At 38.8% G+C, this 72,089-nt stretch overlaps 1 protein-coding gene across 1 annotated transcript; it reads left to right on the plus strand.

Moving 5' to 3' along the window:
* The first annotated feature begins 5,731 nt into the window (after positions 1-5,731).
* APOB (apolipoprotein B) lies at positions 5,732-41,602 on the plus strand. Its single transcript, XM_054820703.1, has 29 exons — positions 5,732-5,897; positions 7,571-7,609; positions 9,503-9,618; positions 10,487-10,632; positions 11,672-11,825; positions 12,009-12,164; positions 13,171-13,295; positions 13,482-13,567; positions 14,325-14,544; positions 15,546-15,773; positions 15,962-16,079; positions 16,202-16,348; positions 17,414-17,625; positions 17,986-18,223; positions 18,758-18,934; positions 19,230-19,421; positions 20,199-20,366; positions 21,545-21,756; positions 22,275-22,457; positions 22,685-22,806; positions 23,436-23,646; positions 24,923-25,098; positions 25,226-25,413; positions 25,678-25,823; positions 27,334-27,710; positions 28,152-35,732; positions 36,523-36,637; positions 37,463-37,646; positions 38,750-41,602. Exons 1-29 carry the CDS (start codon positions 5,840-5,842, stop codon positions 40,574-40,576), a joined length of 13,902 nt encoding a protein of 4,633 aa, XP_054676678.1. The 5' UTR covers positions 5,732-5,839; the 3' UTR covers positions 40,577-41,602.
* Positions 41,603-72,089: the final 30,487 nt, after the last annotated feature.

The following is a 72,089-nucleotide window of genomic DNA, read 5'->3' on the forward strand; positions in this document are numbered from 1 at the left end:
AAGAAAAACAGCAAGGCAGTAGTTCAATAAATAATAATTGTTACATTCAAAGCTTCCATTTAATTGAAGTGCAGAAGGCTAAGTATTTAACTGTAGTGTGCCTATTTGAGGAACATGGTATTCTGTAGAAAATTAACAAGTGACAGATAAATATTTGAAAAGAATAAAAAAGGAAAGAAACTGTTTCTATGTTGATGAACTCAACTTATAAGTCTGGAAAACAAATTGAGTGTCTGAGAAGTGGCCAGATGCAGAGATGAGGAAAAGCATCATAGAAAGCACAGTGGTGGTGTGAATTAATTTTGGGAAAGCGGCTGGAATTTTGCAGGCAGAGATGGCATCCTGTGTACATGAAAGCCTGTGGAAACAGCATGAGCTCTGGCAGTATGAAGATGACGGAGGGTTGAAACCATGGGAGAGATGGAGCAAAAAGTTGCACAGATTTTTCAAGTTGGAGTTCTCAAAAACCATGGTTCACTGAACCACTTATGTCATGAGACTCCACTGGAATACAATATTTTGTCAGGGCTGGCAATACTGGAACATTACAACCTGGACAAAAAGGATGAAAAAAAATACCACTGGTTCAGTGGAAGTTACTAGAACAGCAGCATGTAATTTTGCTACAGAAAATCCCTGGATTGTCATTGTGAAAGGAAATGGGTTATTTCTTAGTCTTACCTTTTTCGCAGATGTACTGAACTTCTGTACCAGAAACAGTGTTATTAGTACTAAAAGAGACAGTAGAAGATCAATCTTCCGGTGGTGAGCTTAGAAGGGAGCATTTGAATGGAAAGTATGGATAAATAAGAAATTAGAAGAAAAGAAAAAACCATGGAAAAAATGCTAGTTTAGAAATACATCAAGCACTTCACTGTGTCACCTTGTTGGTGGGAGAGAATAAAGTGGAGGTTTGCAACATCTTTGTTAGAACCTCCTGGCAGAATTCAAACCTGAATTTATAGATCCCAACGTACCACAGTTCAAAAGTACATTTCTTTGCCTAGGGACAAAACAAAATGAAGGAACTGGAGAGGTTTAATACTTTGAGAGCGTGAATAAAAGGTTCAACAGAATCAGTAAATTTTCTTGTTAGTGCAAAAGAAGACAGACCCTTTGCCCAGGAATATACTCAAAAGAACTAAATAAATATGTAAAAAGGAAACATTTTCCACTACCTACAAGGAGAGAAATTCTGGAGGAGATGGCTTATGCCAAATATTTTTCTACTCTTGATGCCTCAGCAGGCTTCTGGCAGCAGTTCTTAGACAAACAGAGTGTATGTTTATGCACCTCCAACACCTCCTTTGGGAGACACGGTTTCCTCCAATTGCCATTGGGTTATAGTTAGCACCATAGGTGTTTCGCCAGAAAATACAACCATTTTTCTCTGATGAGGGACATGTTAAGACCTAAACAGATGAGACTGTGATCTGGGAAACACAGTAGAAGACTAAGACCAATGTTTCCAAGGAGCTCCCAAAGAACCAGAAGTGCTGGGCCTTGACCTGAATGAGTAATAACAAAAAAAAAAATGTGAACACTGTGTAGTTGGTATATTGGAGAGGAGAGGGGAGGGGAGGGGAGGGGAGGGGAGGGGAGGGGAGGGGAGGGGAGGGGAGGGGAGGGGAGGGGAGGGGAGGGGAGGGGAGGGAAGGGAAGGGAAGGGAAGGGAAGGGAAGGGAAGGGAAGGGAAGGGAAGGGAAGGGAAGGGAAGGGAAGGGAAGGGAAGGGAAGGGAAGGGAAGGGAAGGGAAGGGAAGGGAAGGGAAGGAAGGGAAGGGAAGGGAAGGGAAGGGAAGGGAAGGGAAGGGAAGGGAAGGGAAGGGAAGGGAAGGGAAGGGAAGGGAAGGGAAGGGAAGGGAAGGAAAGGAAAGGAAAGGAAAGGAAAGGAAAGGAAAGGAAAGGAAAGGAAAGGAAAGGAAAGGAAAGGAAAGGAAAGGAAAGGAAAGGAAAGGAAAGGAAAGGAAAGGAAAGGAAAGGAAAGGAAAGGGGATTGATTTGATGCAGCTTCCTCTGTGCAGCTGTGGAAAAAAGTGTAGTGAAGTGACGTCTGAAGTCAAAAGTTGATAAAATAAATTGTTCTTTCTAGAATCTAATCTAGACTTTGAATGTCAGGAGAACTCCTACAACTAAAATTTTATAAAAAATAAAGTGTTAATGCACAGTATGGCTAAGAAACATATTCAAAGCCCAAATCCTATTGGGTTTTCTGTTTAATGGTATTTATATGACAATCCCTAAATACAACAGAAGAAATGTTACAAAGATGCCCACACATTTGTACTGAAAAGAAAGGGATCAGTGAATGCACCTCTACAGTACTGTGGAGGCCATCAAGACATGCCATATGTACCATAAATACAGCACACCACAGTGCACATTATGCAATAGGAGCTATTAAAAATGCTTTCCCCTGCTGACTCCCAGCTATATGCTGACATTAATTTACTGTGCTCGGTTTCCTTAGTTTTTCTAGATTCTACAGGTGATTGTGACCATCAAATCCATTTTCATTGTAAGTGATATACTCATGTATATGATGTGCCATGGCTTACAACTGAGAGTTTAAGCAGTTTGAAAGTAAGTGACACCTGTACTCAGTTCTGAGCCCTGGTCCCTGCCACACGTATTATGTTTGCGTTTAATCCACATGTGCAATACATACACAGCTGAAGCTAGGACTTCATACTCCCAGATACATGTCCAAACGTGAACAGGAGTTGTTTCATTATTTCCTTGTTCGATTTTCTGTCTCTACAAACTTCAAATCATGGCTACATAGTAGTCCAGGTTCATCAGAAAGGCTGGTCTCAACCAGAATTACATGTAGCCTTATACAAAGGACACTTACACATAGGATCAAACCCTCTCTCATGATGGCAAAGCAGGAAACTTAGTCATCCACTTCTCAAGCAAGTGCTGTAGTTCCAATGGAAATGCAGCTGTTCCAGTTATTTAGAGCACAGTAATGCACCCAAATACATAACTTCATGTATGTGTGAGGAGGCAGTAGCCTGTTAATACTGCAGTTAGACCGAAGTCCATGAAAGACAGAATATCAAATGATCATTCCTTCATCATTTGATTGACTCCACTGTACAAGGCCCAGAGCATCCTGATCTAGTAAGATATGTTTTGAGTGTGGGGTTGGACTAGATGACTTTTAGATGTCCCTTCCAAACCAAGTTTATTCTACGATTCTACGATTGCTAAGGCTTTTGCATCATGTCAGAGATTTCCTACATCCATAATACCCATGCACAAATTATGTCTCCGTACAAAATTAATTCAGCATATCAGAAGTATTGTCATACTTCCTACATTTCATAAGACCGTTGATTCAGTCCATATAAGTATGTCTTATGAATGCATGAAGTAGTGGACTTTGCGAACACCCAGTCCATGCATGTATGTGTGACATCTTCAGTTTATCATTCTTTGCATATATGAACTGCACTTACTCTGTGTTCTACAAAGAATCTATACATGTTCAATGTTTTTCATTTTTAGGTAGTACCAATGTATGAACATGCAGAACATCCTAAACCAATTGGTAAGATTTTTAGGACTTCAGAATGGTTCCATCTCCAAAGTCTTCATTTCACTTCCAAGAGATGCACTCAGAGGAGAGTGGAACTTAATCAAAAGTAATTGAGAAAAACAAAGAATGAAATGTGATAATACAATTTAAAACAGATTGGTCTGGAAGATAAACTGTGTTCTGAGGTCAAAGCCTACAATTTCAGAGAAAAAGCTGAAATAGGAACTTAATGTTGTCTAACTCATGTGAATATTGACTTCTTCCAATGAGCTGAAAGCATGGGGATTCCTCAATGAATAGATAAAAGTCGTGTGTGGCATTTTGTGGCACCTATTGTGAAAAAAAAATGCTATCCCTTGACTAATACAGCAATATAAACCTGTCACAGTAGAGTGGTGCTCCCATGTTACCTACATGCTTATGAGCTGAGTCATAAGTTCTGTAATCTGTTTATGTCCATGAAACATCAGATTAATACAGTCTGCCTCAGCTTCAGCCCAAATAATCACCTGAAGGAAGTGAGAAGACACAGGCAAAATAGGGAAATAGCTAACAAATCTCTGAATGCTGGGCACTCCCGAGCTCTATTTCTCTGCAGTGCTAAAGCGAACAAATAAATAGATTTTAAGTAACAGTCAAAACCTCTTGATGTTTGAATGCAGAAAGGGATCAAATGCTATGGGCAAAATATATTTTTGTACAGTTCTTTGATAGAATCATACTATGAAGTAAAATCATTGTTACATACCACAACACATATTGAGGCAGCTGTAGACACAAAAACTTATGTTGCTTTTTCGAAGTAAAAAATAATAATCTCCTATTGGTTGTTTTATGGTATCTGTGATTGGTATAAACCAAGGAAACTGAAATGGAAAAATCTAAAGAATGCTTTCTTCGTGAAGAAGAATATTCATTCAATTCTGATGAATCCACAAGATAAATTTCTGCAAGAAATCTCTCTTAAATGGCATACTCATGTTAATGTCATCAGACAAAATCCTAATTACAAGGAAGATGTCTCCCTTATTGGAAAGTACACCCCATCGTACATCAATGCATACCATTTGGTTGAACTGATGTTAGGAGTTACATGATCATAGTGCATCCTGGGAATTGTACCCCAACTATGAAGTCCAAGAGAGAAAGGATATGAAGAAATAAGAGACTTTAAAGATAACTACCGTGATGCATGGATATGGAAAGATTTCAACAGAAAAGAAATTACCGCTTAGCTAAGCCAAAATTTAATTTTTGATTCAACAAGCTAAGAGGAAATATTTTGATTTGGGAATGTCAAAACACTTCCATTTGATCAGAGATACGAAAATTAAATTTACTGAACAAAATGTTCTTAACTATTTCCATAGTCCATTTTTTTTACTGCAGTTAGGTTTGATACATATGAGTAGAGAAAGAATTCAAACTACTAGAATTTATTATGACACAAAGGCAGTCTTTTTTACCAATATACATATTCATAAAAAGGTTTTTTTATTTCTCTGTATTTTAATCAGATTTATCTTCTTCATAGGTTTATCTTCTTCATTCAAATAAATTTTATCATCTTATTTTCATATTTTTGCTATTATCAGCAAGCAAAATAAATTGAATCTAAAAATAAGGAAACAAAAGAATTATACAGAGATTACTTTCAAGATGAACATGACCTGATTTACCAGAGTATTGCAAGTGTAAAATTCTTTTTAGAAAGGTATATGGCAAATTTTTGTACAACAAAGGAAAAAAATCTTAAACTTTCATTCTCCTGCCTGTAAAGGGAAGATGTCTAAACTGCACGATGCTCTCATTTTCACAAGTACTCATACCCTTCAGCCTCTCAACATCTATACTGAAAACATGCTGCAGTGATCATTTCTTCCAGCTATAATTTATGCACCGTAACTCTTCCAGTGTGGATGCAGGAAATTTATTTGAATACGTTGTTAGAGTGTGTAGCTGAGCGATTTCGCTTTTAAAACTTTGTTAAAGAAAAAAACCCAGTGAACTGGAAGAGTGACTTGTCTCCAGTATATGCTGTCTTCTGCCTTCAGGGACTCCCAGCAACCAAAGCAGAGCATGGTCTGGAGGGCAGTGAGGAACTGGGACTCTCACCTTTGGACCTTTGGCAATTTGCTCTCAGCTTTCTAAACCGTTTGCCTCAGCTGCTTGCCACAGACTATATAAACGAAGGTCCAAGTCAGAAGGCTTATTCTCCCTCCGAGGCGGTAGGGAAGAGGGGAGGGAAGGAAAAACAGAGAAAAAGAAAGTGTTTCAAGGGAGTTCGGGCCTCACCATGGGCCCCGTGCAGCTCTTGCTGCTCTTGCTGCTGCTCAGCAGTGGGGTTCTCACACGTAAGTACTGCCTCTTATCTTAGTGCTTTTTGGTGCTTTATTTATGAACCTGTTAATAAAATGATAATGCAAAAATCAACAGGAGAATGGCTTATAGTATTAGAGAGGGCAAGTGTGGCAAAGATATGATGTCTTCCCTTTGTAGGACTGGGGAATCACAGGAGAATCCCAACGTAGAAAAAGTCACAAATGTCCCGGGTGTCTTTTAATCAGATCTAATGTATTTTGCAACTTGTAAGGAATTCACATAATTCATTTTGGCCTAATTGCTTTTCTCTAATGCTGTCCTTTTAAATCCCCATGGAGATACTCTAGCTTGGAGATACCATACAGACTTATCCCAGCTGTTGTTGACCTATTTTGCAGCAAATGTGAGGATGGAGACCAATAAAGCAAAAAGTATTTGGCAGGCAATACTGATATTTGAAATACAATTTGATGGTAAAGGGACATAGTCATCAGTAGTAGTAGTAGTAGTAGTAGTAGTAGTAGTAGTAGTATAGTAGTAAAAGAAGTAGGCCAGCAGGGTTTGGGTTTTTTCCTAAGATCAGAAAAGATCAATATGGTGCTGTGGATTGTGAGCTGTCCTTGCTTGCTAAGAAGTGGCTTTTTAGAGTACAACACCGTAGTGTTACTTAAGACTTCAGGAACCTTAAGGAGGAAATTGAGTCTTGGGCCAATTATGCAGGTCTGGTTTTATATGGAGATCAAATTTATCATAAATACACCTTTGTTGAACTAGTATTCTGTTGTTGATTGATGTTACACAATTTTAAAGGATGCGCTTGTTTCTGATGGATATTAATAATGTTATTACTGTTACTATTCTAATAGTAATAATGGCATTACTATTAGTATTGCTGTTACTGTAACTAATGTTGGAAAGTGTGCAGAGAATATCGTGAAAAGTGCTGGCATTCATGTGTGATATCTGAAAGAATGACATAGCATCAAATGAATGCAGCAAATTTACTAGATTTTATTTTATTTTATTTTATTTTTTATTTTATTTTATTTTATATTTTATTTTATTTAAAATAAAGTAATATGAGACAGACTAAAGACAGATCAGAGCAAATGATTTTTCTTAGCTTGAATATTCTTCCAATCAGTGTTTTTTCCTCCAAAGAATGAACTCTCAATATTCAGAAAAGTTTTAATAGCAGAGAATTGTAGTATTACTCCTCAAAGTTGTCCTTTTTTAAATATGCAAAAAGAAAAATATGGCCATTCATCCATTATGCAGTATTTTTTGTGCTCAAATAGACTATAATTTTAAAGTAAACCATGTTATATGTTACATTTCATCTGTCTACCTATATATTTTGTGCCCATCATTTATAAACTTTATATTTCACATAGCATAGGGCTTTTTAAAGTACTTGTTAAACCTACAAGCTGGTCCTTACCAGTTTAAACCAAAATAATTTAATTTAGTGACTTAAAGATCATATTCTGAGGTCTTAGTTCACAATATCAAGGCAACTACTGTACCTCCCTTTAGATTTGACTCTACTGTCAATGTTAATAGTAGCTTTGTCATTTACATCAGTGTGTCAAACTACATCAAAAGTTGGTATGAAATAAAAAGGCCTTACAGTGAAAATTTGGCCCTTGTTTTATAGCTATAAAGTGCTTTTCCAGCTTTTAATTTGTGTTTTTATTCTTTACAGAAGAAGAAACGCCTGACAGTGGAAACCCAGGATGTTCAAGTAACTGATTTCTTGCATCTGCTTTTGTTATCTTATGTCACTGTATTAACCGAATACATCTTTCAAAGCTTGACATTTCCTATTCCATAAATCTCTTCCTCTGAAATAATTGAAACAAAAGTAGTGGCAATATTCTGAAGTCTTTATTGCCCTTTATTTTAGGTATTTCATTATCCATAATGCTTCGCTGAAAGAATTTCAAAAGTTTCCTAAGATCAGAGAATCTGAGATTGAGTCTCTAAACTTTTGAAAAGCTGCCATTAAGAAACTACCTTTCCATTGTTTTGTTGATTTCTTAATTGTCAGGTGCAAATTCCTTAATCTAGAAATCCCTGTTTATGAGATGCGAAGCTTTAGCAGTGAGGTTATGTACATTACACCTTACCGTGGGCTGAATCTCACTTCTCATTTACCCTTCGCAGCGGCCGCTAAACCCACAGAATTGCACTTGGGTATCTAGCTAAATACCTGTAGAATAAATCATCAACTCTGTCAGCAAGGACAGCAATTTCTTTAAACAAGTCAAGACTCAGGAAATGCTGACTTTATGCCCTATCTTTATAATCAACTCTGACTGGCCCTGACTGCTTGGTTAGATACATAATGTTCCACCATAGGGTCAAAGTACCAAATGGGTTGTTTTGTTTGTGCCTCTGGATCTTCAGGGGTTTTTTTCCCTTGTTGGATGCTTTAGCACCATCTCCAGGCAATTGGGTTTATTTCAGCTGCCTGAAGCAACTCAAAGACTTCTGGGCTTCATTGCGAATTTCGTGTGTATTTTTGATACAATAAATCATTTGGTATTTGCATTTCTAATCTTCTAATTTCCCTATTCCTTTTCCATTTATTTCTGTTTAAAAGCAGGAAATGAAGCAATAATTAGCTTTTTGGCTTTAGCATAGTAGATACTGGTATTGCGAAAATTTCTGAGAATGTACAGTTACGCAATGTTATAGACCAGGATAGCCAAAAGTGACAAGGATAGTGTTGATTTTTTTTATAGTAGTTAATTTTAAGGTTAATTAGATAATGTAATTCAGTTTTCAAATGTTTGTAAGATGCTGATTACTGTATGATAACTACTATTAATTCTATTAATTCTATTAATTCTATTTTGCAACGACATAAATGTAATCTCAGTTAAAACACTATTAACATATGTAAAGCTTATAAAAGTGATAGTGCAAGGAGGAAATATGATATTTATAGTACCATTCTGTTCTTCTCTCTAAGTATGCAATTCTGTGACACAAAGGGCAAGATAACATTGCCATTGGCAGATAGGCAGGCAAAATCATACAGATTTGATGGTGTGGGTTTACACCGAGATTACCTTACCTTTTTTTTCTATAAAAGTAGATTAGGATTCTAATATGTTCAGACAGTCACAAATAACCCCAGAGGGGCAATTTAGGAAATTGCTTTCCACTCAGCATCACAGCAGCGTCATAATCCCAGTGAGTTGCTCAGTCTAAACAGAAGGAACAGTAACTTCTGGTTCAGGTAGACCTAAAGTGCTGTAACACAGTCACTTACGATGCCTGATCAACACACATTTAATTTAAAATTGTGCCTGCAACTGTAATGGGAGTGAATTGTAATTGAGGACATTGTTTGGCCTACATTATGCATTCCAGACACCAAAAGAAGATCTTATACCCTTGTATTTGACACTGAGACAAATTATTTTTTTTCTTTATGTCTCTATTACCACATTCATTCCTGCTCATAGGGTTTAAAATTACAGATTAATTGTCTCATGTAATGGGAGGGTCCTCATACTTTCTTTATATGTGGCATTCATTTCAGTCACACAACACTAAGAGTGTGTTGTAAGGATCTACCTATGCATATCCTACCCAAGTCGTAAAGTACTCGTTTTCTTGATTGCAGAAGATGCAACCAGATTTAAACACCTCAGAAAATATGTTTACTCATATGAAGCAGAAACATCAAACGGGATCACGGGAACAGCAGATTCTCGAAGTGGTTCAAAGATCACTTGCAAGGTAGGGGAAGAGGAATAAATACAACCGATTGGGACTGTATACTGAATAACATGGGAACTGGCAGCTGGGGAGCATCCTTCAATGTTTTTCCAAACACAATTATTATTTGAAAGGCACATGTTGAGAGTCTTGAAGATTAAGCCCTCCCTGTCTTAGACAGAAGGCACTGAGGATGGCAGAAGTCCTTCACACCACTGTGCCAGAGCATTTCAATCCTGATCTGGCTATACTTTTACACAAGAGAGGGGGAAGACCTGGTAGTTCAATTTTCCTTATGTCCCAGGTTGAGTCTACCAATGTCCATCAAACATTTCTAGAAGTTGAACTAAAACAGCTTATCAACACCAGGAAGACGACTTGATAGCCTGGTGATGGTAACAGTCAAGCCAGGATCAGGGTTGTAGCAGTAAAAAGTCCCGTAGGCCATTAAACTATCCAATGTCCCACCATCTTGCTCAAAACTTTCCCATCATGTTTGGTTTTTGGTTTGGTTTGTTTTTTTCTGAAATGGAGTAACTGAGGAAAATATTTTTTATTTAGCGCACACTGTTCTGTCAGAGTTAAAAAATTGATCAGTGTAATGACTCAGGTTTTCATACAGTTCTTCTAGTACTGTAAATGTTCAGAACCTAAGTTGCTTTTTTACCATGTATACCATTATCCAAGCAAATACCTGCTTTCATAGTTTTTTCCCTCAACTTACCTTAAGCTATTTAGAGTACTTTGGGATCTTTCCCAACAGCTGCTAGCAGGGTGATTCTGACACTTCACAAAACCCAATGAATACCATATTTTCAAAACTGTAACTGGATGATCCTGGAAACATGATAATGAAAAAAGGATAAACACATCATATTTGTGTTTTCAGGTCGAACTGGAGGTACCACAGCTGTGTCACTTCATCCTGAGGACAATGCATTGCTCCCTGAGGGAGACATTTGGTGTTGATACTGAGGGAAGGGCCATGCTGAAAAAGTCAAAGAACTCTGAGGACTTTGCTAATGCCATGTCCAAGTAAGCAATATCAATTATCATCAATACGTGTAGCCTTAACATGGAACAGGCTGCAATGTTACAGTCCACCCTGACTGTGTTTTTCCAGGCATAGAACACGTTTCATGATAACATGGTAGATTTATAAGCTGGTTCCACAGCAAAACTCTCCCTGATATAATTTAGGGCTAACTCAGCACGGTTCTCAATTGCTAGTAGGGAAGGTTTTTTTCCATCCAGAATTTTCACCTGGAATGTTTTTGTCATTTATATCACCTACATCAGGAAATTGTTGGGTAGTCCCCTAAAAGATTGTTGCAAGTGGAATGTTCCTTCTTGTAAGCAAATTCTCAAATGGCTGTGCATAGCCATTTTAAGACAATTTTCCTTTGCTGACATGGTACAAAGACTGTGCAATAGAAAGGCATTTGAGACTGAAGTCCAGGTTTCCTATCACGATCTTTAATGACCTATGCAACTTATCTTTTCCTTACTTATCTGCTTTCATAACTTATTGCTACTACTCCCTCCACCCAACTAGTCTCGAGTGCTTGTCAACGCATGTTTTACTCACGCACCTTCATGCTTGTTTCAATGCCTCAGTATTCATTCCATCTTGTTTCACAAGCCGTAGATCTCAGACAACTTGAGTCAGTGTTAAAATATGTCTTTCAGAAAACAACCAAGGTTTTATTTAAAGACTGCAACTAGTAAAGAATCCTTCCCATTGTTTTGTAGCCTATTGCAGTAACTAATAATTACCTCATTCAAAAAATTTACTTACCTCCTCTCTGAATTTATGCAATTCCAACTTCCAGCCATTGTTCTTGATATTTGTTTGTCCTTAGATGACGTAGTCTGGTGATATCAGAATGTCCTTGCTTAGAATTTTGCTGCTTTAATAGTAATACTCTCTAATAGTAACAACAGCAAATAGCAAATAATGGTAGTCCAAGATAAACATGATGCTTTAGCTGTATCCCAGCAGTTTATTGATAACATGTTCTTCACTGGGTGACTGCAATGTGATTTGATATTAATGTTGGGGTTTTTTGGGCAGGCATGAGCTGAAATTCAGCATTCAGGATGGAACAAAAGTCAAGCTGTATCCAGAGAAGGACGAACCTCTGAATGTACTGAATCTCAAGAGAGGGATCATCTCAGCTTTACTTGTGCCAACAGAAACAGTAGAAAACGTAAAAACAATTTCAATGGTAGGTGTTTTGAAAGTATCCACTTTATTTCCTTAACAAATGGAAGAAACTTCAGGAGTAAAGTTACTCCTGAACATCATTTTCAAAAGACCTGGAAATTCAGATGAGAGAGGGTGCCTTTCGGCTAGACCAGAAAACGTCTGACAGCATGAACAAAGATACTGATTTCTTTCTTCTTTCCAGGATACTGTATATGGAAAGTGTGACAGTGAAGTTGAATTCAAATCTAGAAAAGGAAATGTTGCAGAAGATATTTCAATTAGCAGAGACCTGAAAGCCTGTGACAACTTCAGTCCCATCAGAGATTATGTCAGCCCTATTGCCATTGTAAAGGGACTAGTAAGTATATAATTAAAAATTATGTGACATAACATTCTTCACTACATAACTTAAAATGATAAACAGCTACAACAACAACTAAATTTTGTATTTATCTTCTAAAATTTTAAATAGGTTTTCTACATCCTTGCATTAGATCAGACTGTGGTTTTGTTGGCAGTCAATAGAGAAAAACAAATGCAGAGAAAGAATGTTATTACCTTCTTTCATGTTCTTCTCATTATTTCTTAAAGGATAACTTTTCATAGACAGAATTAGTAATATTGACTACATGATAACCTATCAGATCATATCCAAATTTTTAGTTTTGTGGATCAAAATTTTCAACATTCCAATTTCATGTAAAACATGTAGTCCACTAAAACCCTTATGTGTATATGATATGCAAGAGGAGAGGGCTCTAAATGCCCTGAAGTAAATGATTTGACATGTTGTTCAGGCTGCCTGTTAATCCACAATGATCAAATGCAGTTTCTTACATGAACATTGCCACATTTCTTCCTGGTATATTTGCATCTGTGCTTTTGAGTATTTTCCGTCAAAAAAAAAAAAAAGGATTTCATATCATGCTAAAAACACATTATAATTTCTGCCACTTCTACAGCTTGTTGTAGAAACCTTTAAAATTTATATAATAAGAGTGAAATTAAAAACAGCATCAGCTGTTACAAGGGGCCTGAATTACTCTAAACATTACAAACTGGTTTCTATGAAGGAATCCTTTGTTGTAGGCAGCAGGGGATCAATCATGAACTAACTACTAAGCCAAACACCTCTGTAAGGGCTGAGGGAAAATTTCAGTGGGATTTTTGCCTGTGAAGAGACTTAAGACTAAGGATTGATACTGACACAATTTTGTCTTTGTATGAGAATGATTCCAGTTATGCACCTTTGTTTCCAATATGCTGTAACTCTTAATATTACAGTAAAACTGTAGTAGCCTTTAAAACTATGTTTGTTTCCCATACTACTTGGTAAAATGACTACCAAACTATTTATTTTACAGAACATCCCATTATCTACCCTTCTAAGGAGCACTCAATTCTGTCATTACAATATTGATGCAAAGAAAAGACATATAAGAGATGCTGTCTGCAGTGAAAAACACCTGTTTCTGCCTTCCTCATACAAGTAGGTGGCTCACTATTCATCATTACTCTTTGGTTATAAATATTCACTTTAAATCGTGATGTATCACATTCTGCCCTGACTTCATCCCCAAATATGCATTTTGTTCTCAAGAAGGCGGAGGCATGGCAAGACCCTTCAAAGTTACTTAGACTCAACTAAAGCACTGAATTTTTCTTTGTTTGCTAGAAATCGCTACGGTGTGATGACGGAGGTCAACCAGACACTGAAGCTTGAAGATACTCCAAAGATAAATAACAGAAATTTTGATGGAGGTATAGCTGCAATTCTCAATAATACAAATACAGGGACAAAATATTAATACAGGTTAAATACAGGAACAATTTTTTTTAAAAAAGTGAATTAATTAAAGATGCGGTTGAGGAGACCAAAATAATTCCTAATTTTTAATGAAATTTGATCAATTTAGTCAGGAAAAAGGTTGGGGTATAAAATGGGAAAACCTGAAAAGTTTAAAAACACTGTCATTTTAAATAATCTTTGTCTTTTCATTTTAATTTTGAAATTATTCTTTATAATTAAAAAATACAATTTGCTTGGAAAGTAATTTAAATCTTATTGGAAAATAGTTTAATGAACCCTTTTAAGCTAACCATAATGTCTTACATAACTTTTAGGTTCAGCTGCCAAATGCAAACAGTTCATGATTACTATATGTTTGATTCTGAAACACACTTTTTTGACATGTAGTTATTATTTCTAGTCATAATATATTTCTCCTAAGATATATTCATTAAAAGTTGAAAAAGCAAACTATGCTAATATAAAAGGTGTTAAAGAATCATCTTCATGAAAATTTAAAAGAATTTATTTAAATAGGTATTATTCAACTTTTGGGAGAATTACATTTAAATTCGACCTCATTATTTTTAGAAACTGCTCAGCTGTTAAACTTCAACAGTTATCATATAAAATAATCTACAGAGTTTATATTGAATATATGACAGAAGATAAAACCGAACATAGTTCCTTGATAGAGACATAAAGAATGCATTTTTTTTTTATTTCTAGATGAACTGGAGGAGAGGGGACTTGCTCTGGAAAGTACAGATGCCAAATTTCCCAGGCAGGGGGATGCTGTTCTCAAAATCCTTCAGGAACTGCAGAAACTTACAGCCTCCCAGCAGAACCAGCAGAGAGCAAGACTCTTTTACAGATTTGTTTCTGGACTTAGAAGTTTGCATAACACCACTCTTGGCTCTCTTGTACCAAAGATGATGGAAACTTCAAGGTATGTTACAACAGTTCATTGTGCAAGCACACCTCATGTCAATGCCGTAGCAAATCCATTCTAAAGCTGATTATTTGCTGCAAGTGGTTTTAAATTAGAGGTTAATTAGATTTAAAGAGTGTCTTTCAGAAAGATAAGTATCATCAGAATTACCTAGAGAAAGAAATAAAGAAGAGAGAGTAAAATGTGTGGATTTCACATTTTTCCATCAGAAATGCTCAGTTGTTAATTGGAACTTGAACATCAAATCTGTGAGAACAGTATAAGAATTCAAATGGATCTGGAAGTTCTAGCCTTCTGTGAAGAACTAATATTGTTTTGATCATTCCACCCATCAAATCTTCCAAACTTATTGGAGAAGCTGAACTATAGAGTATAACACAGCCCAGTTTTCCTCCCCACCACCATCCCAAGTGTGTATGCCAGACACAAACTTGTGGATATGTTATAGCCAAATATCTTTCATGCAGTTTTGCTCAAGGACAATGACTGCAATTCCAAACTCCCAAGTCTGACTTACTGCAAAGAACACAGTTTTGAAAGTGAGATTTCTGAAGACATGGGTACAATTCTTTGGTCTGACCCTGCCCTCCACTCCCTACCCTTACTCTTCTGTTCTAGCTGGACTTGAGTCAACTTATACGTACTTTATGTTCTCAGTCTGTAGAACGACTAGAGCCTCAGTCTGGTTCAGCATGTTATATTACAACACTTATAGTAGTGGGCAAGTCCGTTGTGGAGAAAAAAAGAGACATGTCTGTGTAATGATAGTATTGTTAATACTTTCTTGTTGTTCACAGCTAATCATGTTATTAGTATAACTCATAAAACTAAGAAGCTTCTTTTTGATAAGTAATTGTGTGATTTGCTTCCAGTCACGCATAAGCATGCGTCATTTATATTAAAACACCTTAATAAAACTGTTTATTTCAAACATGCAAAATACAGCAATAACTGCAAACAAGGAATTAATTAATCAAAGTAATCTCTTTTCCTTTCAGTTCCATCACAGTTCAGGCCCTGATGCAGTGTGGGACTCCAGAGTGCTATGGTGCAGTCCTTCAAATACTGAGAACTGGAAATGTGAATCCACTTGTGGTGGACCTGGTCACATATACCCTGGGACTATTGCCTTCTCCAACTCCAAAAAGAATACGGGAAATTCTTAACATGGCCCAGTATCAGCCAAGTAGAGCTTCTTTTTATGGCTTGAGTCATTCTGTTACTAAGTAAGTAGTGATAGCATGTATTTGTATGAAATAACCTCAATAAAACATTATAATGCTTAGAGTAAACCCTAAGAGTAGTCACTTTTTGGTGATTTTTTATTATTCTCATGAATTTGCTCTTTGGGAATAAAAAATAAATAGACATCTACCATTTTCTCCTTTTGTTTCTAATGTGTTTATTTCTTTAGGTTCTACAATGAGAAGATGATTGTGACAGAGGAAATAACAGATGTTGCAGACTTCATGGTATCACTGCTTGGCACTGATTGTTCTGGGGAAGATGAACTCACATACCTCACACTTCGGGTATTTTTATTTCCTTCTTTCCTTATGCAGGCTATTATTTTAAATTGTAGCGCATATATTACTCTACTCCTCTTGGTCGAGAAAAAATGTTTATTATCTTTCCGTGCTTTCATCCCTGACAGGCTATTGGAAACATGGGTGCAGTGATGGAGAAAGCTAAACCCAACCTGAAATCTTTTCTTAAGACATGTATCAGAAATGAAGCTGCATCACTTTCAGTTCAGAAAGCAGCCATCCAGGCATTCAGGAAAATGACTGTTACTGAAGAGGTAAATTGGGTCACAAGAACCAGCATAAACTGTCTTCAGTTCACCTTGACTGTTCACAGAAGTTATTGAATATGCAAAAACATTCCCATTATTTCATACTTTTGCTATCTCCCTTTTAGCTGTCTCCAGCTTTTTTAGAACTCCTGTAGTTAGTTTAGTTTACATACACATATCAGAGAAGTTCTGCAGACTTCTGACTTAGTGGGTGTTGCTCCTTTGAGCTGCAGTTGCTTTGCATAGATACTCTCAGTTTAAATAGGAAGTTTGGATCTGTTAGAATGTCTTAAATGGAATTCTACTTATTTAAAGGTGGTTTTAACTAATGAATTGCTCCAGATTTAAATGTATTTACCTAAGAAAAAATCAGGTCCCTATTTTATACAGGCATTTTGTTGTCATCGTTATTAATAGTACAGGTCAGATTTATGTTTAAATTACAGTGACATTAAAGCACCTCCTGCAGAATGGGTGTCATTATACAGAGCACTTCAGCTTAGAATAGTGAAACAGTTTCAATATCAACAAGTTTCTACTCTAAGAGACACGCTCTTGTTTCCAGACAAGACTTAACGAGTCTGGGAGCCTGTAAACACCTGGAGATCACATCCTCGGATTCAGTTTCAATTTTTTTTTTTGAATTATTATTTATATTCAAACTACGTTTTTAATTTTCCTGCAGCAGAAGACTTTGATCACCTTCTTTTCCTAAATTGAATTATCTTTTTTCCAAAATTTGGGAACTTGTCTGCAGACCAGAACACTTCTGAGTCCCAACAATTAAAACCCGGTATTCTAAATAGCAAAGTAACCTTGCAGATATAGGATAAGAAAATCAGTTTTAATAAAGCCATAATTTCTATGACATTTTCTATCAAAAGAAATTTTATCATAATAGTTTCAATGAAACATTTTTGGTCAGTTATAGAAATAAGGTATAGAAATAGTTATGCGGTTCTGAAAAAAATTACATCCTGTAAATTATTTGACCCTATATATTCCCAAAAGAGTTTAGCAATGTCATCTACTAGCCAGCTCATCAGTGCAAACCTTTCTCTATTTATATAGGACCGCTCAGCACTTCTGAAAGCATTCCAAGAAGGGGATGCACCTACAGACAAACGTCTAGCAGCCTATCTCATACTGATGAAAAACCCTTCCCAAAGTGATCTCGCAAAGATTTTGAGAGTCCTCACAAAGGAAAAGAACGAGCAAGTGAAAAGCTTTATTGCCTCACACATTGCCAACATCCTAGACTCTGAAGAAGTAGGCATTGAAGAGTAAGTAAAATTTAGTTATATACTGGTCTCCTAGGAAGAACAAAGTTCTGGCCATATTTGCAGTGGTAGATATTTAGCAGTGTATTTTTTGCTTTTTTTGTTTGTTTGTTTGCTTGTTTGTTTTCTTTGTTTGAACAAGCACATCAGCTGAGTAAATCTATGGCTTTGTCAGAGCAGTGCCAGCTTACAGTCTTTCCCTTAAGTCTTATTTTGATTGTTAGTATGTGCAGAAAGCTAGCCATTCACAATCACCTCAATTGTATGAATGTCTGCACGTGACACAAGAAATTCCTCAACTAAGACTAAATGTGGTTTTGGAATTTATACTAATGACATTTGCATTGTTATCTTCTTTCCTAGTCTAAAAAGGCAAGTTGAAGAGGCTCTGAAAGGAAACCAGGTTCCAACAGCCAAAGATTTCAGAAAATTCTCACAAAATTATCAGATTTCCAGAAGAGTTTCTGTACCTGGAGTTGATCCCGTCTCTGCCAAAGTAGAGGGGAATGTGGTATTTGATCCAAACAGCTATGTTCCTAAAGAGACTATGCTAAAAACCACCCTGAACGTGTATGGATTTGGCCCAAGCGATATCTTTGAGGTACGACAATTATCAAAAACTTTCGCTAGCATTCAGCTACTTTCTTTCCCATTTCTGTTTGTTTATAACAACTTTCTCTGAATAATGTATTGTTTTTACAAGCTTTGGGAGTAATCTAAAGATCACTGTGCTTACAAGGAGACTTTCATTTGATCTCAATGGGCTTTAGAGCAAGCCATCCGTTATGTGATGTCACTGGCCACTGGCTGGAAGGAATTATTAAAGGCCTCAGCTAGGGTAAAGTGAACCCATCTGTAACAAATTGACTTCATGCTAATGAATCATTACTGGCACACTGAAGTACTCATAGTGGATTTTAAGTGAGATACAACCTATGTGTAGGGTTTTTGTTGGACCTCACCGCAGAGATAAAATTAATTGTAAGACCTAGCATTCCATATCTTCCCTTAAGAATCACAGACTTGTAGGATACACTTTAAATGCATTGTTTGTTCCCCAGAAAGGCTGTTTGTTGTAAAGCTCCAAAGAAGTGGGGAAACTGTCTCAGTTATTGCATTGTCCTCTTCATTTCAGCTTGGCTTGGATGGAAAGGGGTTTGAACCAACACTGGAAGCTTTGTTTGGAGAAAAGGGATTTTTCCCAGACACCGCGAGCAAGGCCTTGTACTGGGTTGACGGCAGAGTGCCAGAGCAGGTTTCCAAGGCGCTTTTTGACTATTTTGGTTACTCTCAGGATGACAAGCAGGATCAGGTACAACTTGAAAACATACTTAGAACAGCACGGCATTCCTGTCTTTACACAATAATTGCAGCACTTCCCTCTTTACTATATATAAGCCTTCTCCTCTTCTGCCAGGCTAAAATAGAAATCCTTAATGCTATTTCGCAGTGTTTTTTTCTTAATTGTATGTGGGAGGAGTCTTTGGAGACAAATCTGTAAGGAGTGCAGGTGCAGATTAGCTGACATTCACTACGTAACTGTTTAAATATGTAGTCTTGCAGATTTCTCATAAATCTGTTTTACTACTCTCTGACTGCATTTTCAGGATATCATGAAAGGAATAATGCTTAACCTTGAAAAATTGATAAAAGAATTGGGCAAAAAGGAAGCTCCTGAAGGAAGAGCATATCTGAGAATCCTGGGAGAAGAACTTGGGTACATGAAACTCAATGATTTCAAATTGCTGGGAAGCATGCTTTTAAAGAGCATTAAAACTCTTCAGACTATTCCTGAAATGGTATGTTTCTGATGCACCAATATGTATTATTAATTTTGGATATTTTTTTTATTTCTACAAGTTTTTTTTTAAGATTTAGATTGTGTTTATCTATGATGTAAAGAATGGATAATTGATACCAGCATAAAAATAAAATTATTAAAAATAAAAGATCCAGATTTAGTCTGAAGGACTCTGAGAAACCCATGAAGACTCCTGAATAACCAAGTGGAGTCCTCCTGGAAGATCAGTGAGGGGAAGGAAAAAAGGAAGGTTCAGATCTTATTGTATGATTGAGATATCTACTGGAACACTGCCCCAAATCTTAGTGTTGGCCATTATGTTATACTACTAGATTTCTAATTATGAAAATATCTATTAATATTAAGCAATAATTCATCATGTTAAAAAGAAAAGAAGATGTACTACAGTTTAGGAATATTAAAACCCTTCTTTCATTGAAGTAAAAAACCGCTTTGCCATTGACTTTGGGAAAGCTGGTATGTTACATGTTATCTTAACCAATTCACCTATGTACGTGTATGTCAAGGTAGATGATCTGTGTGTATCAAGGCAGGTGATAAAAGCTAGTATTTGTTTAAAGCTGAGATTTTGATAAACAATCTGTAGTACGTTTTTTGAAGCAAGGAATCTGTAGAAATTAGTTTCTGTACTACATATGAAATTAATTTTTCCATTATACAGTTACGATCATTCCTTGTTCAATTTTTAAAGTATGAAATGTACGTATTCCAAAGTGTAGATTTGTTAGCGTTCATTTCCTTGTTTGATTCACAGATTGCACAAGCCATCTCAAAAGGTGTTGACAGGGATTTATTTGTCCACTACATGTTTATGGACAATGAGTTTGAGCTCCCAACTGGAGCAGGTTTGCAACTGAAGTTTGCCTTGTCTGGAATAGCAACACCTGGGGCCAAAGTAGCTATGAAGCTTCATCAAAAAAGCGTAAGTCTTAACAGCTGTATTTTGTCTCCTCCTAATAATCTACAGTCTCATTTAGCGACAAAATTGTAACACCAGAAGAATTTTAAAGACTACAAAATACTCTTGAAATGAAAAAAAACCCTTACTTATTAGAGGTCTCCAGTTAATTTGTGGATGGCATTGACATTAAAGTAAGACGTAATACATAGAATAAATTATGTATGCAACATCATAAAATTTATGAATTGAAAGTATTTTAATCACCCTTTTAATCTCTGTTTATTTCTCTCTCCCTGCTCTCAAATGAGTATAGTACAACAGCTGCAGCATATGAATTTGCTGTTCAAACTAGTTACTAAAAAAATGTTGATGTAGCCAATTCAAAGTAAAAATTTTTATTTTCAATTAAAAGAAATATTAAAAATTGAGTTAAATGAACCTTTTTTTTATCTGAAAGGAAATATTTTAAAATTGTAACAATTAAGGATCATGTGACAGAAAATTAATCATCCAGTTAAAATAAAAAAATTTAAATATTTCCATTCTTTTTTCCAGTTTTAATACGTATTTTCCTCTAATTTAGTCAATATTTTATATAAATTTCTAAATAGTTTCAATTTGCTTAAACTTTTAATTTTCCACCCTATGCATGATTTAAGTAAAAATAAATAAAAAAAAAAATGTCCTCAAATTTCATGCTGGTTGCCTTTTAGTTACGTTTGGAATCTTTTCCAGAATTTTGCATTCTGTCCATTCTTTCTGTAATGGCCAAACCAAAAGCTTGAAAATAAGCTGTTTTCTGTTTAGAGAAACTCAAATCTTGGATCCATTTCTTTTTTGTCAAATAGTTTACTCATTGTTTTTGAAAATTGCCTTCTTTTTTTTTTTCTTTTTTACAATGGAAAACTGGCTCTTGTCTTCAGATTTAAAAATACATGGAAGTAGCTCCATGTACAAAATCTTTCTGAAGCATAAGTATTTTTACGTTAAAGTAGATAAGGTTCCTTGGTGTTATCATCTTGCTGTATTTGTTACATTACAGTTACCACTTCTGTGGTGCCTCTGCTTTTGTGACTTTGGAATCAAATTTTTTGAATGGCAAAATCAAATATATAAAACCTACCTATAACATCTGTTTTCTAAAACCAGTAAGATGTGTGTTGGTCCAATAAATACACCATTTTGTTTTTATTGAATAGATGCAAGCAGAACTCATTGCTAAACCTTCAGTAGCAATTGAGTTTGTAACACACCTGGGAATAAACATGCCTGAATTTGCCAGAAGTGGCGTGGAGATGAATTCTAATATATTCCATGAGTCTGGAATTGAAGCACATGTTAGTGTGAAAGCTGGACAGCTGAAATTCAGCATTCCTGCTCCAAAGACTCCAACAAAGCTCTTCAGTATCAGGTAATGAGAACTGAACTTTCAAGGCTATGTTCTTCCCTTCTTGGTTCTTCTTGTGATGGGATTGAGAGACTAGCACAGGCATGGAGAAATATTCAGTTCAGAAAAACCCCAGACATTGTAAAACTGGGATAATTTCTTTTGTAAGATAAGCAAATAGCCCAGATAAGTGGCAACTGGGAGTCAAGGCTTACAGATTCTTTGATTTGTCACTATTTTCTGAAATTTTCAACATGACACTTACTATTTCTATTATTTTATTTTCTTTCACATAAAATTATTATAATAGCAACACCTATTCTTAGACTGAATTTAAATGAACTACTTAAATCAATTTTAGAGAGGGTAAATGGCTCAATACACAGAATTATAATTATCAGTAATAATACTTGTAATAATAAACAACTTGATCGCTTAACCACCAAATATTATTTGATGAAGGCCCTACCTTAATAAGTGATTTTTATTCAGAAAGTAACCTTGTTAATAGGACAACGTCTGAACTCACTTTTCTGTTCCAGCAATGCACTACATTTGGTGTCTCCAGCCAAAACTGAAGAGATTCCACCTCTGATAGAGAACCGAGAAACCTGGACTTCTTGCAAGCCTTTCATTGCTGGTCTAAATTTCTGCACCAAATTATTGTACTCTAATGCCAGTGCCACAGAGTCAGCTCCATATTATCCCTTGACTGGAGAATCCAAGTAAGTCATATCAGCTTCAAATATGTTGATTTTGTGTTAACTAACTTTCCCTCTTAGGGCTTAGTAGCTACACTATACTCTCACATAAAGCTTACCTTTAAAAATCTTTAAAAACAGACTAGCAGGAGCAGCTCAGAAAGAGAGTTATTGAGAACTGTATGATTTCTTCTGTTTGTGGTCATGGACAAAATAGTTATTTATAAGACATTTGTTTACTCCTTCTTTAGATTTGAAGTTGAAATAGTGTCCACAGGTGAAGTGAAGGAATACTCCGCAAGTGCAAACTATGACCTGCAGAGAGAGGGAAATGACCTGATAGACACCTTAAAGTTTGCTGTCCAGGCAGAAGGTAAGAGTCTGAAAAAGCAATATGGTTTAGCTCAGTTTTGAACTGTGTCGTTAAATTGGAAAAAGATTTGTATGAATAAATCATAGTATACTTATTTACAGTATAAAATAGAATACCATTTTCACTCCCAAACAGGCCAATACTTTAACTCACATTTCATTTCATAGATGCAATCCCGGTCCAAGTTTTTCATGATCAGAGGCTGATTATTTTATCCCAAATATACTTCCTCATGATTTAAATAAAATGCGATGATGGTGAATGGAAGCAAGGAAGAAGAGAAGTTAATGGGTTCTGTATAAGCAAGAGAAAAATACCATTTCTGACAAAATATGGAAGTAAAGCATACAAATTGAGAATTGCATAAACAGCAAATTTTTCAAAGGGAGAATCTGTGGGATGGCAAGTTTATGTAACAAAAGAAGTGACGGGATTAGTGGATCAGCCCATGATGGGTTTAAAAGATGAGGAGAAAAAAGATGACGCAGTTTGTGATTCAGACTCATCAAAGATTGCATTAGATCTTCAGGGTGATATAATTTCCACTTGATTCTTTTTTATTCTCCTTTTAAGAAAAGTCCAAACAGAGTCCATAGTTGCGAATTACCAAAGTACATTATATTTTCCAGGTGTAAAGCAGCATGAGGCCACATTGACCTTCAGGTACAACAGAGACAGAAAGATTTTGACCAGTGATGTCCACATTCCAGATGTTGATGTTGACTTTGGTACAAACTTCAGAATTACCGATGAATCCATTCCTGGGAAGAAAGCATATACCTTTGTCTTAGACTTTAACAACAAGAAGATTTCTGAAGTTACTCTTACTGGCCAGATAAGGTAACTCAGAAAACCATTTAGACTTTTACAGAAACCTTTGAATAAGATAGCTGAAGGTTTTATTGAAGGTAGAAAATTTTGGGAAATTTTATCCCATTTTGGAGAAATTGCTTATATAGAGAGACATATAAACTTGTCATTCAAACACTCTTTAAAACCTTGAAGTATTTTATTTGTAATCCATCACGTATACATCAAATAAATACATCTAATACATCAACTGATCTTTCCTACTATATGTATATATATAATTTGTCTTGCAAGTTCCTTAAGCTAGTTCTTCCATGTTTGCACACACATGATTACAAGAATGACATTGTACTAGTGTTATTGCAGGTGTGATAATCCAAGGATATAAACAAGGCAAGGTTTGTTCAGAGAGGTATTCTCTTTTACTGGATATGTTCGGCTCTAAAAAAAGTTATTACATCTCCCCATGAAGAAATCTAATGGCACTCAATAAACAACAAAACCAAAAATAACTGAGAGCTTCCTGTAAAAATTCCCACGCTTCACGATGAGAATATTTCCGGGAACATCTACAGGGGAGCTAACAAAAATGTTTAGCCTGCCAGGGTTTCTAAAATTGTCTGCCTCACAAGCCCATAGTGAAATGAGCTGATCACATTCTTTAATAAACCTCAATCTTCCATGGAATTCTGTGATCTTGATGGTGCCCTGGGGAGTCTTTGTCTTTGCTGTTCATGCAGAATTGCCTCTGATATCAGTGGGAGCTTTGGACAGATGTCAGGGACCTCAATTCCCTTTCATTTGCACTAACATAATATTAGAAGTTTGCTCAAGTCAACAAAGTTACAGAGATATAAAATAAATGTGAATAAAGGAAAATTAAGCCCAGTGGCATAATATATTTTGCCAAGTGTTTTGTTTCTGTGTGATTCATAGCCACAGTCTGTATCCTTTGGTAGAGAATTCAGCTTGAGTAAGGAGTTCAGAATTCGCTTCAGGTACAACTTCACCAAGACAGGTACATATTTCCATCCATTTCAGTATTATGGAATTAATACAGAATTATTATTGTGTGTATCTGCGCAGTAGCATTATAATAATTTACCACAGTTTTCCCAAAGTAACCAGCAGAAGCCAAAAACATTCACTGAATTGGAACAGAGTTTACAAGTTTCATTCAATCTATTTTTTTTATAACACCTATTATGACTTTACTATAGATATAAATGGTGAAATTGCTCCTGAAACATTAGTGAAAAAATAGAGTGAAATATTTCATATTCATATTTACTTTTTGCTTTCACAGATATGCTGGAATGGAAGAGGCAATGGTAAGAGGCACCGTGTCCATTCCACGCCTGCAAACTGAGCTTAGCACTGAAGCATTGGTTAATTATTCACCAACCAAAGGATATCTTCAGATGAGCTCAGCTGCAACAACTCATGGAAACTCAATTTCAGAAAGAGTTATTCTCAGATACGGTAGGGGCAAAAACATGATCCACATGTACAACCTATAAATTTAAACATCTTGTTACATTAGTTATAGTATATCCCTAAAGAGAATATAACTAATTTTATCCTTTTCTTTTAAATTTATGATTTTCAGATTCTGAGAAAGTTGAGCTAGAGTGGAATTCAGGTGCCAGTGCTGCTGTGAAAAAAATATATTCTGGCTTCCCAGTTGACTTTTCAGACTACCCAAAAACTTTAGAGAAGCATGCCAATGAACTGCTGGATCGGAAAGTGGCTCATACAGATATGACACTGCGACATATTGTGTCACAATTTATTGTGGTATGTTTCAACTTACAGTAGATATTACGGCTTGACCACACAGCCCTGATGAATTTTTGCCTCCCCCATGGAAACCAAAATGGGAACTACTTGTAAAAGTCTCATCAAATTGAATAAGATGTATATTTCCAACTTTGATGGAGTCAGTCACTTTATCATATGCCTAGGGCTCAGTATGTGGGTAGTTACAATGGCTTTCAGATAACTTACTGGGAAGTCCTAAAACTTGTTATTTACTTTGAAAAACTTGTCTCCTCTTTGCAGGCAAGCAACACCTGGCTGCAAAAGGCATCAAAAGATGTCCCCTATGCCCAGAGTCTGCAAGACAAACTAAGTGGACTGCAGGAACTGAACATTCAGAAAATTAACCTCCCTGTTATCACCATTCCTGAAGAACTTTTCCTGAAAAGGTAGGGAGAGAAACTGGGATAGTCAGACAGGAAACTGAAATGTGTGTTCATATCACATTGCTGCTCTGCCTTATGCATAAGGATTCAAGGAACAGTGTTGCTTGGTAGTGTCTTCAGAATACACCCACAGCTACCACTGTGATGATAGAAACATGCCTGCATAGTTTTCCCAGGAGCTAGGGAAATATTGATGGCTGAAATGAATGTAAAGGACAGCAGAAGCTAGTGTAAGATTGGATTACAAAATCAGATGGAGAACAGTCTTGAATTTATCTCTCTTAGTGCTGGTTTTCCATGCACTATCTTTCACTGTGGTAATATGAAACTGTATGTTAATGACACACATCTCTATCGCTTCCATTGTGTTCCTAAGCTAAGTATCAGTAATGAAAAAACTGATTTTTCACCTATGTTCTTATCAGCAGTGCATATTAGAATAATAATAATAGGAATTTCTACTGCTGTGTGATATTGGTTTTTTAACCACTTGATGCAAAGGAACACGTTTTTAAATATTTCCTTAATTTTCATCTTAGGATGTATCTCTAAGTGTAAAAAGAAGATTTTGTAATATGAAAGATCAATTAGGCAAACAAGAAAAGCATCTTTGCCAGCTTATTGTTCATGCACAGATTAAGGCAGCATTTCCTCCTGTTTTGCCTTTTCATAATTACACTTTTTCCCCACAAACTTTTCAGCTGACAATTCATTTTTTTCAGTCCTAGCTCTTGGTCACATGGTAGATTTGTATTTATTTTTATTCAGAATAAAATAAATGCTGAATATTTGGATGAAACTTTTGAAATGCTTATAATCAGAAAGATAAATTCTTGATAATTTACGTTCTTGTAACTTCTAATGCTAATAAGACTTTTCATGCATTTCTATAAGAATACCTCACTTTTTAGAAGAAGAATATAGTCACCTTTTTCAGGTACTCAGCATGACACATTACACAAGTGGTTCTGGAGGAATTATTTTTTCCTATATGTCAGCTATTTTCATTCAAATTCCTTCATTTTGAGGATCATTTTCATGCCAATACCTCTTTTAGTGAATGTTTATAAAGCAGATTTAGAGTAGAAAATCAAATGCAAGATTCCTAACAGTTGTGTATTTACCCCCTTGAATGACACTCTCCACACGTGAGCTAAAATTAGTTAAGCTCTGAACAAAGAGTCAGGAACCTTTGAATTCTAACGCAAGGTCTTACAGAAAGAATGTGTTCTGGACTGCTTGACCTATCAGTCTCCCTGATTATGAAATAAGGGGAAAAACATTGACAGAATTCACTGATATTGAAGGTGCTTTCGGTAAATTCTGATAGATGAGTGCTTCAAAAATGCTGGTAATAATAGATGATCATTACATTTCTCTCTAAACCTAAAGCCAAGACATTGATATAAGCATGTAAGTAAGCTCAGAATCATGGGAATAGTAGGAATCATGGAAATTTCTGTACATCTATCATGGACTTACAGGTTTTAATAGAGTTGCTTTTGTTTTCTAGTGAAGGCCGGATCAGATACAGCTTGAATAAAAACAGTTTTCTAATTAATATCCCGTTGCCATTTGGTGGAAGATCATCCCATGACATAAGGATGCCACAGACCGTTAAAACACCTCCTCTGGTAATGGAGTCAATGGGAATAAGTGTGCCATCTCAGGAATACAGAATCCCGACATTTACTGTTCCGGAATCTTATCCTGTTCGTGTGCCTTTATTTGGCACTTTAGAGCTCTCCGCTAACGTGTACAGCAACTATTACAACTGGACAGCAGCATACACTTTGGCTAATACCACCACAGAGAAAGCATCCAGCATAAGAACTACTTATACCACAAACGCTGATTCAGTTTTTGAGCTACTTTCCTACAGTTTGAAAGGTAAGAATGTGTGCTAATACTGCAATGTTGGCAAAACTATTTTGATGACTTTATTTTCCATGTATCAGGTACAGCACATTCGTTTTCCTGTTGCTTATTTGAAGAAAGGTGTTGCATAATCTCAAATCACTTTCTCTTTGTTTTTAAAGATATGTGAATTTGTTTATTCAGGCACTGAAGGTGAAGTCAGATTAATTCAATAAAGACTTTTAAGGTCCATATTTTCCTAGATATTCCCTACTGAAGAAAAAGTCCTTCAAAACTGAAGGCATCATTCTATAAACACTTGTGTATCTGACAAATCAAGTGTTTTCAAAATCAAGTATGCAGGTATGACCGCAATCAAGCAGTAACATAAAAGCTTAATGACATCAGACAAAGTCTTAAAGAAAAAAGTTATAAATTACACTGTTATCTTTTGTGTCCTTTTTCCTATTTCAGGTTCTGGAGAAGCATCATATAATAGACATGGATTCACCTGTGCATATGAAAATCACCTAAAGCACAGACTCTTAACAACAGATTTTAAGTTGGCCAAGACAAAGAGTTATGAACCTAGTCCAGTTGCAAATTACACCATATCACTTACAGCATCTAGTACTCTGGGTCCTCAGCTTTCATTTTCCGGTGATATTGTTTCTGAAAAGACAAATAACATGAATATCAATAACATCAAGATGGAAGGACAGCTGGAAGCAGCTTCGGTCTTTGCAAGAAGCATTTACACTCTTTCAAGCTCATACAATGAAAAGAGACGGGTTTTAGAAGGAAAATCAAATCTGAAGTTGGATTCTTCTTACCTTCAGGCTACCAATCAGATATCTGGCAGATACAGTGATGATTTGTTTTCCATTACCTCAGTTTCTGATGTACAAAGTGGACTATTAAAGAACACAGCTTCACTGAAGTATGAAAACAGCCAGCTGAAAATGACATCTGAAACAAATGGGAGGTATCGACATATTGCAGGTGTCAATAAGCTCGAATTAATTTTGTCAAAGAAGATGGCAGCACTTCGATCTGAGTACCAAGCCACTTACAAGCAAACCCAGTATTATGCGTTGTTTGCAGGTTCTCTCAATTCCCAGGATCTTGTTTTCAACACTGATATCTCTCTGACCGATCAAAGGAATCGAGCTGCACATAAGTCATCACTCAATGTAAATCAGTATGGTCTAGCCAGCAGCGCAACCACAAATGTGCAGTTTAGTCCACTGACAATGCAGAGTGAAATGAATGCCAAACTTGATACTGCTGGAGGCTCCATGTCACTATCCTCTTCTGGGCGCTATGGTAAAAACAATGCAAAATTCAATCTAGGTGGAAGAGTGAGCCTAACGGAAATAACGCTGGGAAGTGAATATCAGAGTACAGTTCTGGGTATGGACAACAAACATGTTTTGAACTTCAGAGTTAATAGAGAAGGACTCAAGTTTTCAAATAATTTGCAAGGATCATTCAAAGAGATTAAGTTGGAGTACACAAATGACTTGAATATTCCTGGCTTATCCTTAACATTTGCTTCGAAGTTAGACAACAGCTTCAGCTTTGACAAGTTCCACAAGCATGTTTTCGACCTACAACTGCAACCTAGCTCACTTACAGCTAAACTAAGCAATAATATTAAATACACTAAAACAGAAATTTCCAACAAAGCAGAACTGCTTCTCGAGCCTCTGAAGCTGAACTTGGGTGGCAATGTCAGAGGAGCCTATGGAGCAGATGAAATAAGGCATACCTACACCATTACATATGCTGATCTAGCTGCAAACTTTAAAACAGATACCGTCGCAAATGTTCAAGGCACAGCAGTGAGTCACAGAGTTAATCTGAATGTGGCAGGACTTGCTTCCTCAGTTACTATGAACACAAACTGTGATTCCAAATCTCTCCGTTTCAGCAATGTTGTGCGTTCCACTATGGCGCCATTTACCATCACTGCTGACATACATACCAATGGTAACGGAAAGCTGATTGCTATGGGTGAACACACTGGAGACCTTTACAGCAAATTCCTGTTTAAAGCAGAGCCTCTTGCTTTCACTTTGTCCCATGATTACAGAGGATCTACCAGTCACAGCTTGAAGTCTAGAGGAAGATATACTACCCTGCTTGATAACAAAGTTCATATGCTTTTTACTCCATCAGAGCAGTCAAGTGCTTGGAAATTGAAAAGTCAGCTAAACAATAATGTATATTCACAAGATCTCAGTGCTTACAATGATGCAGAAAAGACTGGTGTGGAACTAAGTGGAAGAGCTTTAGCAGATCTCTCTGTAATGGATACGTCAGTCATACTACCATTCACATCTGAAGAAGTTAATTTAATTGATGTATTGGGCCTCAGGGGCAGTGTGTCACAGCCTCAAGAATTCAGCATCTCTGGCTCTGTGAAGTATGACAAAAATAAAGATATGCATGTTATTAACCTACCATTCTTGGAACATTTGCCAGTTTACTTTGAACAAATCAGAGGCACCATTCTATCCACGCTGCAGGCCATACAAACTTACCTGAAGAACGTTAACATAGAACAACATATGAGAAAATACAAGGCAACTTTGGATAAACTCCCACAGCACATTAATGATTACATGGACAAATTAGATATGAAAGGAAGAGTTAGCAGCATGAAAAATAACTTGATTGCTTTCACAAAGGACTACAGAATAACATCTGATGATCTCCAAATTATGCTGGAAAAAGCCATGCACAATTTTCAAGAAATACTGTTTCAGCTGCAGGTCTATCTGATACAAATTGAGCAATACATCAAAGATCATTATGAGCAGTATGACATTAAAGCACTTATTGCACAGCTTCTTGACCGAATAGTTGAAACAATGTCAGCTCTAGATAGCAAATATAAGATAAGAATCACTGTAGTTGACACTATTCAAAAATTGCAAATTCTTTTTCGCCAGTATTCTCCCAGCAAAATTGGAAGCAGCACTTTGGCTTGGATTAAAAATGTAGATGATGAATACAGGATTACATCTAGGATACAGGAAAACCTAGAACAACTCAAGATTCAGATTCAGAATATTGATGTCAGACGCATTGCAGAAAATTTGAAACAGCAGATTAAAACGTTTGATGCTAAAGAAGTTTTAGAAAAATTGAAGCGTTCATTACCAATTGAAAAAATTAATGAAGTTCTTGAACAAATCAAAGACTTTATTCTAAATTGGATGGAGGAGTATGAAGTGTCTGAGAAGATCAGTGCTTTCCGAGGTCATGTGCACAAACTGATTGTAAAATATGAAATTGATAAACAGGTATATTTTTTAATGGACAGAATGATAGAACTGCTTAACCAGTACAGAATAAAAGAAACCATCCAGAAACTGACCATCTACCTGAAAAAGATTGATGTGAAGTCATGCTTTGATAAAGTTGTTGCTTTTATTGATGATGCTATCAAGAAAGTACAATCCTTTGATTATGAAATGATGATAAAGGAAGTCAACAAGTTCCTTGACATGGTTATTAAAAAGCTCAAGTCTTTTGACTATAACCAGTTTGTTGATGACACAAATAACAAAATTCGAGAAGTGACCCAGAAAATAAATGAGGAACTCAGAAATCTAGAACTTCCACAGAAAGCAGAAGCACTGAAACTGTATGTGAGAGATTTTAGAGCTGTTATTTCAAAATACATGGAACAACTAAGGGACACTAAACTTGCTGCAATAATTAACTGGTTCAAGGAGCTCATAAACTCAACAACATTTGCTAATCTGAAAGCCAAGGTAAATGAACATCTGGAAGACCTGCGAGAGAGGATTTCTGAAATGGATATTTCCCAGGAATTCCAGTGGTATCTTCAGAAGATAAGCCAATTCTACAATTCTGTTGTCATATACATTTCTGAGCAGTGGAACATAGCTTTTAAGAAAATCGTTACTTTGGCTGAAAAGTATGATCTAAAAAATTGGGCTGAAAATTTAAACCAGTTTGTTGAAACAGGATTTAAAGTCCCTGAAATCACAACTGTTATAGTCACTATACCTGCCTTTGAGGTTAGTCTCCGAAGTCTTCGGGAAGCAACATTTCGAACACCAGACTTCACTGTTCCACTGACTGATCTGCATATCCCCTCCTATGAGGTAAATATTAAGAGATTAAAGGACATGAAAATCCCAATGAAATTTACTACCCCAGAATTTACAGTTCTAAATACCTTTAAAGTTCCTTCCTACACAATTGATTTGAATGAGATTAAACTTCAGATTGTGAGAACAATAGACAAACTCATGTTTGGTGAATTTCAGTTGCCAGCAATTGATTTGTATTTTAAAGACCTAAAGATGAGAGATATGCCTTTTTCTGACATTTCTTTCCCAGAAATACAAATGCCACAGTTTCAAATACCAGAATTATTGGTGCCAAAGCTAAATCTAAATGAGTTCCAGATTCCTAACATGAAGATACCAGAGTTCCAGCTTCCACGTATCCCACATACTGTGACTGTCCCTACATTTGGAAAATTGTCTGGTGCTTTCAGAGTCACCTCTCCATTCTTTACACTGTCTGCACAAGCTGAGGTTCATAATACTACAACATCTGCAAACAGTCCAGAATTTGTGACCTCTCTTTCAGCTCAAACAACGTCCAAATTAGATTTCCTAGTTTTTAGTGTTATTGCAGATTCACGTCTCTTGGCCCCTGAGATGAAGCAGCTGAACCTTAAAAATTCCATGAAGGTCAACCACAGGTTCCTTAAAGTTGATCACACCAATGAACTGATATTTTTAGGGACTTCGGTTGAAGGTGAAGCTGAAACTAGAGCAAACTTATATACAACAAAGAATTCAATAGAACTACAGAATAATTTAATGGTCAAGCTGCAAAGAAAAATTTGGATGCAGAGTGGAACGGCATATTCCCACAGACTGAATATTCCACAAGCTGATTTCTCTAGCCAGGCTGATCTGGTCAATAATATTACAACAGAGGTAGAAGCAGGACACATATCATTTACCTCCACTGGTAAAGGAAACTGGAAATGGACTTCTCCTAATTTCTCCGATGAAGGCACTCATGATTCACATGCCACTTTCAGAGTTGAGGGCCCCATTATTACATTTTCTGCCAACAACAGAATAAATGATAAGTATCTGAAAGTCAACCAAGCCATGAGATATGAATGTGGTTTCCTAAATTATGCAACACTTCAGATTCAGTCTGAAATTGAGTCACAACGTGTGGGACGTAGCATTCTGAATGTAAAAGGCACAGGACAGCTTGGAGGAATGAAAGTGGAATTAACAGGCTCTCACAATGCTCGGCTCAATGGACGGATTGCTGGAACTGTAAATAATGAGATTTCCTTCTTGGCACAGCCTTTTGAAATTCGTCTATTAACAAACAACGAAGGAAACGTGAAAATCAGCTTCCCAATGAAACTGACTGGCAAAATTGACTTCCTGAATAACTATGGGTTTGCACTCAGTTCCTCTGTTCAGCAGGTCAGCTGGCAAGCTACCGGCAGGTTCAATCAGTACAGATATTCCCATAATATGTCTGCTGGCAACAATGATGACAGAATTGAAGCTCATGTTGAAATGAATGGAGATGCCAACCTGGACTTCCTAAATATTCCTTTAACAATTCCTCAGCTTCAGGTTCCCTACACTGGAATTAAAACTCCTCAGCTAAGAGATTATTCACTGTGGGAACAGATAGGCCTGAAAGATTTATTGAAGACAACAAGACAATCCTTTGATTTAAATTTGAATGCTCGGTATGAGAAAAACAAAGACATGCATGTAATCCCACTTCCTTTAGCAACAGTGCATGAAGCACTTAATAAATACATCACTTTCTTCAACAAGTATTTTGAGAGAGGAAGAAACACTGCTTTAGATTTTCTCACAAAGTCATACAATGAAGCCAAGACAAAATTTGACAAATACAAAATACAGACATCACTGAACAAACTACCACGGACCTTCAGGATTCCAGGATACACCATTCCAATTGTAAATATTGAGGTTTCTCCTTTTACTGCTGAGATGCCAGCCTTTGGTTACATGCTCCCAAAAGAAATTAGCACAACAGGATTCACAGTCCCATTTATTGGCTTTTCAGTACCATCTTACACACTAGTCTTACCTTCTCTGGAGCTTCCAGTTCTTCATGTCCCACAGGATCTACGCACTCTTAAGCTTCCTAGATTCAGAATCAACAGCCCATCAAACCACATCTTAATTCCTGCCATGGGAAACATTACTTACGACTTCTCATTTAAATCCAGTGTGATCACTTTAACTGCAAATGCCGGGCTGTTCAATCAGTCAGATATTGCTGGGCAACTCAGTGTCTCATCCTCTTCTGTCATTGATGCACTGCAATTTAAGCTGGATGGTTCAACAAGTTTGACAAGAAAAAGGGGACTGAAGCTGGCCACAGCATTGTCCCTGAGTAATAACAAATTTCTAGGAGGAAATCATGACAGCACTATTAGTTTCACAAAAAGGAACATGGAAGCTTCAGTGGCAACAAATGCAGAAATCAACACAACAGTTTTAAAAATGAATTTCAGCCAAGAACTTTCTGGAAACACTAAGTCTAAACCCACTCTTTCCTCAGGGCTAAAGTTAATGTATGATTTTAATGCTCCTAAATATGGCACTAGTGCTAAGGGAGGAATTGCTCACAAACTTGCTTTAGAGAGCCTGACATCTTACATATCAGTAGAAACTTCTACAAATGGGAACATTGATGGAGTATTTTACACTGGAAATGCATTTTCTGGAAGTCTAGACCATGAGGCAAACACCTATCTGAATGCTAATGGAGCTCGGTCATCTCTCAAGCTTGAGGCCCACTCCAAAGCAGATGGACTCTGGAACAGTGAAATGAAAGAAATACTTGCAGTTGAAGCATCTACCCGTCGTGTTTATGCAGTCTGGGAGCACAATGGGAAGAACTATGCGCGATATACACCTCTTTTCACAACAACGGGGGCTCAGAGGTGCAAAGCAACCTTAGAGCTGGCTCCTTGGGGTATATCAGCAGATCTTCAGATTCAAGCCACTCAGCCAAATTCCTTCCTGGACACAGCCTCAGTTAATCAAATTGTTGTAGTGAAAATCAGTACTGCAAACCAGAAAGTTCGCTGGAAGGGTGAAGGCCAAATTCAGTCATTATCTCTCAGTCATGATATGCAGTTATCAAATGAAAAATCAAAGGCAAAGTTTGATATTTCTGGATCTTTGGAAGGATACATGGACTTCCTCAAAAACATAAAGTGTCCCATTTCTGAGAAAACCTTATGGGATATCTTGAAGTTGGATGTCACTACCAGTGCTGACAGAAAACAATACCTAAATGGTTCAGCATCGCTCGTGTACACAAAGAGTGAAGATGGTTACTTTTTCCCCATACCTGTGAATAAGCTGACCGATGGCTTCTCTTTCAGCATTCCTGAGTTACATCTAAAGGCTCCAAGCCCTGTTCTCAGCACTCCAGAGTTCAGAGTTCCTTTCACCACTCTCCAGGTCCCAGCATACACCATTGACTTGCGCAACATAAAAATTCCACAGACGCTAAACACAATGCCATTTGATGTCAATTTACCCACACTGCCAAAATTAAGATTCCCCAAAGTGGATGTAGGAGCTGATTATATTACATTAGAAGAATATAAAATACCATATTTTGAGGTGACAATACCTGAATACCAAATAACTGTGTCTCAATTCACTCTTCCAAAGAGTATTTCTCTTGGCAGTTTCCATGTAGATCTGGATGAAGTAGCTAATAAAATTGCAGATTTTGATCTGCCTACAATTACAATCCCTGAACAGAAAATTGAGATCCCCCCTCTCAAAATATCCTTGCCTGCTGGAATTTACATCCCATCATTTGGTGCCTTGACTGGATCTTTCAAAGTTGCTTCCCCTTTGTACAACGTCACCTGGACAACAGACTTAACCAACAAAAAGGACTCTTTTGAACAGTCCATTGACTCTACCTGCAGCTCAACATTGCAGTTCCTGGAATATGACTTGAATGGTAAGACATTAAAATTCTGTATGCCACAATTTTGGGGGAAATACTCTATACAGTTTTCTTCAGATTTTTTTTCTACCAAGTCTTTGAATATGAAGATGTTGCTATTTAGAACTGACATTAGATTATGCTTTTTTTATCATCAGCAGCATTTTTTCATAAATTATCAGAGTCTCAGTCAGTCACCCTGAAGGCTAATGACTAGATATATGTATAACTAATGGCATACTGTGAAAAAAACGGAAAAGATCTCTTTTCTGTGTAGCAGTTCCTTACTTTAACATGTGAACAACATAACATTCCCCCATTACTTACAATAATACATGTAAAGGAGAGAAGACAGGCTTATATTTTATCTGGTTCAGTTCAGATAAATACCTTTTTCCTTAGGAAATAAGCATATTCTACTTCAAAAATTATTTCAACTCAGAAAATTCTAGAATCCCATATAGCATTGAGTTCTAGACTCTATAATAATACTAAAAATATACATCATAATAAAATTCTACCTTTCAAGAAATTAGAATCACCATTTATGATCTGTATGAATGCAAAATGTTTTATCCATGTTGTTCTAAATATAGAGAAAAAATGAATTTTAAAATACTCCAGTTGAACAAATATTTTCATATCTTTTTATTTGGGCCATTATGGGCATTCAGTTTCTCGATGCATAATTTTACATACTACAGAAACACCCCACAACTGGCCATCTAACATAGAACTGGGTATTTTTTTTGTGTTGTTTGCTGGTAATTTCTGGAAATAGACACATTTGAAATCTGTTTCACAGTTGTTTCAAACTACAAATATGAAGAAGGCATGTTTGTTATGAAGACAACTGGTAGCTTTTCACATCGTGACATGAGCGCAAACTACAAGGAAGATCTTACTGTTTCAGGAATTAGGTAAAAATTTGCTTTAATAATATAATTTATATTACACCAAATTGCCAATGATGTACTGTTGCTTTACCTCTAATGCCCTGGAGTGCTTTGCTGTAATTAATAAGAACCTGTGTAGCTACCCTGTCATTATCGTCTGTGCCTTTTTCCCTCTGGGAATAGCTGGAAAGCTGTTCCCTCTTGGCATTTCTAGAATACCTGTTCTCAGCAGCCCCATTTCAAAAAACTGCTGAGATATAAACACAGTATTTTATAATCAGAGCAGTTCTAGATCTGACCATCAACATAGTTCGGGTTTTTTCCCACTGGATCTCTCAGTCACCACAAGCCATTAAAGAGTAACTTTTATTCACAAGTACCCATACTAGGGATTAGAGCTGACCATCTAACTTCCCGTTTTGATCTGCAAGTGTTGTGTTGACATATCCAAGGGACAGAGTCTATGAAGGCAAGTACAAATGCAATTAAAAAATACTGCCTGTACTTATGTTGGTGGAAAAAATTGCAGTCAGCTTGTAGAAGTCTGCATAAAGCTGACAGTGGCACAGCTGCAGGTTTTGTTGCACTGCCCTAATTTAATGAAAAGTCTCAACAGAGCTTAATATAGTTTTAACTAAAACAGGAAAATTGAAGTGACAGGAAGTTGTGAATGTGTTAGGATAAATCCTAAGAAATGTGGATAGTAAAACCCTACATTTTCTTTTGATGACAAAAGCATTGTTTACATACATATATATATATAAAATAATAGGTGGTACTGTATTTAAACATAGTGCATTGGGCTTGTGGTTTGTGCATTCCTTCATAGCTGTGTATTCACTCTTGTAGAGTCATGGACAACACTGCATCACTAGACATCATCAGCCCAACTTTTACAGACGTTCACGTGCGTTATCAAGGGACTGACAGGAGCTTATCCGGCTCAGTATCTTCACCCTCTGCTGGGACCTTGGGCTATGTCGTTGAAATGGACACTGACATTCTCACGGCGAAAGTTTACTATCGAACTCGGGTAAGCTTGATATGAGCAATAAAAAGCAAAAAGGTTGGGTGTGCTCAGAGGAAAAGTTCCCCTTTAAAGTTTGTGTATGTTTATGTTAAGACATAAATTAACCACTCTTTGTCCAAAGAAAAAGTGTATTATCAGTAATTCAAGTTTTTGTTTCCTACACTTGCCTTTCCAATACTAAAAGTAGAATCTGTGTGAAGAGGCTGTTTCAGGTCCTCCACACAGTTAATTTTGCCCTCTCCTATGATCGGGAAGACACACCCACTGAAAGTGAAGAAAGTACAAAGCCAGTTTCACATAAGTCACCCATCAGGTTTAATGTATACCCATCAGGCTACTTATAATTACTGCAAAAGTGTCCATTATAGGAATTAGGCCACTGGAAGAAGTCAGACCATCTGTAGAATGTCTTTTTAAATCCATTAATATATCACAATACGTTATAAGAATTAAAGACCTTACAAGATTTTCTAACAAAACATGCTATTATTATTGACATGTTATGACAATTTCAAACTTAAAATTTTACCTTCCAAAATGATATACCAATTTAGGAATCACAAGCAACTCACAATTCACTATTTACTACTGAAAACTGGAAAATTTGTTTATCTAAATTGATTCTCATTCAAGGATCTTTAATGACTTTCTAAATTGTGTCATTGATTTAAATGATTACAAAATGAAATCCTCTAATATTTTCATATAAAGAAAATGCTTTTTAAATTTACTTTAAATGATTTTAAAAAAGAGTTGAAGGTTCATTTTCCCAAGTAATTCACATGCCTTATGAGACATGATAGGCATTTAATACAAAGGAAGGAAAAATCTCATTTGCAGTCAAATTTTTAAAAAAGATGAGACTAAGTTATGTTCTGGTCCTTCTGTTTGAAGAGGCACAAAGTGACTTGATAACATATAATTTCTTCCAAAATAACCTTTCAAGAAGAGAGCAAACACACAGTAGGCAAAAAATTGTAGGGTATTTCTCCTATATATGATAAAATTCAAGATGCAAAATGAGAATGTTGAAATACACTGTTAAATAATATCAAATTTGTTTAATATACAAGCTAACTTTTTCTTATCTTGTTCTATGTTTTCAGTCTGCTCCTCAGAAAGACATTGACATATTAAAAAGTGAGATATCCTTCAAGAAACCTGACCTAATTCAAATGAAATTCAACTGGAAAGAGGATGCTGCCAAAGACTTACTGTTGGGTCTAAAAGAAAAAGTACCTAAAATGACAAATGCAGTCTATAGGTACGTTAATCGGTATCATAAGGAGCATATGGGACTGGAAATTAGTGCTGCCACCTTAAGGATGAAGAATATCATGCAGAATAATGCTGACAAAGCATACACATTTGCTGTGAAACAAATAGATCAAATAGATGCTCAGCTTCGCACAGCTGCCAGTGAGACCTCTGGCAAATATCAAGAGATGAAGGTCAAAGCTAAACAGCTATATCAACATGCAGCAGATCAAGCTGAACAGTTTGACTATCAAAGAATGAAAGCAAAGCTTTTGGATGCTACAATTGACCTAATAGAAGAGTATCACAAGAGAATAAAACACCTAATTGACTCAGCCATTGAATTCCTGAAGACCACAAAATTCCAGGTCCCTGGGCTGTCTGACAAGTACACTGGTGAAGAAATATACCAGATGACTACAGAGAAGGTAGCAAAAAATGCTGATTTATGCCTTTCAAAACTTCAGGAGTACTTTGATGCCTTGATTGCAGCTATCAATGAGCTGGAAGTCAGAGTTCCTGCTTCTGAAACAATTCTTAGAGGTCGTAATGTACTTGATCAAATTAAAGAAATGCTGAAACATTTGCAGGAAAAGATCAGGCAGACATTTGCTACTCTCCAGGAAGCTGACTTTGCAGGAAGGCTTAAGCAACTGAAACTAGTAGTGCAAGAAGTTTTTCAGAAGGTAGAAGAAATGGTGAGAAGCTGGCAATCCAAAAATTTTGAAGACATCAAAATCCAAACACAACAGCTGTACAAAGATGCAATGGCTTCAGATTATGCACAGAAACTGAGATCCTTGGCAGAAGATGTTAAAAAATACATTTCTCAATGTAAACGTTTGAGCCAGAAGATGTTCCAGGACCTTTCAGAAAAGCTGCGCCAGCTGCTCCTCTATGTAAAGGCATTGCGGGAGGAATATTTTGATCCAACTACACTTGGATGGTCAGTGAAATACTATGAAGTGGAAGACAAGGTACTGGGATGGCTGAAGAATCTAATAGATACAGTAGTGGATTGGCACAACAAGTATGTTGCAGATCTTGCTGACTCAGTTACACGCCTGACAGACCAAGTAAGAGAATTGGTAGAAAACTACAGCCAGGAATATTATGACCTTATAACTGATGCTGAAGGAAAAGGAAAACAGAAGGTCATGGAGCTCTCATCTGCTGCTCAGGAAAAAATCCAATATTGGTCTGCAGCTGCTAAGAGGAAAATCGATGAACATAACAAGCAAGTCAAAGAAAAACTCCAGGAGATCTATGAACAGCTTAGTCATTCCCAAGAAAAGCTAATCAGTGAGGCCAAAAGGTTAATTGATCTAACTATCGAAAATTACTCTGCATTTCTGCAATATATCTCAGAGATTCTTCGTCGGTTTGAGCAAATAACAGCTGAGAGCATAAAGCCATACATAGCTGTTCGTCAAGGAGAGCTTAGAATAGATGTGCCCAAGCCATTTGACTGGCAGTCCATTTACCAAATGCCCCAAAAAAGCAGAGAGGCACTCAGAGAAAAAGTGGAACTAACACGCACACTGATTCAGCAAGGCATTGAGGAAGGCTCCAGGAAATGGGAAGAAATGCAAAGATTCATTGATGAACAACTTGCCACTGAGCAACTGAGTCTTCAGCAGATTATGGAAAATATACAGCAGCGCATGAAGACCTGAATGGACATGCAGAAGAGGAGAAGTAATAAGTTTGTATCACAATATATTTAAAAATAACAGCAATCAGCATATTGGAGCTTCAGGTAGATGCTGTTTGAATTTGAATTTGTAAATGAAAACTGAATAATCTACACTAGGTTATTTTAATAAGCTTAATAAGACAATAAATGAGTTCTTTATTACATTTTTGTGTCATTCATTACAGCTACTTTTACTTGGACCGTACGGCTTAATCCAACAGTTGTCAAGGACAATGGGAAGTCTTTGTTTTGATTTCACTATATGTTGGATCAAGCCAATAATGTGCAATACATATTGTAAATAGTCACAAAAGCTATGCAAAACAGAATAAACAGGTTTTAAGGTAAAGGTCACATTCATAAGCCAGTTGAAGGACAACTTAGAAGAACATCTATTTCTCAACATAGAAATGCCTTCATAGATAAGTTTGGGAGAAAGAGTATGTACAAAAATATGAAGAAAAAAATAATGAATTATGGAAATAATATGATTCCTGGAAAACTGCAGATAATAATACTGTTCTGTTAAGAAAAATAAATTTATGCATGTATCAGTTTTCACAAAACTATGCCAAGAATTTTAGATGTGTTTGCTTTCTACTGGCTAATATACAATTCAGAAATACAGGGTTTTCTTACCTGTTTCCCTATGATATTTCTGGTTTTACATCGAATTGCCTAATTTTTACTTATCGCGAGTTTAGTTAACTGTCAAAGTTTCACTGACATCATTGAACATGACGGGAGTCAAAAGGTTTTCCCCTCAGTCCCCTAGGCTGAAGCTTAGACCTTATTGAAATGAATTCTCGATTTAAAGATGAATTTAAATAATGTTGAAGAATTCACTCACAAAATAGGACTACTTTTGAGTGGAAAATGTGTGGACCCATTATGGTTTATTTTCAGCTGTTGGAATACTATATAGGTAGTCCTTGAGCAAGGCATGCTCAGACGGAAATAATGTTACCTCTTTGAGAATAAACTCTTTAACAAATGACACTGGAAATTCTGTGTACATGTCTGTTTTGATACAATCAATTCACTCTGTAATATGGTTCTTGCTTGCTCATTAATGGGAAAACAGAGAGTCTGGTTTCAGTCCATGGTATGATTGGTTACACATAGGAAGCAATGGAACACCAGTTTACAAATACCTGAATAAGTTTTGTGGCAGTAGATACGTATTTACAGCACAGAGCAGCACTATGCAGAGACGGTAGCTCAGGTCCTGGAAAAGGGAGAGCCCAGTGCCCATGTTGAGCTTATGCAGCAATAATGCTCCCACCGCCACAGCTGTTCCACACCGATCTAGCAAGATCTCAGAGCAAGCTGGGCTGATACGCCTATTGTCAGATAATATTATTACCCAAGTAAGTCTGCCAGTAATGATTTTTCTCAGATGAGCTCCATTAACCCCAAAATCAGAATCCGACAAGCACAGTAGTATCTAGCTGTCAGCAGAGTGGGCATCTCTTAGAAAGTAAGGTAAATCTGTTTTCTCTTTAGAGCTTTCAGACATCACAAATATAGCAATAATTCTCAGACAAAGAAATGGAGTAGTCCCCTGTAAACTGTAAAATAAGGAGTTTTCATTCTGAATAGAACTAATCTGTATATGTCACCCTGCCCAAGGGAACCAGAGGTATAAAAATCCCTGTTTACATGTCCTACTGGTTATCCCAGTAAAGAAAGATGTTGGCTGCAGAGCCCTTTCACCTTCATTCACAAGGAAACTGAAGCCTATGGGTCATCTGATCTTTATTTGATGTCAGATTGCTCAACTCTTTTCCCTGAATTTCACAAATGTTTAAGCACAACCAGATTTCTCAGACACTGATTCTTGCTTCCCTTCATCATGACAAATAGCCCTGTGAAACAAAGGACAATAGAAAAAATTACAAAAGTTATGGGAGAAGAGAGATTTAAAGTTTTGTTTTCTTTTGTTTTCCCCCTCATGGCTATTTATTTCTGTCCATCATCCATAGTTCTTGTGAGGGTTATAAATTCTAAATAAGGATTTACTTATAAGGAATGGGTTAACTGAATAATAAATATGCCAAATAGCATAAATATTGGCTCTCTTTGGCAAGAGTGAAGCTTCCCAAGAGCAAACACAATAGTTTGCACACTAAACTGTGGTTAGGGGTTAGAGGAGATTTCCAAGTCTCATAGCAGCGTTGCCGCCAATTGGATTAAAGCTCTCAATCCTGTAATCGATGTGACAGCCATCTTGCAGTCATCCCACAGTTGGTTTTGGGAGGGCCTGGAAGCAGAACATTGCTTTCAAAAATGACATCTTGCTGGAACTTGGCTGCTGTTAAATCCCCACTCCAGAAAGGTCATCTCAAACACCCCTTTGAAACTCTGGCAATATTTTGACACAGGAACTATGCATGTGTGCATAGGTATGTCCCACAAGCACATACAACCAGGTGTAACTTCAATTTCTATGACTTTTCCTGTTGTTTGTTTGTTGGTTTGATTTTCTTTCAGGTTCCAGCAAATTTTAACCTTATTTTCCATGTAATACGTTATGGAAATGTAGACAAAATCAGAATTATTCAAATTATGCTGCAGTTTATTCCACTAATGAAATTTTGCAATATAATCTTTTGAAATATTATTAGTTCTTTTTCAGTTTAGTTTATATAATAAGAAATATTACATTTCATTAAATTGAATTGTGTGGGAGATAACTGGGAATCAGCAACTATCTGGGGCTCAGTGACACTGTTTCTTTTTTTTTTTTCCTATAGTCTTCATCGTCTGAATTCTCATAAATGCCAGAGGGGCTTTTCTTTATAATTTACAGCAAGTATCAGACATAGAGCAGAACTGGTTGTAAAAGTTTAATTAAGTGAAACATTTTAACAAGAAATTCAGAGAACAATATGCCCTGCTCTAAGTGATTGTAGAAATAACATTGACAAGAAACGTGTGTGTTCCTAAATGAAAACTTTTGCAGACGTAGGACAGCAAAAATGTTCCAGAATTTTAGATTATGCAACTAACTAGAGCTGATCTTTTATTAAGTGATTTAAAAATACATGTATAATTTGCTACATATACTGAGATTCTACACATGGATCCACATCCACACACACCATACAGTGCATCATCCACCTCTGGCTCTAAATTATGCTATCGATGCTTTTAGAGTAACTGTCATTACAGCCTACTGATACCTTACAAAGTTTATATTAAAACATTTAGTTGTTCAGTAAGTGACATCAAATTTTGTACTACTCTTCTGCTGGCAGATTTATTGCTCAGGTGGGGAACCAGAATTTATTAAAGACCATAAGGACATACAGAATTGCTTGTATTCAATTTCTACACAGCCAAATCCTGGCCCAGATGAAATCGATGGCAAAATGTCTATTGGCCTCAGCAGGAGTAGGCTTTGGCCAATGTGTATAACTTGAGAAGCACTTTGGGATCCCGTAGGACAAAGGCTATATTATTATCTGTAAAAATCTACACAAAAATATCTCTGAAAAACCATGCAGACAGGAAAATTAATCACTAACAAATTCAAGACAGGCCAGAATGAAGGCTGCCTGTGCAACACTAACCAGAGCCTCCTTATACATTTTTTTTCCACAGTTTTACCTAATATCACAGAGAAAGTTGCCAGGGCCAAGAATCCTGGGTTCTGGTCTCATGCCTTAAACATGGAAATATCCTTGTACCTCTCATCACCGTTTCCTTCATTTCATTATCCATCCAAGGCATTAAGGGAAACTGGGACCTTGTGGCACAAAAGTGTAGGCTGGAGGTTTGCAAGATTCAACTGGGTGAAGTCTTGAGCAACCCAGTCTGAGCTGAAGGTTGGCCCTGCTTTGAGCAGGAGGTTGCACTAGACACCAACCTCCCAAGGCCCCTTCTAACCTGAGTCTGATTCTTTGTGACTAAAGTGATATGGCTTGAGGTTACCATGCTTAATACCATACTTACCCTTTGGTAAATCGTTTGTGAGCAATTGGCTTCATCATCATTCTAATAGATCATTATACAAAGACAGGGAAGTTTTATGGTATCCCTGTGTGTAAATGCATTGTCAGCACCACATCTACACATCTTTTAAATACCTTCAGGGATGGTGACTCAACCACTTCCCTGGGCAGCCTGTTCCAGTGATTGATAACCCTTTCAGTTAAGAACACGCCAGTGTATTTCTGATAACTCCTTTATATCTACCATTCGACAATCCAGTTAGTTAGAGGGCTGCCAAATGTTTTAAATGCTATTGAACTGGTATGGTGAAGGCACATTTCAATAGCAGGAAAATGAAATAGTGTGGTCAAGGCAAACTAGATCACATCCATCCATCTTTTATCTCCAGTTCAAGCAACCTGATAACCAGTCATGACCGAACTAAGGGGAAGTAGGTGTCAGGGCAAGTTTGCTAGGAGGCTTGAACTTACATCTTCAGATTGACAGTAAGATATTACAACAGGTTTTCCACCATGTTTCTATTCCAGCTGTCTTCTCTCCAGGAAATAGTTTCATCCTTAATCATAAATAAAACACATAAAACCCCTAGCAAATTGCACAGTTCCCAGGGTATTACCTGTCCACTATCTGATATTATTCTTTGGTATAATACATAATTTTCTTTGACCCTCACTACCTGTGATATTCACTTGTATCAACCTGGATCATCTTCTGCAGAAATCTTCTTCAATTTCTCTTTAATATTTCTGGATTCCAGGCCCACCAGAATTTGTGAGTCCAGTGGATTCCAAACCTGCTTTAACCTATAGTATTGGAAACCTTTTCTTTCACCTACTCTTGCACAAGAAGAAACACCTTACTGTTTCTCTTACTGATGAGAATGTCTCTGCAGTGGGGATGGGCCAAGGCTTGCCCTTGCCTTTAGGTTCCTTAAAGCATTTTTCTCTGTGAGCTCACCATGCATTTGGATAAGTAATTGTGTTCGCAACCAGCCAGTCAGTCCTAGAATACTGGGTATGTACCTACATGAACGTAAGTTTGCAAAATTAAGTGAGTAGTATAGGTAACAACGTAGGACAAATTCTTCATGGCTACGGCTGTCATTCCCCACAATCGTGTCTTGTTGACGTGGTTCAGCCCCAGCTGGCAGCCGGGTGCCACACGCCGGCTCGCTCACCCCTCCCCGGGCACGATGGGGAGGAGAACGGGAAAACAACGGCAAAGCCTCGAGGGTTGGGATAAGGGCAGTTTACTGGGACAGCAAGGGAGAGGGAAACAATCAACAACAGTACTGATAACAGATATTCACAATGGGTGATAACAGAGAACAATTTACCGATCCAGGACTGACTGACTGACCAGACGCTCAGCCTGTCCCGGAGCCACGCCGAACCTGCCCCTGCCCGACTGGCCCCTTTTATGGTGAGCATGATGTCACATGGTATGGAATAGCCCCTGGCCAGCTTGGCTCACCTGTCCTGACTCCTTGTGAAATTAACTCTATCCTTGCCAGAACCAGGACACTTGTACTCTTTATCTGGTCCATACTCACTTTGCAAGCATACTAAATTCCCCTGAAGCATTCCAACAATTGAAATTTTCTCAGCCAGTCCTGCATCTTTCCTCTTCTGTGTTATTCGTGTCAACTTAGACAGGAGTACTGCTCTGCCTTACCAAACCATGGATGCTTCCCAGCATGCGGGAACTGACCACAAAAGCGTGCTATGATTCTTACCACTTACATTCTGACAGTGTGATTTTGGTAGCTGTTAGGAGAATAAACAGCAACATTAGATCTTCCCAGAATGTCTGGAGAAGGGCCATCTGCTAGTTTGGGCATTGGCAGAGTGAGAGGATCAAGCACACGGAGCAACAGTATCACCAACAACTTACACAAGTAACGAAGGTTATGTGAGATGCTTACACTACGCTTCTGTTGTGAAGAATTTGCCAGGTATTTGATGTAAGCAGAGACCTACCGCAAGTTATAAACTCGTTTTGATTTCCCAGCAAATTATTTTAAGAGGACATGCTAGAAACAATCTTGAATTTATGGATAAATCTACTGCCTTTGGGACTCAAGGAGCAAGTTCTGGTCTCTGAACAAGTGATATGAACTAGCTCAAACGTTATATAGCCTGTAGGAAACAGGACTTGGAACAATTCTCTATTCAGCATCCAAGTTTCCTTAAAGAGGGAACTTTTGGTTGTTTCTGACTGGAGCCAAAAGCCATATACAGTATAGATGTCTGGGGGACCTGAGATTTAGTCTGAAGCAAGAAGTAAACCAACTGAACAGCAAAGAGAACACACATAATGAAAATGCTGTATTGAGTTTGCGTGGCAAGGTTTTGATAGCAAAGGGGCTACAGGAGTGGCTTCTGTGAGAAGCTGCTAGAAGCTTCCCCCATGTCCGACAAAGCCGCTACCAGCCGACTCCAAGATGGGCTCACCACTGGCCAAGGCCAAGCCCATGGAAGGGACCCACGCTGGAGCAGTCTGCTCCTGAAGGTCTGCACCCCGTGGAAGGGACCCATTCTGGATGGGTGTGAGGAGTCCTCCCCCTGAGGAGGAAGGAGCAGCAGAGACAACGTGTGATGAACTGACCACAACCCCCATTCCCCGTCCCCCTGTGCCGCTGGGGGGGAAGAGGGGGAGAATTTGGGAGTGAAGTTGAGCCTGGAAAGAAGGGAGGGGTGGGGGGAAGGGGGCTTTAAGATTTGGTTAATGAGAAATAATTCTCATTACTCTGCTCTGATATGATTGGTAATAATTTACTTAATTTTCCTGAGCTGAGTCTGTTTTGCCTGTGACAGTAATTGCTGAGTGATCTCCCTGTCCTTATCTCAACCCATGACCCTTTCGTTATATTTTCTCTCCCCTGTCCAGCTGAGGACAGGGAGTGATAGAGCAGCTTGGTGGGCACCTGGGGTCAACCCACCACAAATGCTCACAACATCTACCCTACAAATGGCAAGGCTGGATACTTAGAGGAAGCCACTGGGGTGAGTAAAGATGGTCTTAATCAAGGAGATGCATGGGGAAAAGTAACAGACCTGCAACTCTTTGAGCGCTGTCTGCCACTTCTATTATAATAATAATAATAATCTATTACTCTATGGAAGTTTTACTGAAAGAGGCTGGGGACTCCTGGATTTCTGGGCAACCAGATTGTTCTTACAGAGGTAATATTCTGCTCTGGTTTGTGTACAGCTTTGGCTAAGGATGGAAAGCAAATAGTTAGTCTCCATAACATACTTTTATTTCCCCACACATTTCCCCTGCTAGCACTACCTCTGCCACAGTTAAGATATATTCCAATGTTGTTGCCAAGTAGAGGAAAAAAGTGAACATATACCTACTCGTGATTTTGCAGTAGTACATTTTCTGGTATTTACTATGATTACAGGACTTTATTTCTAAAAAGATTCATAGTGTTTTTATTCAGACCTGTTTTCAGTAGAAAATGTTTTATGGATGCCCTTGTACTCAGTACTTTGGTGTTCTGAAAGCACTGGTAATTACAGCTCTATTGGTAGGTTTCATGTATGGAAGGGTTTTGTGCTGGAACCCCCAGAAATCACTCCATCTACTAATGTACTGTTTTGTCACCAGTCTCTTAAACATCCCCACGCAGCACTCACCAGTGACTCTGAAATGTCACTTGTTTCTTTTCCTTCTAAAACCTTTAATATTCTTAAGTTTTAACTCAGTGGCTAGCCTGAGAGGCAGTTAAGACCCAAAGCCAGTAACAGGATGCTATTAGACCCCTATGCTAAGGCAATCAGTTCAAGCCTCTGCGTTTAGCCAGGAAATCCCCATTTCCCAGATACATGCTTTCCCTCACACTTCACACTCCCCTTAAGTCTGTGTCACATAATGCTGCAAAAAAAGGAAGAGAAGTGGGAAGGTGGTATCGCTGTCTCTGAAGTTCAGCATAGGTGTTATTTTAATTTATTTCAGGTTTACTACCTTTGAACGTTCTCAAAGAGACATTAATTAAAAAAGGTCTCTCAAACACCTACCACCTTTGTGCCGTGTGACACTTCAGACAGACATTTCACATTGTTAGCAGGCTGTCTCTCCATAATGCTCTTTCTCGGTTATTATATTTGGGTTTTTTAATAAGACTTTGTTTTTCTCTATGGTAATGACTGCATTACAACTACTTATAAACAATACGGAAAGTTATGCAAAAGCATTTCATTTTAAAGTTGCAGAACAGAAAACCAGCCAAATTTGAGGGAACACACATCCCTCACACATAGCCCGTATATGCAAAGCTATGAAGTCAAAGACATTACAGCAGTACAAACCCCACCTCGTCTCTCTCTCAGACACATCTGTCTATATGTGCACACATCCATGCAAACATGCGCACACGTAAAATGTACATTACTGTCAAGTTAAAAGCCTGAAGCTAATCCTTAATCCTTAGGTCATCCCCATCATTTCAGCACATTGAGCCAGCCAAGTCTTCCCAACATGCCTGTCAGCAGTTAGCTGACGTAACTCTTCCCACTCAGGTCCCATTAATTCAGCAGCTTCACCAATGGTGTTCTACCAACTTCATCATCTAAAGACTCAATTTTTATTTAAACAGAAAATCAGAAAGTTATATTTTTTTAAATGTTGCAGTGAGGCAGTTTAACTTAATTTTTTTCTCCTTTTAGTTCAAATGCACTGATGAATTTGATGTACTATTTTGTGAAGTGATATCGTTGATCGTATTCAATATTGGCCAGTTCCTCCTCCAAAAGATTTGAACTTAAATTTTCCAATCCTTTTAGAAATGCACTTTTGTCTTAAAAAGTTTGTTGATATTTTGCTAGCCCAGTAATGACCTGGTGACTTCTTTGTGGCCATGTGTATGTGTGTGTGTAATCTGGACTTCTATGTCTGCCCTCCTAAGGTTTCCACTGAATGTCACTATCTTTCTGCTTTTTACCAATCTTCTTAATATATACCCCATGTCTGATTACCCTTACAACATATTACCCATTACAGAGACAGAATTTAGTTTTAACAGCTCATGTTCTGGATTGAGGTTCAGTTCCTAGGCCAGCTTTTGATCCATTGCATGATTTGGTCACCTCATTTTTGCATATATTAGTTTCCTGGCAGTAAAATGGGAATTATACTTCTCTACTTTTCAATGGAGTTGTCAGAATAAAACTAATTCATGACCTGGAGATAATCTTATAGCTCTAATGGTGCTGAAGACCATGAAGCAGATAGACATACTGTAATGGCAACAAGAAATCAAGATACATGTATTGACTTCTCTCCCCCATCATCATGTTTATTGTTTTAGAAACTTGGAGTTGATTTCATGTGCTAAATCACTCAGAAACACTCTAGTCCACCCAAAACCATCATACATACCAGGCATCAAACATATAACACTCTCATACAGATAAATGATCCGAGGAATGGACTCAATGGCTGCTAGCAGTTAATTTATATCGTGGTTTCACCATAAACTCTTAACTTTGGAAATAATCTGCCACCCGTTTCGATTTTTGGCTGCCACATAATGCACCTTTGTGAAGTCACTTTTCTGTCTAATAGAGATGTTTCTTTTTACGGGTGAACATTTTTTTTAAAAATAACAAATAGTTATCTCATTTACTGTTCACAAAAAGCATGCCACTTAACCGTATGTAACCAAGCCCCATTTCATCTGGTTTAATGTTTAGCAAGGCATGCAAACTAGTCGATATTACAGGGAGAAGGTGATTTATTTAATAAAATTACATTACTTTTTTTTCCATTATAAAACCAAATAATTGCAACAAAAAAAAATGCTTAAAGTAGAAAAGCATAGCCTGCAAAGATTGATACCGAAAAGTCAGCACATACTGGAAAGTCTGATGCTAAGCTCAGCTGCTTCTTCACCCCGTCTCCATTTCTGCTCTGTATCTGGTGCGCAGCCAGTCTCTGTTTCTGAAGTCGAGTACTCCCTTAGTGATTACTGATATCCACTGTAATGTAGTTAGCAGGTAGCCCATTTCTTCCCCTGTGGATAAGGTTGCAACAGAACTTTTTTAGGCACACTTTTTTCCATTGGGGAGGATAAAGTTTAGGATATATATAGATATAATATGTAATATGCAATGTATAATATATATATTTACATGTTATATCTACCTGTCTGTATTTTCCTTGTGGACAAGTTGAACAGGAGTCAGCAGTATGGTCTTCTGCCCAAGAAGGCCAACTGCATACAGGGCAGTTGTAGCTAGCAGGTCAGGGAAGAGATCCTTCTCCTCTATTTGGCATTTGTGAGACCACATCTGGATTACTGTGTCTGGCTTGGGGATCCCCAGTGAAAGAGAGCCATGGACATACCAGAATGAGTCCAGCGGTGGCCAGCAACCTGGACAGGGAGATGGAGCACACAGCGTGTGAACAAGAGGGAGATGGGTTTGTTGAGTCGGTAAGACCAAAACCCTGTAAGCACCCTGAAAAAGTGAAAAGCTGTGTGAGTTCACACCTATTGAATGCCAGATTCCTCAAAGCAAAGCTTATTTATGAATGTCCCAGTCACAGGAAAATCTTCCAGTGAAACTCATGATCAACCATGCAACGTAAATGTATTTGAAACCTGGTTTCAGCACTTCTTGTACTCCCAAAACTATTTAGTATATTGATAAGCAGAGGAACTTCACGTTTCCCGCTCACATTGGAAGTCACAGAAAATTGTTTTAATGACATTTTATGGCCATAGAATCCCTGCTGTGCTGCTGTTGTTTATCTTCAACACATGTAGAAACTGTTTTTGGGAAAAGATAGGCCAATAAATGTGATCTTTTGTTTTGACATAATGCATTCCTCTTACTCATAAGATGCCTTTTTGAGATTAACCTAAGAATGTTGCTCTTGCAGTCAACCAGATAAGACTTCTTTTTTCTTTTGGGGAAGGGAAGGGTGGGATGTCTGCAATTTTTTTGGCTAGAGCAACAATGATACTTTATGCAATTGGGCCTTTGTTCTTAAAATAAACACATAAATTTGGCTTAAAATAAGAAGTAGTAGAATTTGTTTGTTATCAAAACGCACTTGTGATTAGCGGAACCATTAACCAGCAGCTGTCCTTTTGCACTGTGTGAGATGACAACACTTTCCCCACATGTTTTGGAGGACAAGAATGGCATGTGCTATGATGCTAAGGATGTCAGAAATGTTGAGGATGCCTTTTAAATTACATTTACTACTCTGTTTCTCCAACCAAAGAGGCACTGTAAGAAAGCAAGGAGACTGAGCAAGACAAGCAGCCTATGCCCAATTAATTTTATCTCTGAGCTTGTCTTCTAAGACCAGGTTGTGAAGCATAGCTTGTTTGGGATAGTGCCCTCTGGGAAAACAGCACATAAAAAAGACCATTCGTGCACACATGCACATCTTTCTAGCAGTGTCTGTAGCACTGCAATATGTGCACCAACTGCAATATGCACACCAGAGTTCGGGAACCTTTTTCGGAGAGCTGTAATTGCTTTGATCCCTTGTATTCAAAGTTGCTTATGTCCTTTTCATGTCCCTTCGGATAGTGCCCTAGAAGTGTATCATAGAAAGCCATGGGGAATTTCTCCATATTCTACCCTTTGTTTAAGCCAATGATCTGCCAAAAGGCACAGCAAGCAACTACCAGATCATGCCTTGTTTGTTAAATTCATAGAATCAGAATCTCAGAATGGTTGAGGTTGGAAGGGACCTCTGGAGGTCTTGTCCAACCCCCCTGCTCATGCAGGGCCACAGAGACTCAGTTGCCCAGCACCGTGTCCAGATGGCTTTTGAAAATCTCCAAGGATGGAGTTTCCACAGACTCCCTGGGCAACCTGTGCCAGTGCTCAGTCATCCCCCACAAAACACAACAAAAAGTGTTTCCCAATGTTCAGAGAGAACTGCCTATGTTTCATTTCTGCCCATTGCCTCTGGTCCTGACAGTGAAAGAGGATGCAACACTTTTGCAGTGTATGAGGGAGATGGAAGCTAACGTATGTATTTTGTTCCAGTGTCCAACTGAAATGCGTAGCGCAGGACTGTCCTGGCAAAATCTCTGGTTCATGTCAGGGAGAGAAAGATGCGAGTCTTGCATTTCACACTGAAACATCCTCAGTGCCATCAGTAACTCGTGGAAGCAGTGTTTGGAAGTGGATGTGTCTTTAATTCCAAAGGTACGAAATGTTACCTTCAGTCAACTTGACAAGTGTTTTTCTTCCAGAATTTAGCCTTCAAGCCCACACATCTCAGCAGCAAGCAGCATCACAAGTCTTTAAAATTGGGCGGTGGATAGGTTCTGCTGCTTTTATTGTCTTTTAACCTGTGATGAGCTGCTGTTCTTTAAATTGCTGCTACAGCTACTTAATTTCCCTCCTCAGCATTATCTGTTGTTGTTTATTATTATTATTTTATTATTATTTAACTGTTTCTTCTAAATTGTGTGGTGGAAAATAGCCATGTCACAATGATGCACCAAACCTAAAGATGTCATGACCATGTTACAGAAGGCAGCCACTAGCTCCTAGCACCACCCTGGTGATGCAGCAGCCATGTCACGGCAGGCAGAACATTAGTGGTGGCCGTGTCATGGGTGGGTTGATGACACAGCTAGCTCCAGTGGATACAAAAAGGGCTGTTCCAGCTCAGGTTGGAGGACGAACTCGCAGGCTGGCTGGGTAAGCAAGGGCAGGAAGGGGAGGGCAGGGCAGAGCAGAGTGGTTGCTCTACCTTTGTTGCTTCTCCTCAGCTGGACACACAGACTGGGATGCAACCAGACCACAGCATGCTCCTGTCTTCTCCCTCTGGAGCACCGTCAAAGCTCTACAGGACCGATAAGTACCCCATCGCAGTCTTGCAGGGAGCTGGAAGCTCTCCAGAGCCATGGGCAGAGGGAGCTCGCCATCCTTTTACCCTCAGTAGCCAAGGGCTGGCTAGGCCCCATGTGATCTCCTGGCACCATCCCTGGTGATGAAATGGCCTTGTCACAGTGGGCAGAACACTGGAGGTGGCCCATGTCACAGTGGGGTGAGTGGCATGGGTGGCACTGGGACGGGTGTCACCTGGCCATCAGGAACATGTGGGATGGACAGCCTTGGCGTGAGGCTGGGAGAACACCAGGCATGGAGACGAAGGCTGGCTGCTCCGGTTGCTGATTCTCCTGTCCTTTGATAGCAACAGTTCTGGATATGGGAATGAGACCACAGCCTCTGCCACTCAGCCAAAGAGTGTTGCAACTTTCTAAAAGGAAAATGATGTAAGATACAAGGAAACACAGAAACACACAGAGCCCCAGTCAGTACCACATTATAGTCCTACTGGCAGCTGGAGGTTCCTCACAGCCATGGACAAAGGGAGCATCTCACCACCTACCATCTCTGTACCTACCAGCAGCTGGAAGCTCTATTCACAACAAATCTGACTGGCACAACTGAACAGACATTAAACTGTTTGAAGTTGTCTCTAAAAGCAAGTGAGATTGCAATTGGGGAAAATATCATTGCTATATAGATTTTAGGGTGCAAAACTCTTGTGCAATACCACCAGTCAGAAAAGCACAGATTCATGAAAAGCAGTGCAGCCCATGGAAGTCAAATAGTAGCTTTACGAAAGGAGTATTATTCAAAAGGTCACTCATGATTAAGGGCATCCTGGGTTGAAGAATGAGACAGCAACAGCTCCAGTGAGAGCTCTGGCCTTAGCTAATGCCTTAGAAATACATGGACAAAATGGGAGGGGAAAGAATTTTCTTAAACGGGACTTTTCCCCATATTCAGTATATGCACAGACCTCACATCGTGGCTTGACCTTCACTGGGCTAAAACACTTGAAGTACATTACTTTTGGCAGCTCTACAGTGGGGTCAGCAACCTCTAGCAAGAGCCAGTAACAAAGAGCTCAGGTGCAATAACATCTTAAATCACCACAGCTGCTTGTTTGGCGTGTGTGAGTCACAGGTCCAAGTGGATGAGTTTAAAAACCTAAAGGTTACATCTATATTAGTAAACTAAACAATGTCAGGGCCATCAAGCCATCTGGAACAATCTGATCGCATCCATAATATTAAACTCTCTTAACCTCTAGAACAGGACAGCCTCCTGCATGTTGCCTACTGGCAATGGTCCCTGGCCTGTACTAACTCACAAAGCATACCTAGGAATTGTTTGGGAGATTTTTAGTTGATCTGGGCCAAAACCACACCAAGGACTGTTCTAACAATTGAATAGCGTGGATGAGTAAGTTCCAGTGCCTGTGCCCATGCCTTGACACTGTTTAATTTACCAGAATACATGTACCCATAGTTTTCCAAATGTGTCACCAATCCATCTGCTGTCCTTACGTATTTTGGTCTCTGAATTTAGATATTTAAAACATATGCAGCCTGACAGTACCTCTTTACTCTACACACTCATAATCGGTGTGTTGGCATGCTGCGCCCAAGCTTTCCTCCATAAATATACATTTTTTTTATGACTGCAAATGAATACATCTCTACTTGGAATAAAAACTCCCATGTTTGGTGAGGCCAAGCATACTTTCAGAACTGGAGCTGTTTGGAATGCACATCTGGAATGTGTGACGGCGTTAGGGGATCCTGAATACCAGAAGAGGAACAAATTTGGCTTCTGGAGTGCAGCATTTACTATATTTCTTGCACAGGCTTTGATTTTCTCTGGTTGTCAGGCCTCTGCAGTCATTGCTCTGGTGTGAAGCATCTTGGTGCTTTTAAACCATAAAATCTTGGTAGAATTCAGTAAGGTGCCTGGTTCTGATCCCACAAGCATATGCCAAAGGTAGACTTCTTGTACAACACCTCTCCTGGAAAAGTGGGGTGTTTCCTTCAACCACCCTAAATGCAAAACCATTCTTAGAAACCTCTGAAAATGTATACCCACGCAGGTTACACGTGCACAGACCTACTCAGACATTTCAGCCTCCTACCATAGATCTGCAAAAGCACGCAAGGTCCTATACGACACAGTCCCTCCTGTAACTGCAGCTGTTTCCCAAGCAGAAAAGGCAACGGGTCTCCACATCCTCTCCAGCCCCAGCATGTTTCTCATGCTCCCTGTCTCAGCCTGGAGAGGGGATAGTTTGGCTTGCATGCCAGGGAGGGTCCTGAGCACAGATCATGTTGTGATTATCAAAATCCCTCCTTCTACCTCAACACCAGAAGTACTGAGGGAGGGTATTCCATCAAGATTAAGTGTCTTCAGGACTCAAGGGGGCTCTTGGTGGCCCTGAAAATCATATATGATCATGGAAGATGAAAATTCGTCCTCAGACCCTCAAAGTTTTCCAGATAATCAAAATAACATGGAATTGTTTTGCCCAAAGATTTTTGCGCTGACGACCAAAACCACCACTGGTTTGAGCACTGCCTGCTCTACCCCTCACTGCTTCTACCTTTCCCATGGAGAAAAGCACAGGGGGGGGCGAGTTATAACTTAGGGGCAGTAAATGCATAAACCTGAGAATCTGCAAAACAAGCCCAAAACATAACTTTCCCCCTTTAAGTTTGTCGTGGTTTAACCCCAGCCGGTAACTGAGCAGCACACAGCCACTCCCTCCCCCCTGCCCCCCAAGGGGATAGGGAAGAGAATGAAAAAAAACAAAACTCGTGCGCTGAGATAAAGACAGTTTAATAGGATAACAAAGGAAGAGAATAATAAGAGTAATAAGAGTAATAACAATAACATAAAAATCAAGTGATGCACAAATGGAATTGCTCACTGCATGCAGGAAAAAAACCAACCCAATGTCCAGTCTGTTTCCAAGCAGCGATCCCACCTCCCGGCTGGCTTCCCCACTTCTATATGAAGCATGATGTTATATGGTAGGGAACATCCCTTTGGCCAGTCTGGGTCAGCTGTCCTGGCTGTGCTCTCCCAGCCTCTTGGGCACCTGGCAGGGCGAGAGAAGCTGAAAAGTCCTTGACTTAGTGTAGACACTACAACTACCTAGCGACAACTAAAAACATCAGTGTGTTATCAACATTACTCTCATACTAAATCCAAAACACAGCACTATACCGGCTACTAGAGAGAAAATTAACCCTATTTCAGCCAAAACCAGGACAAAATTGTTGCCTTCTTCCTTGCTTTAACCTGCTATCCTTCCAAATACAACGGTTTTTTTTGAAGTTTAACATGCAACATGATTTTTTATCATTTCGTTGGATCATTCTTACTACAGATCCCTAAGCAGATCTTGTTCTTTATATACGAAAAAAATCACATTTCACAGAAGCCATGAGCCACAGATCACGCCCCACCTCCCTGCAAGCAAATTTAAGGAGCAAGAAGATTCTACCATTTTTAAAAAGTTTTTTTTTCCCAGTTGTTTTGACAATGATTACTTTTAATGTGATGTCAATAAATCCATTCAGATTTGGAGCAATGTTGGCTTGAATAAACAAGAAAAATTTCAAAAATAACCTTTCTCCTGTATATGTTCCAATAAACAGGGTCATGTTATACTCAATAGTAATTATGAGGTGACCCTATAAATTATTGTCCAGTGATTCATGTTATTCTATAGACTTTAGGTCATACACTTCATTTCAAGCTGAAAGTGCTGTAAAGGATATATTAGGCTCTGGAGGAAACAGGGAAAGAATATAGTGTACAGTCCATATTGGTATCATGGGAGACCTGGCTGTGAGAAAGCACTTCCCAGCAAAATATACTGAAATTACTGCAATGAACCTGAGCTGAAGAAGCAACTGGAGTGCATGTTTCCCTACTGACTTGAGAGAGGGAGGTCCTCAGCTTGTCGGCAGAAGCAATGACTAGAATTAGATCACCATAACTTCTTTTTCTGTTCAGCGCTAGACAGAAGATTAAGCGTAATAACATTAACACGGTTTTGCTTCACAACATGATTTATGATGATGTGAGACTGTATAATAAGAATTGACATACTTCATTCTCTCATAAATTTTTCTTTAGTCTACCTGAAAACACTTTCTGTAGAAAAAAATAGACCTTATTTTTAGAGGCGAGAAACAGGCACGAGCAACTCAAAGTGAACTAAGTATCCCACAAATACTTAGAAGCCCAGAAATCCAACTGGGAGTGTGTGGGCCAAGGCACATACTACGGCCTTTTGATTTCCTGAGCCATTTCTTTTCTGTACCCAACCTGTGTCTCTTAGAGGAATCAGTGCTCCTGAAGGAACCTAGACAACCTCTCTCTGCTCAGTTGACTCTGACAGAAAACCAAACTTACCTCTGAGAATCAATCAAAGCTGGCAGGAGGAGGAAGGAAACCCTTCACAAAACTGGGAAATCTAGTTTGCCCACCTTGATTTGTTCAATTTTGGAGTTTCCTGATTCTGTGTTTTCCTTGCTTTTAACTAACAGCAGAGACAAGTGTCTTGTTCCAGGAAAGCATGTCTCTCTTACTGAAGATGAACCGGTCCCTCCACAACTGATTCTCTCTCCACAAACACTAAGCACAACCAACCCTCCCTTTGCCTCCCAAACTCACGACTTGAAAATGAGCCTTTTTTCCATGTCAGTCCCATCTGGCCCATCCTGTCTGTGGGCTGCCTAGACACTGCTGCCAGGAATTGGCTGTGAATCAAGTCAAAGGCTCTGGCAGGATCAGTTCATGCCAGCTGGGATCTTCCTGGCTATCTCACACCTTGTACCACATCACCAACGTGCGGGTGTCCAATATATGGCAGGGAAAGGGCTGAGAAGTCCCCCTGAGAATGGCAGCTGAAGAGGGCTGCTCCAAATGGAGCAGTTCGTCCAGCCTAACCCTGCTTCCCACCCCACAGCTTGCAGAGATCAGGAGAGGTGAGCTGTACGATCTTCCCTGCAACAGCATCCTGCTCTCGGGGATTTCCCACACACTGCCAGAGATTTATGCATCAGGATGGTGCATGTGCTTTATAGTTCATATGCATGAAGGGTGATACATCCCCTTTAGGCTGGGTTAAGGGCACAAACTCTGATCAGTTTTACTGCACACATGCCCACATTGCTCATGAAGGAAGGGAAACAGATCATCTCCAAGTACTTCCAGAGGAGTCGCTCAGCCACCAGAACAAGACGTTTGGACACCAGTGCCCTGCAGCATGGAAGTACTTCTGCAGTGTCTGGAAGTGTCCTTTTCCCTCTGGTTCTTTCAACAGCATCTTCTACCAATCCACTTATGGGTCTATCTGAGATTTCTTTCATATGCTCATGTCCACTTACTATGCAGCAGGCAACGAACAGAGGACTTTTGCCTGTGTATTGGCAGAGTCCTCGGTAGGCTGCAGGATGCATCATGGTTAGCGGCTGCTTTCCAGAAACAAGTTGCTATGCTACTGTAATATTATTGCTTATATCCCAGTGTCATAGTGTAGAATACAAGGTGAGGAGAAACACGAAGTAATAACTTAATAATAAGGACTGTCCTTTGCTGTGTAAAACAATTCATCACTTGCAGACAGATTTACTTTTCCCTCTTCAGAAGGTCAAGGTGTTTAGGGCAGGTGTGAAAGCTGCTGCACAAAACAGCCAAAGGGTTATATAGTGCATCTTTTAGTGGGTGGTCCCACCAAATACTTTTGCATGCGGCCTTCAAGTTGGCCCTAACTTGGTTTCCACAACAAGGTCAAGCAAATGCATTGGAAACTACTGCTGCCATCATTCAAGGAGCAAACAACATCAAAACATTAAAACTGTGGAGTAAAATGTACCATATGTTACTGCTGTAACCACATCCAGCTTTACCTCTTGCAGCTTTATTAGCCCAGAAGATCCAGGCAGCACGCAAAAAGCCTTGGCCGAAATGCGCCAGTCAGTCAGACGATGGCACTACAGACCCAGCTCCACCGGCTGCCTTCTGCGCTCATTAAAATGTCTGCTCTGCCGTTCATTATTCTGGTTTCATTCTCCATCACGGTTTTCCCCTGGTTACCTGGTTGGAAACTGTACCCCCTGATAATTCATATGCTCGCGCAGACAGCCCATGGCAAACGTTGCTAAGAGAGGGACTGCCACCTGTTAAGAATCTGTGGTTTGGGGATGCAGTGAAGTGTGCTCCTTTCCCACACTAGTATTTTAAAAGGTTATAGATCATGTGTGCATAATAGGCAGAACATTAGGTCACTTGTCTCACTTACAACAATAATCCATTTTGATATGGGTCAGGTTGACACAAAGGGTCCACCCATACCAGATCTATTGACGAAACTGATCCCTTTCCCCCAAACTAATGAAATTTTCAACTAATGGGTACTTAAGTTAATAAAGTGTGCCACACATCTGCTAGAAGCCATTTGTAAAATAAAGCGCTGGAGTTCAATTTTGAGATCATTGACATAATGTTTGAGTGGCATCCCACAGGGACCCAGCATGGCACCAAATTAAGGAGAGTAACACAATAAACGCGTGAGAAATAACGTTAGTATATAAACAGTAAGTAGGAGCTTCTCTTTCTTTAAAGGAAGCGTAATACTACTTGGGGTTCATACCATCAGTAATGAATTGAACGGGACAAATCCTGATCTCCCCTCGCAGCCAATGCGCATTTGGACAATGACTTCAATAGGACCAGGATTTAACCTGGGGAATTATTTTTACGGAAATTGGCAACAAGCTGGTTCTTATAGCGAAAAAGTATCTTTTCACTGAACTTGTGCATGGCTAAAATTCTCCACTCCACTCTATTTTGTCCTTTCTTTTGCGGAGGAAATTGGAGGTAAAAACCATTTCAGCAGAGCCCAAGAGATTTGTTTTTTAATTCCTGAAGTTACCTAGCTTGATGCAATTCAAGCTAAACATCTCTTAGCAGTAACAAAGCTCTCCTTTTCTACAGCCCTTGGGGATTAGACACAGCAATCGTTCTAGAATATCAGCTGCATTTTAATAGTCCGCTTTCCTATGCTACTCACTGCAAACCAAGGAGAAGCCTGGAATATCAGTGACTGTTTTATCATCTCCAGTGGCATTGCTTTTTTTTAAAAAGGTACTTTTCAAAAATTGCATTATTATAGTTGATCAACATTTTTGCATGAAAAACATTTTCCATTTAAAAATGACATTGCAAAATGCAAAGCAAGAAAGTTTTGACAGTATTACTCATAATAAATTTTCTTTTTAAAAAGGTAAATGAAATATCTTTTAAAACTCAACAGATTTTTTGAACAAAGAAAAATCACCTTATTTTTGTAGTACTTCTGTCATATTTTGAAGAGGGAAACTAGAAAAATTGCTACATTAGTAAAACTAAAATTTTAATTCAAAACCAGTGAAAAGGATTTAAAACTCTATTTACTAGTTACTCTTTTTCTCAGAGTTTATACAGAGGAAATATATGCCAGTTTTATAAGCAAGATCTTTCCAGCTCCTCGTTAACATATTCCTAAAGCAGTGAAATGGGCAGATGCCAGGTGATAGAAAGGTTGTACTGAAGAATCAGCAGAGTTTATGCCTTGACTTTGCCACAGATCAATATTTACTGTCCCACTGCAGATGACGAAACCTGGTCATAGACAAGAGCTCTGGGCCTGCCTTTGCTCTGCAGATTCCACAGTACAACCCTTCAAAATGCTGTTAAACTGTGTTTGTGTTTACAACAAATATTGGAAATAAGACAATGTATATTTTTTCCTAATAAAGCCCCAGCATTTTTAACCTGCTTCATTCATACCCCACGTAGATTAACATTATAAACATGTTTCTCTCCCTCTTTTCAATCAGTTGTCCTCCATTTCAGCTTTTAGCTTTGGAAAACAGGAAACAAATACCATCCAAGTTCCTGGGCTGAGCCTAAATCTGGCCTTAATCTAAATGTGGTTGAAGCCCCCTTAACCACCCCACACTGGCACACGTTCCCTCTCATCCCTCAGTGCATACATATGCTGTTCCAAGAATAATGTTTCTCACAATATTTCTAAGCTTTCAACACTGAGTCCAATTGTCTTTTACAGTACATAAATGGGGGGGATGTGCAGAGGAAGATCCCACTCCAACATCTCTGCTGTGAGGCTGTTTTTTCCAAGCTGGTTCACTCCAGGATACATTCATGCAATAATACCATTTCCCAAAGCAGAACACTTCTCTATTCATTATCTTATATCATGCAAATATATGGGAGCCTGCCGAGCGATTGCAGTGGGTTTTGAACCACATCCTGCTGTTTTGCTTTTTCAATAAAAATAACTTGTATGGACTCAGGTGTATGTTGTGTCTGCCGTGGCTGCCCACAGCTGAGCATGTGGGTGGGTAGACATGGATTGAAGTTTAACTTTGGTCAAGGCAACATCTATGCTCAGTTGGGTCCCTCAGCTGCCAGCCTTACCTGTTTTACCCTCTTCTCAAATACCACCCTATGGCTTTGCCTCTCCGGGCTTACGTGGTTGTCAGTGCAAGGTACTAAATACCTGTTTTACTGAATCCCTCTTCAGCTGAATTTGGCAACTTTGAGTCATCTGGCTGTGTCATCATGAATGCTGTGGGTTGTTAGGGAGGGCTGAATCTGGACGCCCAACAGAGGTGAGGTTGCAGCAGCTCCCTGCCCCAGGTCCAGCCAGCAGTGGGGCTGAGCATGTATTCCCAGTGATCACACATACACAAACACACTGTCCTGGTTTTGGCTGAGACAGAGTTAATTTTCTTTCTAGTAGCCAGTATGGTGCTGTGTTTTGGATTTAGTATGAGAATAATACTGATAACACACCGATGGTTTTAGTTGTTACAAGCCCCTGAGGCAGCAGCCCAGCCCCACTCCAGCTGCTGTTACAGACCGTCCCACTCGCACACACATAAGCACAAACACACGTGCACACACACACGCATGCATGGACAATTCTCCAGCGGCTGGCCAGGACTCCCCTGGCCCCTCCAGTAGCCAACTCACCCATGGTCTCACCCTCAGAGACCCACGCCACCCCGGCTCCCAGACCATTTCTCCTACTTGTCAGCTAGTCCAGCCTGATCTGCACCAGCAATGGCACACTCACTCGCACACCCACACTCCAGTTGCTGGCCCTACGGACACACAAACCCTCTGACCAACAGCCTGACTCCAAGTACTGGCACTCAGACCCCCCATACACACACACATGCACACCACCTCACCCAGGAAAAGTTTTACAAATGGAGTTTAATGAGAAGGCAGGACAGACAGTGCCGAGCAGGTGCCAGACGAGCATACTGACTGGCAAACTATTTACATGCAACCTATCCCTTTTAATGACTTATCCTTCTATTTTCCAACACTTGTTCCTCCCAAAATCAGCTAAATCCCTTTCCCCACCTTTGGTTCCTCCCCTAAACATCCCATCACAAGTCTAGCACAATCCTGAAATGCTCTTCCCCTGCATCCCATGACAATTCCCACAACCCTAGGGTCGACATCCCCCTCAATCCAACAGGTGCTCCAGCATTGACTCATCATTTTGGGTGTCACACCCAGACACTGGGGCTGAGGCTTTCCCGGAACAGCCCTGGGAGGGGTCTGGACAGAGCGTCCCTTCCTCTGAGTCCTTAATTTGGGTTCCCACCTGCCTTTGTGCCTCTGGGCTCCCCTGGGCTTGTGAAGATGGCCTTTGATGGGATGGTGACTCCTGGGATGGGCCTGCGAGGAGCCAGAGCTGGGTATTGTTTGGGCTTCCCCCTCACGGTTGTCCCTCTGTGCTCCTCTGTGGGTATGCGGATAAGCTTTTGTCACATAAGCTAACGTGAACAGCATGTAATCTTAACGAGTTCAAACATGCTTTTCTAAATGGCAACCAATAATGAAGTCCAGGAGGTTTGGGTATCTCAGAAGCTTGATCTTTCTTCAACTCTGGCATTAATAAAAATATTCTCCTTCTTTATAAACCCCGTCACAAATTACCCTATTGCAGAATGTTTCAGCTGCAGGGGTCAAATTTCAGAGTAGTCTGAGTATCACAAATTTTTGTAGCGGAAGAAGCAAAACCACAGAGATGTGCTAACCTTGCCTGCAGAGCAGGTCAATGGTAGGGCCAGCAACATAGTCCCAGCTTCCCAGATCCCAGCAAGGGAGGAAGACTAGCCCAACATATATTTTAGATCTCATATTTGACCTCTCCTGAAATTCTGCATGTTCATTTCTAGCCAGCAAGACTCTCCTGCTTTTCAATTTGATTAGACTAAGCCATTTTGATGCCACATGAAAGCTGATGTAATTCTCCTGGATTGGAGAATTACTTATTGGTTTGTTTTCTCTGCAGATGGATCATCTGTCAATTTTTCATAAGCACATTGGCAATACTCCCCTTCTTGGACTCACTGTTAAAAAGAAAAGAGAAAAAGAAGAGAATGAAAGAAAAAGAAAAAGGAAAAAAAAAGAATCCAGTTGGACTTGTGACTGGCTCACAGAACTTACACTTTGAGTTAATTTCAACACATCACTTATTTGTTGAGATGCTGAGTGATTTCATTTTGTGAAAAGAGAAGAAGGAAGGAATTAAAAAATCATGCAAATTGAAGAAACTTCCCTCCCTTTCCAAGACTGCTACTTACCTCCCATTAGTGAGATCTAAGGAGAGACTGGGCTGGATTGCAGCTGTGCTAAAAGGCAGAAAGGCAGCTGTGCAGGCACGCAGGGGAGAGGAAAGGACGGGAGAGGGAACTGGGCAAGTTTATGAGGGTTAAGTTGTGGTGCATTTGGGGCAATACTTGTGAGGTGAGAAAAAACAGCCATGATGCTGGTTATAATTTTGGGGTGTGGGATGGGAGTCTGGGCAAATTGTGCTGCAGTGTGTCTGTGTGGGTGCCGAGCCTGATCTGACGAGGCAGGCTGGAGCAGTGGGCGATGGGGTTCGGACAACCTACCCTCCTCCCCACCGCACTGCAGATGCCAGAGGTGCTCACCTGCCCGGCACGCGTGGCCAGCAGCTGGAGCAGCCGGAGGGGGCTGAGCTGAGTGCAGAGCCCAGCACCAAGGACCCCTCTGGCAGAACAGCACAGGCAGCTCAGCGTGGCTGCCAGCACCCCCAGTTCCAGCTGTGGCCCCAGAAAGCCCTGACATGGGAGATGGGACTATGTACTTTGGGTGAAGGTGGGGGGGGGGGGGTGTCCTCTTCCTATATGTTATTCTGTTTCCCTTCTCTCACTTTTTTTCTCCCTCCCTCCAATGAAGTTACTCCTACCTGTTTAGTCCCCGCTTCGTGACCAAATTGCCAGATGTTTTGGTTCAGTCTTCCTTGGGGCTTCTGTGTGTGATTGGAGTGAGGATTCTCAGCTGTTAACCTGTGCCTTAGTTGCTGGTGGGTAAATCCTGGCCAAAAGATGAAATACATAACCTAAACACACACATATATGTGTATATAGCCACCTTGTTGGGTTTTATGCAGGAACAGCACCTGCCAGTATTCAGTTCCATTTTTTTACTTAAAATCTGCTGTTCTTTACCCAGCTATCCTTCTTCCTGTGTATTCCTGGGCACCTCTGAAATGTTCATGACAACCCAAAATCTTCTTTGGCCAAAGAGAGGAAAAGTTGCAATTATCACAGCCGATATTCGTCCATTCTCTCAAGGCCTGAGTCAGCCCAGCGCCAAACAGATCGGCCCGGCACTTGACAGCTGCGTTCCTGTAGAGGTAAATCTGTGTCTCCATACAACACCACAACCCAGTCCACGTCCGACACATGCTGATGGCTACTGCTGATGAAACACCGAGGGATGAGCAGACCCTAGCTGCTTTCCGACCCGGAGCTCTCACTTAGCCCTTTCAGTAGTATAAAATCATTAATGGCAGTGGAAATAGCCCTAGCTGAAGTAAATGCACATAACACTTGGAAGCTTTCATGGACAAAAGGCCCTTGTTTTTCTCTTTTACTCCCATTTCACATTCAGATCTCCATTGACTGATTTGTACCATTACAAATGAGAGGAGAAGCCACCGTACAAGTTATAGTTCTGCGCTCTCTACCAAGGTGTGACTCCAGCTGGTGTCTTCGGGGATGAAACTGCTGCAACTAAGGACATGGTGGCACTGGCCTTTACCTATTTGGACTGATCCTGGCACCTGAGGCAATGGAAAGCAATCTCCCCTCCAGGCTGCAGAGTCAGCAGGTTAAGTTTTAGAAAACCTTCCTGAAATTGCCAAGTAGAGCTGATTGTAAAAAAAAAATGAAACCTTCTCTATTTCAAATGTTTTAATTTTGAAGTATTTCTCTTTTCCATTTTCTTGATTCCTCCCCATGTTTCTAATTCAAAAAGCATTATGGGAATAGCCACCTACATTTTTCATTTATCAAATACAGGGGTTTTGACACATGATACATTTTAACATAAGTTTCCTTATGCTTTCTATAAAAATGTATTTAAATAATATTGGGGAGATCACAAATTATTTCCTGGGCTGAACTCATGCCAAAAGTCTACTTGCCCATGCTATCTTTTGGAGGGAAGAAATTGCCATCATATCTATTATCAACTCCTCCTTTTTAGGGAAACACCTGCAGAATCTGCACAAGGAAATCTGGCAGAACTCCACTTCAACCTCCTTGTGTCTCAGTGTTACTATTACAGCCTGAGGTTAAATTCTGCTGGCAACACACATTTGTGTTCTGGAAGCAATTTTTTGTTAACACCTATGGTAGCTCTTAGCGTCAAGTTACTTAACATGACAATTAGTAGGAATCACAGCAGTGGTGCTCTCTTTTATGCCAAATTCCTACCAAGAAAACGAAAAGGAAATTAGCTACATCAAATGAAGAGAAGAAACACCATCTAAGCGTCATTTGGAATGAGGAAAAAAGTGCTAGACTCCATGAATCCTGCTATAAATTTATTTGTGCTATTGATTTTATGTGAGTAATGCTTAGACATTACATATGCTGTATATATGTCAATGCATGTTTTAAAACAGAACTAAAATTTCTCTTTAGTCTTTCCTTTCTCCAAGATGGGGTAAGTTTTTGCATAGCTGCAACTTTGACTTGGTACCTATATCCTCACACATTTTTTCTTCTGAAAGGTCACATTTTTCCAATCAAATAACATTTGCTATGAGCTTAGCAAAAGAACCTTAAGTCCCTCCTAACAGATAATGATGTTTTCACTTTCAGCTCTCTCCTCTCTGGACAAATGAAGTATGGACATCAGACCCCCAAAAAGTGATTGAGACATTTGTCATGTTCACTTCAAAATTTGTTCCCTGCATATCAAATCAAATGGAGTTTCAGTGTGCTAAATGCACAATACCAACAGCATATACTGCAGACCTCTGGAGCAGTGTTAATTACTGCACTGCAAACACAAGGTGAATTCCCTCTGCAAACCCCTTCCATGTACCTAGCATGTCACCTTTGAGTAAAAAGCTGCCTGGAATGACTGCACTTCAAAGTATGTGGCCATGATGTACTGCTGCACAAAGGCAAGAGAGAAATCCAGATGAGAGCCTTTTAAGGATAAAGTTTTGTCCTTAAATTATCAGTCTGTTTATGCAGTAGCAGGCACAAGCAAATTGGAAGTGGGACAGAAGATGAGTTCAAGGGATGGGTAGCTGGACCCCATGAGACAATCATGGTCCCGACCCTGAAACACACCTTAGTACCTAAATATCTGTAAATTTTGATCTCGGTATCAATGTAAGAAGACAGAATCTATGCTCCAAAGAGGATTAATTCATAAATTTCTGACTTAGACATGCATATTTCAAAAGAGAATTAGACATGCATATTTCTAAATAGAACACAAATTTCTTAGAGAAGGAGGGACAGACATGTTCTGCTGCAGGGGAACTGGAATCAGATCGTGCAAACAGCATCAGCAAACTCGATCTGCAATTGTCATCTCTCTGGTGGGCCACAACAGCAAGCATCTCCAAGGTCTGTCATGGTCTCTTTGCTCTGTGACGAATAAGGATATTCATCAAAAAGCTCCAGGTTCCCAGCTCTCGCACATGGGTGGCTCCACTTGGGAGTGAAAGGATACAACTGTATTGGAAAATAGCCACAATATAAATCCAGCAAAGGAAGGGATTTTGTAATAAACAGGGAATATCAGAGACAAATGAGAAATAAAAAAGTAAAGAGCCCCCTCCAGTGTCACCACATACGTGATTAATGAGACTTAAGGAATTCGCCAATAGACTCTCCAAGCAACTGAGTTTTGTTTCAATGGTATGCAGTCAGGTTGTATTTGTATTCAGAAATCCCAGCTGTACTTGATACCTAGTACTATTCCATATATGTGAAAAGAATTACACGCAACTCAGTTATAAAAAAAAAAGGAATCGCCATTCAAACATAGGATATTTTTAAAGCCAGGATATTGCTATGGGCATTTTTGCTATATAACAGTTTCTTCTCTGCTTTTAAGTGGAATGCAGGGAAATTAGAAAGAGCTGAAGTTATTAAAAAGTTATAAGTTCACAGTGGTCTTCAGAAAAGTTCAGTTTGAATGGTACAAAATGAAATTAATGTATTTTTTAAAAGAACAAAATACAAATACAATCTGGTAAAAAATGAAGATAATGAAGTTCTGTCTGCCTGACTTTTGTCTTGTTATCTAACTCACGTGCTTAACTTCTCCTTGAACCTGGTCTCGCTGTCAGTGGACAGAAGACACACTTTCCCCAGGTACTTTATTTTTCAGACTGCTGGCTTCAGATCTGAAAAGTCCCCTGTGCATCTTGCACATTGGTCATCTTTCCATGTGTTGGGGGCCACACACTGGGTCTTTGAGATTGTGGCAGTAAGACTGAAGACTAATCGACTTCACATCTGTAGAAAACTTAAGGAGAGAAACCTGAATAAATATTTCAAGGGGTGGATAAAGTAGCATTTATACAATTCTGGTCCATTTCTAATACCCACTGAGATCCCTGGCTGTTTCAGTGTGAAGCCAGAAGTAAACTAAAGCTGAGCTCCTTTCCCATTCATAGTTGTTCTGTCTCTATTTAAAAACAATCTTTTAAAACATTTAAACCATATGGGCTCTTTATAGATGGTTTACATTTTTCTGCAGTCAAAAATGTATTGATAGCTCCTTATTAACTGATAATATGATATGATGATAATATCTTAATAACAGGATAAGAATTAATATATAAACTAGAAATAGTACCTAGCCTAAAAATCAAGAATGCACATCTTAGGACAATCCAGAAAGGGCTACGGTGGTTGTATGGGGTTTGGATGGAATGTCCTACGAGGAAAGATTATGTTTGGTCTGGCAAGGATTCACTTGAAAAGTGGTTTAATGATAGTATACAAAACACAGACAACTGAGATCTGGACAAAAGACAGAGGTATTAGAGAACCTAATTTATTCAAATACTGTAAGATGATTAAAGTAAAAAAAACAACCAGATCTTATTCTAACAGACAACTGCTGGTCTTGTGTAGCCCTTTAGCCTTTTAAAAATAACCAGGAGAATTGCAGAACAATTAGTAGAACAAATATTTGTTCTTACGAAAAGCATATTGAATAGATTTGGAACACAGGATGCAAGTAATTATTAGAATCAAAATAGGCTAATGTTCTCCCGATGCTATTTGTAAAGCAATTTGAGTTTCATTATTAGAATGTGTATTTAACATATCATTTTGAATCTCATTACATGCTATTTGGACTAAACTTAATAGGATTATTATTTTTGGCATTCATGGTCATGCAATATCCATAAACAATGTTTCTGAACCCTTTAATACAAGAAACAGACATATGGTGTCAAGAAATGAGTAGACCTTTCTGCATTTTTAACAGCACACTTAAAACATGCTTTTCATTCCTATATTTCTAGGAATACTTGTGAATATGTCACTGCTAAAGTATTAATTGTCCATCTCTCTGCTTATCTACTCTGTCTTCTATGGATCAGAATAACCATGGTTTGATTAAAAACCTTATTATATTATTTATTGTCCCTGGTTATGGTTCATTTTGAATTTTTTTCTAGCACATTTCTGGAGAATTACTTAATGTTTATGAGGTGATAGAGAAAAAACGTTAGCACTCATCTTATTCTGAAAGTACTAGAAAAGGAAACAACATAAATCTTATTTCTCAAATATGAGAAGTCAATTTCTCTTTTCCCCACATCTAGCATATTTTCTAATATACACTGCAAAGCCCCCCATGACTGTCAGTGGGCTGCACTACAGCGTCTGCACAATGAGGCAATGTCAGCAGAGATATTTGAGATCAACCCTGAGTAGCCCAAAGCCAGAACAAGATGAAAGCTGCCCTGCCCTTCAGATGAAACTACCAGGTAGCCACAAAGCTTAGTGTTCTTCCTATTTATCCACTGGGGAACGTATCCATTGCTTCTTCCAAGCTATGGGCCAGAAAAGAAGCAGAGAGCTAAAGAGCAGGAGCAAGAACCAAGGGACTGTTTCCTGTGCTTTAGGTCTGCAGCCACCTGTGAGATCAGGAGGAAAGCTATGATCAAACGAACTCATATGTGAAAATTGGGCATCGCTTCCATTTCAGGCTGGATGTCCATCACATGCTGATGGTACAATTGGTCAGTGAGTTTCAAGATGAACATTTATGAATGGATATGTAAATGTAGAATCATAGAATCATAGAATCACAGGATGGTCTTTGTCAGAAGGGACGTTTAAAGACCATCTAGTCCAACCCCTTGCCATGGGCAGAGGCATCTTTCACTAGATCAAGTTGCTCAAAGCCCCATCCAACCTGACCTTGAATATTTCCAGTGATGGGACATCCACAACTTCTCTGGACTACTTGTTCCAGTCCCTCGCCACCCTCATCATAAAAAATTTCTTCCTTATGTCCAACCTAAACCTACCCTCTTCCAGTGCCCCTTGTCCTGCCACTACAGGCCTTGGTAAAAAGTCTCTGTTTTTCTTATAAGCCACCTTTATATAATGAAAGGCCATGATAAGGTCTGCCCCAAGCCTCCTCCAAAACTTTAAAAGCTTGCTTTCTCCATATTCCTCCAATCTCTGCTTGCTCTCCATTGCCCATCCCATAGCACCTCTTTTGAGAAAGGCTGAAAAATCACTTCTGTCACTTGCTTCTGCATCATGGCAAGTATTTAACTCGGCCAGCTGGGAATCTGCCATGTTCCACTGGAGATGCCAAAGAAGAACACAGAACTTGGACAGAATAAACCTTTTGTAATACACCAGCAAGAAGTGTTTAGTGGTTTGATGCCTGTGAAGTCAGTCATGACTGCCCTGATAATTTGTGCTGAAGGGAGGGAATGAATCTCCTGACAGGACGTCAGATGGAGCCCTCTTTACAAGAGGTTTTATTTTTGCTTGGTTTATCCATAGTATTTAACTCAGTGTGATGTCTGTGGTATCCACAAACATTAGTCAATAGATTTCGTGGGGGAGAAGGAAAGGAAAAAAAAAAACCTGAATATGCATGCGAACATGTGATTTTAACCATTAATATGGAGTCGGGAAGAAGTCCGGAAGAGGAATGGAAAACACCTCAGTAAATAGTTGGTGCTGCCTAACATAACGCATACCAACCCCATCCGAGTGAATTGCTTCTGAGTTTTTTCCTTTAATCTTGCCTTGACTGAGTCTTTGTGCTAAATTACAAGCTCTTTGGGAGAGGGACTGTGCAAATGTTTAAGGAACACCTACTGCAAGAGGGTCACAATTATGACTTGGCAGCATGTAAGAAATAATGAAGAAAAGAAGAATAAGAATTGGGCTCTTGAAATGGCATTGTTCAACCTTCAGTATCCCACAAAGATACAATTGAAAGTAACTAAATAGTAGGCTTAGTCCCACAGGTCTGCAAGAATTCCTGAAAGAATTTCCAGCCTCTTCAAAACAACAAAGGAAGCTGCCAGTCTGGCATGTAAGGATAGATTGGTGCCTGGTGGAAGTAAATTCCCCGTCGGAGGCAAACATTTCAATTACATAGCAGGAAATCCTACAGCAAAGGCGCTTCTGCCACATTCGGGAAGATTATAAGGGCTCGACTCTACACCTTGCACAGCAGCGAATGCTGAGACCATTTCTCTGACTTCTCTGCACAAGAAAAGGGGTGATACTGTTCATTTACTGCCTTTCATCCTTAAAAAGGTCCTGTGATATGAGATTGTACCCGGGTATCAATGAAATGTAGTTCACGGTGAAACTGTGTGCAAGTAAACAGGAAGCAGGGGGAAGAGATGCCATCTCCTCTGAAACTACAGTCGTCAGCCTGCAATTATACAACAAGAAACTGGCCAAGGATGCGAAGTTTAGTAATTTGTTGTTTTCCACAGTTTGTTAATACATCCTCCAAGATCAGAGCTTTACAAAAAATGCTGTTTTCATCAGAAAATTTTGATTGCTTTATACCAAAATTTAGACTTTTGTAATTTGGTGCAAGCTTTTAATTATGTTTCAAAAAATGCGTGTAATTTTAACTTCTTGTTTTATTTCAGCACAGTAAAAAACTGAAATATTAAGAATTACCACAGAACTATGTTGTGCTCGACTCAAGCTTTTGTCTTACATCTGAGACATCCCTTCCAGAACTGAATGCTAACTCATTCAGTAACTCATTAGATTAATGGGCTTCCTACTGAATTCTCATGTGATTTTGGGAAGCACTTCATTATTTGAAAGAGTCCTTTTC

Source organism: Grus americana, chromosome 3, assembly GCF_028858705.1.
Source record: "Grus americana isolate bGruAme1 chromosome 3, bGruAme1.mat, whole genome shotgun sequence".
Classification (NCBI taxonomy): domain Eukaryota; kingdom Metazoa; phylum Chordata; class Aves; order Gruiformes; family Gruidae; genus Grus; species Grus americana.

Bases quoted from the DNA above. Each gene is read 5' to 3' on its own strand.
- APOB (XM_054820703.1), top strand. From the start codon at position 5,840: ATGGGCCCCGTGCAGCTCTTGCTGCTCTTGCTGCTGCTCAGCAGTGGG. The intron at 15,774-15,961 runs GTAAGTAGTGAT...TTATTTCTTTAG, and splicing joins TTGAGTCATTCTGTTACTAA to GTTCTACAATGAGAAGATGA. The intron at 27,711-28,151 runs GTAAGAATGTGT...TTCCTATTTCAG, and splicing joins ACTTTCCTACAGTTTGAAAG to GTTCTGGAGAAGCATCATAT.